Source organism: Pistacia vera, unplaced genomic scaffold (genome assembly GCF_008641045.1).
Source record: "Pistacia vera cultivar Batoury unplaced genomic scaffold, PisVer_v2 Contig88, whole genome shotgun sequence".
Lineage (NCBI taxonomy): Eukaryota > Viridiplantae > Streptophyta > Magnoliopsida > Sapindales > Anacardiaceae > Pistacia > Pistacia vera.
In genome coordinates, this window is record NW_022196756.1 from 294,102 (window position 1) to 357,055 (window position 62,954).

At 35.1% G+C, this 62,954-nt stretch overlaps 4 protein-coding genes, 1 long non-coding RNA gene and 1 other non-coding gene across 9 annotated transcripts; 4 read left to right on the forward strand and 2 right to left on the reverse strand.

Moving 5' to 3' along the window:
* The first annotated feature begins 8,458 nt into the window (after nucleotides 1-8,458).
* On the forward strand, nucleotides 8,459-9,370 carry LOC116119275 (pathogen-associated molecular patterns-induced protein A70-like). The gene has a single exon (XM_031405204.1). The coding sequence runs from the start codon at nucleotides 8,459-8,461 to the stop codon at nucleotides 9,368-9,370; it is 912 nt and encodes a 303-aa protein (XP_031261064.1).
* Nucleotides 9,371-19,220: 9,850 nt separating this feature from the next.
* LOC116119281 lies at nucleotides 19,221-21,076 on the reverse strand. Of its 4 annotated transcripts, XR_004126366.1 has the most exons (4): nucleotides 20,804-21,076; nucleotides 20,469-20,522; nucleotides 20,309-20,382; nucleotides 19,222-19,639 (listed from the first exon to the last, which is right to left on the reverse strand). It is a non-coding gene; the product is annotated as an uncharacterized LOC116119281 (long non-coding RNA). The 4 variants fall into 4 exon arrangements; XR_004126363.1 differs by having other exon boundaries at nucleotides 19,221-20,382; XR_004126365.1 differs by having other exon boundaries at nucleotides 19,221-19,639; nucleotides 20,309-20,522.
* Nucleotides 21,077-23,828: 2,752 nt separating this feature from the next.
* On the forward strand, nucleotides 23,829-23,902 carry TRNAV-CAC. Its single transcript has one exon. It is a non-coding gene; the product is annotated as a tRNA-Val (tRNA).
* Nucleotides 23,903-24,657: 755 nt separating this feature from the next.
* On the reverse strand, nucleotides 24,658-25,428 carry LOC116119276 (LOB domain-containing protein 9-like). The gene is made up of 2 exons (XM_031405205.1): nucleotides 24,943-25,428; nucleotides 24,658-24,813 (listed from the first exon to the last, which is right to left on the reverse strand). Exons 1-2 carry the CDS (start codon nucleotides 25,426-25,428, stop codon nucleotides 24,658-24,660), a joined length of 642 nt encoding a protein of 213 aa, XP_031261065.1.
* Nucleotides 25,429-31,585: 6,157 nt separating this feature from the next.
* Nucleotides 31,586-34,478, forward strand: LOC116119278 (translation machinery-associated protein 22-like). The gene is made up of 7 exons (XM_031405207.1): nucleotides 31,586-31,850; nucleotides 31,930-32,004; nucleotides 32,408-32,460; nucleotides 32,594-32,675; nucleotides 32,776-32,843; nucleotides 32,927-33,010; nucleotides 34,148-34,478. The coding sequence occupies exons 1-7, from the start codon at nucleotides 31,703-31,705 to the stop codon at nucleotides 34,202-34,204; spliced, it is 567 nt and encodes a 188-aa protein (XP_031261067.1). The 5' UTR covers nucleotides 31,586-31,702; the 3' UTR covers nucleotides 34,205-34,478.
* Nucleotides 34,479-42,951: 8,473 nt separating this feature from the next.
* LOC116119285 (cytokinin dehydrogenase 3) lies at nucleotides 42,952-45,459 on the forward strand. Its single transcript, XM_031405215.1, has 5 exons — nucleotides 42,952-43,620; nucleotides 44,041-44,168; nucleotides 44,337-44,612; nucleotides 44,717-44,985; nucleotides 45,078-45,459. Exons 1-5 carry the CDS (start codon nucleotides 42,993-42,995, stop codon nucleotides 45,370-45,372), a joined length of 1,596 nt encoding a protein of 531 aa, XP_031261075.1. The 5' UTR covers nucleotides 42,952-42,992; the 3' UTR covers nucleotides 45,373-45,459.
* The last annotated feature ends 17,495 nt before the right edge of the window (nucleotides 45,460-62,954 follow it).

Sequence of the window (62,954 nt, forward strand, 5' to 3'; positions counted from 1 at the left end):
TTTCAAGGAACCATCGATTCCGGTTTCTTCAAAAAATGCAGGGTACCTAAAACCAAACACCCCTAGTGGCGGGTAGTGGCTTGGGGTAATGAGGGTGATTTTGTTATAAATTAAAATATATATAAGCGCGAGTGTTTTAGCTATATCTAAAATGTTGAGGGTTAAAAAAAAATTCAAAAATTCAAAAATTAATAATAAAAATAATATTATATTAATATTAAAAAAAAGAGCAATTTAGTTATTTAAATAACATATCTACCAATTTATTTCTCCTAACCGAACATATTAATATAATATACCAACCAATTTATTCAAACTAACAAAATATATTTTCCTAAATATTCCTAATAATCTTCAAGGTAATTTAATTTTCCAGTAATCTAATATTCTTTCAACCAAATACACTTTAAATAATATACTGCTCTGGGTGACACTGACACATCAACCCCAAGTGTCTGACCTCAAGGCCATGTCCTTCATTACAGCATGGCAGCTAGTTTTGTTTTTCATTACTAGTGATGGTTGGTGGGTGGTGGTGACGGGGTGGGCGTCGGACTTGTTAAATGTTTTGTATTTTTAGATGTTAATCAAAACTTAAGGTCTTATGTGTGACATAATGGTTAAAAAATAATAAATTAATTACATTGACCTCAATTTTCATTGTAACTCTTTTATAGTGGGAAATTTTATAAGAAACAATATAAAATAGAGTTATCATCTTTGAACACTAAAACATCACCAAAATACCTTAATTAAGTATTATAAAGCTCTTTCTATCTCCGTTCATATTTTTTTGAACGTCAATAAGCCTACAAAAAAATTTTATTAATTAGGAAATGAAAGTCTAGTTCACATGGGAGAATTAATGGAAGCCCAAACCAATCCCATCTGCCACATCCCACATATGTACCAATATTAATGGTGACTTGGACACTAAATTAATGAATAATTTAATGTGAATTGATTACGTTCACATTATCACATATTCACTAAATATTAGGCCATACCTAGGCCTATCCAAGTCTATGGACAGTGTGTCAATATAAAGATGTGTTCATTGATAAGTCCCTATTTTGCCCATCCTTCCTCCCCTGGTCCTCATTCTCATTCAATATTAATAGTGACTGAAAGGCAAAACTAATGAACACGTGAGAAACGATTGTGAGTGTCCGAGATCCTGTCGACCACCTGTTGCTTGTCATATTTTTTTCTTGTTTTCACCAACTTTATTTCATTAATCCATTGAAAAGGGTGTTCATCAGGATATTTTAATTTGAAAAAGTATATAATTTATTTACATAATTATTTTCAATCTTTTAAACTTGGGTTGGTAACTTCTGACCAATTTCCAATTAGAGATCTTAGACCCATCATTTTACATCCATTTTGATTAGTCCATCTTGGGTTTACATTTAAATCAACTTTAATTTATTTCTTAGGATGTAATCATCTCTTGCTTGACTCCATGCTTACTTTCTTTTTTCTTACCACCTATTTAATATTGACCCGTAATTGAAGGTATTCAAAGCTCTCATATATTTATATACTGTGTTGATATTTCATTAAAAAAAATAAAAAAAAATTTGTAATATCTAAATCTTATTGATATAATGTTTTAAGTAAAAATAATTTATTGATTTTATTTAAATATTTCATATGAAAATATTTAGTTCATTGAATGCAATAATACACTCTTCCTCATTCAAATAATTATACAGTTAATTTTTTCAACCCACTCACATGGGATTAGTCTAATGTTGACTCAAATTCAAATTACCTTTGAATTGCTTAATCATCTTCCCTGTGTTATTCTTCTTAATTGAATCCTCTAATGTAATAATGGTAATGGTAGTTGAGTTGAACCGTCTACCTAATAATATTTTATAAAACATAATAAAAATTAAATATAAGTATTGTTTCATCTTTATCCACTCATCTCATTCTTGTTTAAAAAATTAATTAATCAATAGTTCAGTACAATTATCGTCTCCATGTAAGTTAAGTTGGTGATAATTCAACTAGGTGACGCAATCTAGGTGACGTAAGAAATAAAAGCCCACCGTTCAAATACAATTTAAGTGATTTAAATGGACGATTCATATTAGTCAATTACAAAGTTGGGACCATTTATATAGTCGTTGGATTATTTTGGGATAATTATAAGTTAGAGGTGTGTCATCAGAGACGAGGACGGACTGGGACCATGATCATTTAATACCCTTTCAATGTTCCATAAATCCACAAACCATAATACACGTAGCTTTTTTTTTTTTTTCAAATATTATTACTATTATTAAAAATTATAATAAACAAATACTAATCAATAGAAATCTTATGAGTCGGGTGAACTTTATTATTGCATAAAGTGATTGAAGGTGAATCATTTGAGAAGTTTTTTAATGAAAACAATTCATGTATAGCATGCGGAATTCCATAAAAAGCTAAAAAGTTTGTTTCTTTCGAACAATAATGCCATGTTGAGGTGGAAGATAGTCCTCTCCTATAATTTATTATCGGCCACATTTTTTTTTTTTTTCTATGGATGGAGGTGTTTTAACTGTTTGGAACAATTTTATACATCTTAGTTGATTTCTCGAGACCTTAAAACTATTAATTAGATAAAAGTTTCAGTGATTATTTCTGTTAGAGGTCATGGAGACTCGAATTTAAAAAATTATGTTAGATCTTCCTTTACTCTTTTGTCTCAGATCATCTTGTTAATCTTCTTTTATCCTATACTCAACAGTACCAATGACTGATTATTTGAGAAAAAAAAAAAAATTTGTGCTTTTCCAATGCTATTGATATGTCAAAAATATTATCTCTTCATCTTTTATATGAATCTATTCCATGTTGTTTTCTAAAATTTAAAACAACTGTTAAACAAATAAGAAATTTATTTTTCTTTTAAGATATGAATATATGCACAGTAAAAGATAGTGACTAATGAAAAGGTGGCAAATACGATTTGATGGCTTTTTAATCTAAAAGAAAGACACAACATATATTCAATTTATTTTGAAATTTTTATTAGGGCTGTGCAAAAAAAACCGATAACCGAACCCGAACATGGTAACCGAACCGAACCGAACCCGAATTTTCGGTACCCGAAAATTCGGGTTCGGTTCGGTTAGTACCCGAAATTCGGGTCGGTTTTGGGTAGTTTTTAGAAGATACCCAATTTTCGGTTCGGGTATCGGTTTTTAGTTTTTAAAAACCGGGTACCCGGTAACCGTTTTTTTATTTAAAAAAAAAAAAAAAAACAGATTAACAAAACTCGTGACTCGTCTGTGCAAAAAAAATCCCCAAATGCCAAATCTAAAATTTCAAATGCCCTAAACTAAAACTAAAACCCAAGCTGAAGCCGTCACTCTCCAGTCTCCAATCCCCCTCTTTACTGTGTAAACTTTCAGAGTTCCAGTCTCACACTCTCACTGTCTCAATCTTCCACTCTTCGTCAATCATCACTCGTCAGTTGACTCAATTCGTCTCTTCACTCTCTTCCATTCCAGCACTCATCGTCAATCGTCCTGCAGCTTTGCTTCCCACCAGACTACCATATGCCGTTTCTTTCACTAATCCGGTCACCGACTGTCGCTGCCAAGTGCCACCAGCAGAGTCTCCTACTTGAAGCTGCCGTCGACCTACAAGTTTCTATTTTCTAACCAGGTAAAATTCTGCATTTTTTCTCTTTATAATTCTACAAGTTTCTAACCAGTTTCTAACCAAGTTTGTAGCTACATTTCTTGTCAGGATCTATCACCGAGACACCGACTACCACCAGTAGCCACCACCAAGCCGACCTGCAACTAATAAGTTCTGCAACTATTTAGAACTTAAAGTTAGAGAGAGAGTAAATTATGTTTGTTATTGTTATCTGTGTTATTTATATTTACAGTAGTTTGTTTTTTTAACTTAATGTAATTTCTTTTAACTTGTGTTATGTTATTAACTTGGAAGTATCTGAAGTTATCCTGAAAACTTAGAAACAAATTGGATGGAAAGATTTCAGCATACAAAGCTGAACAAAATATCTATACTGTAGTGTTTTCTTTTCTTTTTCTCCTTTGTTCATACACAAAAGTGTCCAGAAATTTTAGCTTTAAATTAAAATTAAAATTTAATTTGATGTTCTGGCAACTATGATACTACATGAATAGATTTAAGTTTTACATTTCTATATCCTTTGAATTATATGATTAGATGTGGTATTTTCTCATAAATTAATTACATATTTGATACTAAGTTGTACATTTCTATATCCTTTGGAATATATTTAACTAATGATACAGTTGTGGGGCAAGTCACAGATTTTGACATCAATCATAATTCATAAACCCCATGTAAATATGTATTTTCTCATAAATTAATTATATATTGAAGCCGAAATTATCAAGTTGAGTTGTTGACAATGAGACAACTTATCTAAGAGTTTATTTATTAGTAAGAAAAGCTTATTAAAGTCATAAATAAAAAAACTTATCTAAGCTAATTTACGGCTTTTTGAGATTCTCTCATTCTCTCTTTGAGACTAATTAAATTGTTAAAATTCAATCATTTTTGTACATGTTAAAACCTTTTTCTTTTTGGTTAATTAATATTTGAAATCTTTTTAAAAATTTTGTAACCAAGCAATATAAAAAATTTGGGTACCAAAATCGGTTACCCGGTTTTTTACCCGAATTTTCGGGTACCCGCAAAACCGGATAGTTTAAAACCGGTTCGGTTAGCGGGTATATTTTTGGAGGTACCCGAATTTTCGGGTACCCGGTTTTTGGCCAAATTCGGAGCGGGTACCCGGTTTTGCACAGCCCTAATTTTTATGGCTTAATATTTCATATACGTCGTGACATAAATTTAATTTAACATGTATCCAAGCTTTTCGAAAATCATAAATGATATTTATAAATAATTAAAATAAATAGTTTTCATCAAACAGTGAATAAATATACTACAGATAAAATTTTACCGCTCCAACGGACTGCATTTTTGTGCGTCTGTATCGTCTCTATCAAAGTTTAACGGCCAAACACAAAGAAAGTTTTGACTTGTCTGCAAGTAGTATAAATATAATTTCTTCTTGGCCGAATGACTTATGCATACCTAAGGTTTGTCGAAACGATAGTTGGTACCTAAAAAGTTTTGAAACGATAAATAGGTACCTTCCGTCATGTTCTGTTAGTGATTTTCATTTGATAATAGTGAAAAGACTAAAAGGTTATGAAACGACACGTCGATCTGGAATTTTCCAACCAGATCCGTGGAGGATCTGGCCGTCGAGGCCGGAAAAGGCCAGACGTAGATCTGGCATTTTCCAGCCAGATCGGTGTGTTACGACACAGATCCGATGGGTCTGTGTTGTAACACAATTTTTCGGCCAGATTCCGGCGGTGGTGGCCGGAATCTGGTACTGTGGGTGGCGGGGGTGTATTTGTTATTTTATAAAATTTTTATATATTGGGGTATTTAGTCAAATTAGCAAACCTAGGGGGTTTTTTAAAAATTTTTAAATTTATAAAAAACTAAAAATTAAACTTTCAAGGGCATTTGAGTCTTTTCACTATTATCTAATGAAAATCACTAACAGAACATGACGGAAGGTACCTATTTGTCGTTTTAAAACTTTTTAGGTACCAACTATCGTTTCGACAAACGTTGGGTATGTATAAGTCGTTCTCCCTTTCTTCTTCAAACAAAAGAGCACGTGTGCGATTACTATACGCTAATCTATATATTAATTTTTATTCTTTGTTGAAACGACAAAAGTTGAAAATTGGTATTATTTTGACGGATGTAAACGATTTGTTCACACATACTATAAAATAAAATAAGATAAGACAGGTTATATCTCAAAACATTTATAAACAATTAAACGTAACATTGACCGATACATGTGAACCAGAATATTTATAATACTGTCAACTAAGTTATCTATCCATACGGCTGAACGTCAAGTGTCAAACTTCTTTCAAGTTTATCATCCAAATCAGAAGAAATCTTAACGTCAATTTACAACACATCTGTCACTTTTTATTTCCTATCTCTTCTCATAGCATCAACATCAATAATATATATTTTTAATGCATATTTAATAATTTAAACTTCCAAACCCTAATCTCCATGTGGTCTTCCATGTGAAAAATAAGTCTCCTTTCTATATGTTTCTTTAAAATGTACTCTACATTTGATTTGAAAATCTTTTTGAAGGTCTTTTACTTATTATTTAATCATTACTCGATTGCTAGGACAAGCGCATGAATCTTCCAGTTATTAATAACATAATAGAGAATAAATTTTAATAATATGGGCTGTTCGGATAGGATTAATATTAGATAACTAGGATAATACTTTTCAAAATCGAGCAAATAATGATATTTGATTGGTTTGTAAAAAATTATTTTCGTAATATTTTATGACAAACAGTGACATTTGGGGGTAAATAGTTAGGAATCTTCGTACTTCTTTTTTTTTTTTTTTTCCGGTGGGGGGGATAGTTGAAAATTTAGTCCAAATTAACTTTATATTTGTTAAGATTTACAAAACATCCAATTCACTCGGGTAGACTCTTTTGTACTCACTTTTTAATTTTTTCAAACAACATTGCCCTTGTTATTGTCATTATTTACAAAAATGTCATTGTACACAGAACTAGTCACCATATCCAGCAATCGTGGACCGCCATTGAAGGTTGCCAAAAGTCGCCATAATGGCGTACGACCGACCGTATATGGCCGGTGAAGCCTTTTTTGACCATAGATCATAAGATCTAGCTGTTTCACGACTAGATTTATGGTCGTTTCATAGTTTAAGACCTAACCATTTCATGACCAAATTTGTGGCCATGAAATGGCCATAGCCAGATCTATGGCATTGTTGGCGTCACGGCCAGATCTGTGGCACTGTTGGCGGCCGCCGACCATGGTGGCTGGCTGCCGGCAATGGCTTGGGGTGGATAGAAGTGTTTTTGTTAAGTTTAAAATGTTTTTCGTTTCTATAGTGTTTTTGCTAAATCTGAAAAGTAGAGGATTAAAAAAATTATTAAAAAATAATAATAAAAAATACTATTATATTAATATTTAAAATGGAAAACAATTTAGTAATATATATAACATACCTACCAATTTATCCCCTTAACTAAACATATTATTCATTAATTTATTCGAACCAATCAAACACATTTTCTAAACATTCCCAATAATCTTCCAAACCATTTTTTATTCTGTTAATATAATATCTCTGATAACAAAACATTATATGATCCAAACGTTCTTTTGACTTATAAACTTTACCTTCAATACAGTACAAAATATTACAGGGTGCGTTTGGTTTAGTATTTTGAATAGGATTTTGGGGATAGTATTGGGTTATTGGATAGGGGAGTATTACGAGGTAAATTTTAAAAATTTATAAAAAAGCCCTTAGGTTTACTAATTTAATTAAAGACCCTAACATATAAAATGACAAAAACACCCCCCACCTGCAGTGCCAGATTCCGGCCACCACCGTCGAATCTGGCCGGAAATTTCGTTTCGGCACAGACCGGTCGGATCTGTGCCGTAACACGTCGTTATGGCCTTTTCCGACCAGATCTACGGTATGTTATGGCCGTCGATGGCCGAAAAAGGCCAAACGACGGCCATCTTGGCCGTCAACGATGGCCAGATGTGGCCGTCTTTTTCGGTCAACGGCGGCCAAGATTTGGCCGTCGTTGACCGTCAACGACGGCCAGATCCGTGGTGGATCTGGTCGGAAAATGCCACATCGGTGAACTTCCGACCATTTCGGTCGAAGTTAGGCCGTTGTACAGATTCCGGCTATCACCGACGGTGGTTGAGGGAATCTGACAAGTTGGTTGATGGGGTGTTTTTGTTAATTTTTAAACATTTTTAAGGGGTATTTAGTGAAATTAATACCTTATGGGTTCTAAAAGTAATTAAAAAAATAGGGTAATATTTCTGGAATAATGTGCCAAACATTATTAGAGAATAGGATCCAGAATATGGATAAAAATACTAAGCCAAACATGCAGACATATATTTGTCACTGAAATTTATATTTATTTGCATGTCAAGGGAGGGTTAAAAAAAGAGATGAAATCTGGAAACAGATCCAGTCCAAACAAAATATCAAAGCAACAAAAACCAAAAAAAAACTTATTTATAAATATTATTTATTTGTATAACTATAGGTATAGCCTACTTGACTGTGACCCAAAACGAAAAAGTCGTTTTCTTAAATTAGGGAAAAAAAATTCAAAATTAATAATGATATACTACCACGCAAGAGGCAAATCACCATAAGCAGTGTATATATATATATATATATATATAGCTATATCTGCATCTCCCTCCACGCTCTACCATTCAACGCACTCTTCTCCTTCTTCTTCTTCAAAAAGCTACACATTCACTTACTCAAATTAGCTCTCTGCCTTTGTCTGCAACTCACAAACCAAACCATGACGGACCCATCACTTTTAACTTCCATAACCAGCTGGTTCACACCTCCCACTCTCTTTCTCTTCGTCAATCTCGTCATCGGAACCATTGCGGTCATCTCTCGTTTCAATTCTTTCAGGAAACCGCAAAGTAATCAGCAGCACCAACTCGGTCCCTACGACTCACCCCCACTCGCCCGAGCTCCCTCCCTAATTGAAAGAGTTAAGTCCATCAACTTCTCTCTCTATAAGTTCCCTAACCCGGAAGAAGAACAGCCATCCTTTGTTCAACCCACGTCTGAGCATCTATATAACTCATACCCAGTAGACCCGAACCCGCCCCAGCTCGCCCGAGCTCCCTCCCTGCTTGAACGGGTCAAGTCCAACCTTTTCTCCTACAAGTTACCTAACCCAGAAGAAGAACAACCACCCTTCGTTCAACCCACTGAGCCTCTAAATGACACGTACCTGGTCGACCCGAACCCGCCCGGGATCACCCGAGCTCCATCTCTCTTGGAACGAGTCAAGTCTATCAAGTTTCCCTCTGTTTACGGATCCCAACAATCATATCCAGAAACAGAAACCAAGGTTATTCACAACTCCGAAACCGAGGTGCCATCGGACCCGGATTATAAGCCGAAGAGGAGTAAATCGGAGACGAAAAAGTCCAAGCAGAGGAGTGTACAGGAGAAGAACTTGAAGAAGTCGGTGAGCGAGAAGTTAATGAAGGTAGAAACGGAGAATGATGAGACGGAGACGTTGGAGCAAAGGAGGCCACAAACGGCGAGGCTTGACAGAATGGAGACGATTGGCGACGATGACCAGGGCGTTGATGCAAAAGCCGATGACTTTATCAACAATTTCAGGCGCCAACTGAAGTTACAGAGACTTGATTCTCTCTTGCGTTACAAAGAAATGCTCAAGGGAAACTGAGAAGTTCTTTAAAAAAAAAAAAAAAGTAAAATTCACCTTTTGTTTTTGACTTTTCTTCAAAGTTCATGTAAAGATGTGTTTATTGGTTTGATGTGTTCACTGTTCACCGTTCAGGCTAATTATTGTACTCTCGTAGCTAGTCTTGACTTTTTAGCCTGTTTAGCACAAGCATGAAGACAAATGGAGGGGTGTTTCAGGAAATTCGTGGTGGCTTCTGGTGTAGCGGTTTAGCATTTATCAATGGCGAATGACGGTAACCAGTGTCACGAACATAGAGGAACAGTGCGGATGTGACAGCGGTGACGGCAAGCAGAGAGGTAGTACTGGACTACTCGTTAGAGTTGTGCATGAATTGTATGACCCAAATAGCCTTTGTTTTTTTTAATTTAGTGGATCGGGGATGGGCCTTTCTGTCATTTCGTTTCTCTTTTTTCATGTAATAGTAAACTAGTAGACTAGTAGTGCTACAAGGATGCAGTATTTAGTATTTTTCTCAATATTTTATTATTAATTTAATAAATAAAAAAGAGTCTCGTTGATATAGTGCTGAAGAAAAATGAATAATCCTTTAACCGTTATTAATTTAATTAAAAAAATTTTTTTTTTTTCATTTTTAATTTCTGGATGATAATTGAATTTTAATATACTTTAGGTAATATATATATATATATATATTTCTGAATCTAAAACATATTTCTGGATGAAAATTGAAGTTACTATTAACGGTGATTTGTATTAAAATTTATGAGTTATAGTTGGGATTGGTGGTAAATGAGTATTAAAGTTTACTTTTGTTTGCCATGTGGATGTGGGTGGTAGGCAGCTGGTGTTTACACAGAAATGTAAATTGAAACTGAAAGGTAAAAGTAACACTTAAACACTTGTTTCGATTCTCATTCAAATGAACAAGTAGTTATAGTATAACATTACTGCTACCAATTTCTAATTCAGTTGATAATGTTCGCATCATCCCACATGCTTCAGGACTCTTGGCTGATTTTGTATGGCTACTTCCACCATGTGGTGTGAATTTGGGATTACGCAACCACCAAAAGTCGGTATCTCAGAAACGTCGGCTACTAACGGGCTGTATTTGGATTTTTAAATTTGTTGTAATTATTTTGATGTGATGTTTGGTTAATTTGTCAACTAAACCAAAACTTATACAGACCACATTATATTAATCTAATTACGATCAATGTACGAGGTAATGCTGTCACCAAATTTAATCATTCTGTTAGGGCCGTAAGTATAAAGGAAATGCATGTGAAATGTCCCTACCATTAACAAGATGCTCTCTAGTCTCTATGAATTCACCTATACTTGCTATTGGCCTCAGCTGCGACAATTTCAATACAAAAATTATTCAATTTTACGTGCAATGCAAAGTGTAGGGCCATTATCTCTTAAAAATTGCGTGGCTGATAGACATTTGGTGGTCTTTGGTCTCTATCACCATCCAAGGATAAGGCCCTTGTTTACGGCAACGAAATTCTTGCTTCTTCACTCTTCGCCCTTAAATCTCTAAATTATAATGATGCTTTTTTGTGACTTTTAGGCCAATGTTTAAAGTAGATTAAATAGTAATTATCATGTCGTGTTTGTTAGATAAGATTGGATTATTATATCTGTTCACATTTATTCTAGACGTTCAAACATGATTGCTGATCAATTCATCTAGAATTTTGGTTAATTTTTAAATCAATTCTCTACTTTAATCAAATCAATGTTATTATGTTACACACACAACATATGATCAGTTATGAGACAACCTGTAATTACCTTACCTCAAATATACCATTATCATACTGAACAAATAAACTGGCTAAACTGTCTTATGCTAAAAGACATAAAGTTATTTCATTAAACACGTGCATTCTTTTGACCTTTTTTTTTTTTTTTTTTTACCAAAAGCACTTAAAAAGTGAATTTTTAGGGCTTTATTTGGAAAGGTAAAAGCATGTCATTGTTGAATGTTGAACCAGTAAGTACCTCTCAGCTCTCTCCTCAACTCAATCAGGAAGCAGCTAACTTTAGATACACAGTAACATAAAATTATATGACATGCTTTTACCGTTAGAGATAGTGAAATCTATACTATGCTACTCATTAGTTCACATATATAACATACTTGTATTCTTAATCAAAAAATCTGAAGTGGTTATTATTTTCCACCCCCCCTAGACATAGTGAAATCTCAAAATGGATTCACGATATTTGAAAAGTATTGTATACCCTCCTATAAGGTGGTTTTTGATACTTCTTCCATGGATAAATGTTATTAAATGATAATCTAATCCGGGGGAGTATAAATACTTTGAAAAATTATGTGCTCTTTTATATTTCATTAAGTTACTTAAAGAAGCCAATATCCGAGGGGAGGTAGTCCTCCGCACACACAGAAATTGGAATCAATAAGTGTGCTTGCTCTGATACCAAAAGGCAGAGGACTACCTTCTCTCGGATATTGGTTTCTTTAAGTAACTTATTGGTTCCAATTTCTGTGTGTGCAGAGGACTACCTCCCCTCGGATATTGACTCCTTTAAGTCTTGATTATGTGTTATGTTTTATGTTTTTAATTTATTATGGGTCTTGAGCTATTCTTACCATTTGAGGTTGTATCACACATCTAAGAGATTGAACTAACGCATATGAAATCCTCTTCAGCTTTATCTACGTTTACTGCTCCAATAAATACTAGTTTATCGAGATCTTCTTCTAAAGTAGATAGTTTGTATGAAATATCTCAAAAAATCCAAGATACTATCCCTCCCATTGTAAATCCTTATACAACCTTTTCCAAGTCTTCTTCTTCTTCTTTGTCTAAAACCTTTAAAACTCTTGTTAGACCTTCCAGAAAGCCAGTCAAAGAGTATGTCTAGACTAGTACTTTTGATAAGTGTCAAATTCCAGCCACAACTCAGGAACAATATGGTACTTTGGAAATCCCTCAAGAATCCATTGCCCAATGGATCCGTGAAGGATACTCTCATGTACACTCTGGTGCTATCAGGCTTGCTCTATCTTACCATGACAGAAAATGACTCCTAGTCCTTGTGTAAATCGCTTTGTTAGACACCAGATTTGTCTAATATCAACATGCTTGCATAGGAACGACACATACAACTTTGAATGCTGGAACAGTCATTATGACACTGTTTCCTAATTTCAATATGTCTCTCTCTGATGTTCATTGCTCCAAAACTCTAAAGTTCAATTACAGATAATTGGTGCATATTTAAATCCAAGAAGTATTGCAACTACTTTGCATTACTAGATGGTCTAACGAATCCAAGACTATGCTCTTGATCTCGCTATTCCTACAACTACTGATGCGCTACCCTTTACTGTTGATTCTCAGAATACTCCTCACTGCATCAATATTCCCAGGCAGATTTTTAGAGATGATTTGATTAAATTGTTAGCAAACTCTTGGGTGACGAGTTATGAGTCTCTTAATAAAAAAGAAACTCCAGTGGTTTCTACAAAATCTACCATGCATGATAATAGTGACGGAACAACAACTATCAGATTCAAGTCTCCAGCAACTCCCAGTGCTCCACCTTTGAGTTTTTGACAAACTTAATTCATGATCACTCCAGTCTCACCAGCTACAGTAGTACGAGAACCTGAAATTTATATTCATTCATTTCAACAATCTGGTGCTCCTATCTATCATCAGTTTGATCCAGTCACTGGTCATACTCCATTTGATCTTGACTCTCAATGCTCGGACTGCCTTGATGATCCTATTTGGGAAATAGACGAGCATTATCGTTCTAGATGAAACCATTCTAGACAAAAAAAAAAAAGACAGCTCAATGTAATCAAAAGGATTTTCACTCTAGATTTGAAGACGATGATCCTGAAGTTAGCCTTCTTGGTCAACCATCTAGTAAATTTGACTATTATGTCAAATATTCTCTACCAGGCTGGAAAGAATCACTATCCATTAAACCTTCATGGGACATTCCTCCAAAACCTAAACCCAAATCACCTTTAAAACTATACAAACCTACTAAATCACCTTACTTTAAAAAGCCTTTACCATGTTATCAGCAGGCTCTCCGGTGGATTGCAAAAGAAAAGAAAACAACCCATTCACCCCTTGTTCATACTCCTCCTGTCCAATCCATGATGATGATTCAATCTCCTGACCCCTAAAAGACAAGAAAAAATTTCATGACACAGACTTTCCTTCTCTTAAGGAAACTGCGACCCCGCAACCAAAAGTGGTCCCTTCTAAAGTCATACAGCCTGATGGCTCTATGCCAAAACTCTCTCAAGCTGAAGCAGTTCTTAATTGGCAGATTAAAAATGCTTTAGCCCAAAATAAAACCATTACCAGAATAGAACAAAAATTGGATCTGGTAACTCATAAGGTGGACTTTCAGTCTCAAAACCACACTATGTTGATTTCTTGTTTACAAAAACAGATTGATTAGCTCCATCAGGAATTAATGCACATCATCAGTACTTCTCATGGCTACTTAACTCAATTTCTCCAAATTGAAGCAGAAACGAAGTCGCTTAAAACTCAAATGACATCACTTCAACAGGAATATCTTAAACAAAAACTCAGACAACCACAGACTTTTCCTGAAATGTCTTTGGTGCCAAATCCTTTTGATTCTTCATTAGCATTGTCACAACCCTCATTTTCACCTTTCTCAAAGATTAGTCAACCTTTGGTCTCGCCTCACATGCCTTCTGATGCTGTTCAGGCTTTTGGCAACACTAAGCAATTATATGCCAGACTTCGCAAAGAACATGATGAAAAGGGAACAAAAGAAGCTAGAAAAGCATTTTGCTAAAACACATGACTCAGTCCGGAAACCATCTGATGACATACCTGACTCTTTCTCTTCCAGTCATTCAGATCCTCCATCTCCTAAATCTCTTCATCCTTTATCTAAAGATATGGCTCCAATGCAAATGATGATGATGAAAGATCGCCAAATTTCTGCTAATCCTGTCTCTTAAAAAAATTCAGTCTCTTCCAATTTTATGAGTTCTTTTTTGAGAGATATAACAGAAAGGCAACGTCTCGCAGCTTCGGGTATCTCTCAAGATTCTCTATCTTCCTTCCAAACAGAATCAAAGGCTGATATGCCTTCTACTAGTGAATCATTTGATAGTGGCTTTGATTCTGAAAATGATACTTTTGATCAACATCATAATGTTTATCTCCAATTGATGACCCATCAACCTGAATCTTCAAGATCGCCTGTTGTCTCTGAAGTTGATGATGAGATGCCTGAAGGTGATGATTCCATTCCAAACTCTCAGCCTATGTATTGCCAATCCCGTCATACTACGGCTGAGCGTGACTCTTATACAACTTCAGCCAAGCTTCACACTTTTACTATTGATGATCTTCCTCCACACAAATGGAGAAATAGGATGTATGAGTTTTAAGCTTGGTTACAAGCTGAGATGCTTAAATCTAATGCCTAGGTCTCTACGATACTTACACAGTTTATAGCTAAATTTGGTGGAATTCTCCATGATTAGTGGATCAGTCTTCAGGAGTACAGACAAAATTTGTTCATTCAAATGCCAGATATTAATTAAGCTCTGTATCTCCTCTATGATGTATTTTGTGGATTACCTCACCTTTATGAGGACCAGGTCAGAGAAGAATATTTTAAGATGCGATGCTATTCTCTAAAAAAGAAAGATTTTGATCGACATTATAAATAGATGGTAAAACAATATCATATACTTAGGGGTATGGAGGATCCTAACATGAAGCAAGCCTTTTTAGCTTCTTTTCCTGAATCCCTAAGTCATGAAACCACCAAGGTTATGCAGTCTCAAAGTAAACAATTTGGTTCTACTTCTCTTGGAGAAATTTATCAGTTTGTCATTCTTGCTCTGGAAAAGCTCTGTTCTCAAAAGCAATTTTTTTGATGATTATCTGAAGCGTTCTAAGCAACTGACAAAGGTTTGTCAGAGACCAGAATTACGGATCAAATGCAAATCAAATCGCTCATGTTCTTGTCCTACCAAGAAAAATTTTCATTCCAGACGCAAATTGTTTTCTCTACCTAATGCTCCCACCAGGTGCAACTTCTGACGTTTCAAGTATTGCAAGTTCCTTTGAAAAAAGAAACGCCGAGGAAAACGATCTAATCGGTGTTACTTGTCAACTGCCCTGGCCATTTTGCTAAAAATTATCCAAACAAGCCCAAACAGTTAGCTAAAATGATGCAGCAGCTTTCTCAGCTCACTGATATAGATTTTTCTGATGATAATGTCAAGAGCTGGTTTTCAATGGATGAAGAACCTACTTTAGACACTGTTTTTCAGTTTGCAGCCACTGATACTGAGTTCTCGGATTCAGATGATTGTCGCTATTTCTACCATATTCAACAAATACCACAATCCCTTCCATCATTAGCCTTCTCATGTCACGTACTCACAATAAAGGTTTAGATCTTCCCTACTAAATATTGCAATCCCATTTTAGTCATAACATTTTTTGATATTGGTGCTACTCGTACTATTATTAACCTTAAAATCCTCAAATCCTCTTAGTGGAAACCTCATCAAGAAGTATTCTACACTGCTAATAGTGACACTTTCACTACTCATCTGATCAGTAAACCCTGTAAAATCCAATTTTTTTCCAAATGTTTTACTTTTCACAAAGTTCTTGGTTCTGATTTATCTGGCAAAGATATGGTTCTAGGTTTAGATGTTTATTACAAACTTAATAAACTTAAAGTCCTCCCTGATGGTATTCGGTACAAGATGTTTTTTTAATCCTGGACCACTTATCCTAACTTATTCCAGATTGAAGGCAATCCGATTGAGCAGATCACAGCCCAGCTTATTTCCCACTCTTGTGCAGATTTTCTCACTAAATGCACTCATCCATTATGGAAGAATTCTGATTTCTTCATCCATCTTCCATTCATCAAGAGCGAAGATATCAATCCCACTAAAGCCAGTCATTCTGGCATGTCACCAAAACATCTCAACTTAGCTCAACAAGAATGTACTCAGCTTTTATCTCATGGATTGATTCAACCCATGGATTCCCAATGGGCATGCGAAGCCTTTTATGTCAATAAACGTGCTGAACAAGCCAGAGGAAAACTCAGACTTGTTATCAATTATCAGCCATTGAATTTCTTTCTCCGTGATGATAAGTTTCCTCTATCTTGCAGACAAGTTCTCTTTGCAAATCTCTATAATGCAAAGATGTTTTCCAAATTTGATCTTAAAGCTGGATTCTGGCAACTTGGAATTCATCTTAATGATCATCATAAGACTGCTTTCTACATTCCCAACCAACATTATCAATGGATGGTTATGCATTTTGGTCTTAAGGTCGCCCATTCCCTGTTTTAGAAAGCCATGATGAAGACTTTTGCTCCCCTTCTCCATACATGTCTCATTTATATCGATGATATTCTTCTCTTATCAAAAGATGAAGAATCTCATGTACGTCTTCTTCGTGAATTTGCTGATATCATACACTCTTATGGTATTATGTTCTCTGAGAAAAAAATTCAGATAGGGCAGACAAAGATTGATTTTCTTGGTATGGTTATTGATGATGGCAAGTATGACCTCTAGCCTCATATTGCTAATGAGTTGCAGAAATTCCCAGATGCTCTTACAACCAAGAAAGAAATACAACAATTTTTGGGAATTGCCAATTATATGTGCAGTTTCATTCCCAACATTTCTCAATTCACTTCTCCACTTTCCCAGATGCTTAAGAAGAATCCTCTTTCTTGGTCTGAAAAGCAAACCAATGTAGTCAAGAGTCTTAAACGCAAATCCTTCCATACACAGCCCTTGAAGATTTCCTCTTCTAGGAAACGAATTCTTTAGATGGATGCTAGTGACACTCATTGGGGTGTAGTGCTTTTTGAACAAGATGATGACAAAGTACAACATTTGTGTGGATACCAGAGTGGACAATTCAAACCACATCAACAACATTATCATTCTACTTTCAAGGAAGTATTAGCAGTAAAAAATGTCATTGAAAGGTTTGAATTCCATCTTGTTGGACATCACTTCTTTGTTGAAACAGATATGAAGTCTTTTGATCAAATGCTCCAATTCAACAAGAAAAATGTTCCGCATCAACAATTACTTCAATTGGCAGAATGGTTCAGCAAATATTCCTTCATCGTCTAGCACATCAAAGATCACACCAACGACATTGCAGATTATTTATACAGACCTAAAACTAAACAAGTCAGTTTCATGAACCCTAGGTCTAAACCACTTCCCTGTTTCATGTTCCAATCATTAACCCAGTCCAGTAGCTATTCATCCTCTTCTTTACCAAACTATATTCCAGACGCACCTCCTGAATTTGATGACCTTGTTCGGACTCGTACCATTGATGAAAATGTCGTTACCCTCATGTTTTCTTATCAGATTCAATGCATTGAAAAATGTGGACAATCCGTGTATGATATGTTACATGTCCATCTAGATTATCCCTTTTCAAAAATCTTTTGTTTACCTTCGGGTCTAGATATCATATTCCAAAATAATTATTATGGTTCTTTTGGTATATGTTACACCAGTATCGCATTGCAATTAAATTCCCGCTCTATCATAAGTTGAAAATAATTTCCCAATACCAATCATCCTCAACCTCTAAGTTACACTCTGTGATGACTTTTCTCAAATGGTTCAAATCCCTAGAACAATGGAAATCTATGTTTCCCTGTCAACTTGCCCGATACAGAGGTCCTATGTCCACCAAAATGGCATGGTCTATCATACTTTTCCACAGACATCATTCCATCAGATCCGATGACCTATATTTTTTACAACATCAAGTCACATTTCATTGATCTTATCCATATGATCTCGTCCATAATATGTTTGACCATCTTGTTGAGATTAGGTCAATTCAAAAAATCATTTTTGAGAAAAATCAGACAATTCCCAATGAGACACTATAAGAAAACTGGCATTCTGCGTCTAGCAAAATTAGACATGGAAAGTCACATTTAGACGCTAAGCCATTTTTCGCGTCTAATTTTGGTAGTCGCTCCTTAGTTGCAGTATCGTTGTCGCAGATTCATAACGCGTCTAAATTTTTGTTTAGACGCGGAAATTTTTTTTTTTGCGACTAGCAAAATAGTCGCTAAATGCTGGTCAAAATAGTCCCCTAACTTAGACGCTAAAAGTTCAAGGGTAATTTGGTAAAATTATATAACGACTAATCAATTAGTTGCAAAATGTACGTTTTAGTGTCTAATAATTTGTTGCGAATCCCATAAAAATTAGACACCAAAGGTGTAAGGGTAATTTCTTAAAAAGTTTTTGCAACTATTTTATTAGTCAACAAATGTATCTTTTGATGACCAAAATTTAGTGGCTAATTGTAATACTTTTAGACGCTGAATGTAGAATCCAAACGATTTTGACGACTATTTTATTAGTGGCCGAATGTATCTTTTGGTGACCAAAATTTAGTAGTTAATTATAGTTATTTTAGACGTTGAATGTGGAATCCAATAGGTTTTCACGACTATTTTATTAGTGGCCGAATGTATCTTTTGGTGACCAAAATTTGATGGTTAATTTTAATCACTTTAGACGCTAAATGTGGAAGCAATTATGCTAAATTACTTTTTGCTACTAAAACATTTGTTGCAGAATGTGTTTTTTTTAGAGCATTTCGAATTGACCTTCTGCAGAATGCAATTATGCTAAATTACTTTTTGCTACTAAAAAACTAGTTGCAAGAATGTGTTTTTTTTTTAGAGCATTTCGTATTGACCTAGTTTATACATTCAACATCAACAAAATAATTAACACAATATAAAAATCTGATCACAAACATCAAATGTCATATTTTCATACATATATATATTTATATATATAGTCCATACATGGATTTTTATGCATGATGAGCAATAAAAATCCAAAATGCACTATCACATGTGCATAACTAACAAAAAAATGTCCACCCCATGTGCACCATCTCACCATAGTATACGTATGCAAGAAAAGCTACTCCTTTTCACTACTCCTGATCACAACACATAACATATATCAAAAGAGATTTTATATCGATAATTGAAAGATGATCAACTTACATATAGCTCTCTTGCTTGAAGACGATCATTTTAATCCTTGAAGGTTCAAACTCCAATGTGGTGTGAGTGAGATTAAATAGAAGATATATTCATAATGGAAGAGTATGTAAGTCGTTCAACATACCAAATTAGTGCACCAAACTCTAAAATGATTGCTATAAGTGTCTATAGTTTGTTATGAACCTGCAATCAAAGAAAGATCGCATTAAATGCATCACCTAAGGTTATTGCTTCCAAAGAAAAATGCATATATTAAAATTTCAAACTACCAAATGTTTTTTAATCAACCCAAGCCACAATAAGGTAGCAGCAATATGATGCTCAGTTCCAACATTCACTAAGGAGATCATGGAGAAATTTAAACTGCAATGATGCAGAAATCAAGATATCCTTTTGTTTTCCTTTTTCCTTCATCTAATTATAAATATTTTTGAAGACGCAAAGTGGAGATGGTTGGGTGATATCTCAACCAAATAATATAACTATCACTAGATCCTAACATCCCTACCTCCAAAACCCCAGGCTTAAAAAATAAAACAAAGCAAAACACCTAGAGTACAGTGGGAATTGACCACTTCATCAATGACAAAATCAAAAGATTTTGAACAACCATCTACAATGTAAACTATGAAAAAAGTATAAAAATCTCACGCACTTCTGTATATACTCTACTCCTAATGACCATAAACTTACACATTCACACCTACACATACGAGACTTCAATATTCAGTTCGTTAAACCACCATGGAGAATATAAGCTAAAAATCCAACAAACAACAATAATGCTGAGCTATATTTCTAAATATTAAATAAATTACCACACCCCAACATATAAAAAAATAAAATACAAACCTCCCAAGTGAAAGTAAATTCCCAAATGTGAATGTAATCCCGAACTTGATTGGATTAAGGAAAATAAGCATTGACTGGGATATGAAGAAAGATACCAGTGAAAAGAGTAATAACAATAAAAGCCACAAAAAAATTGTGATAATTTAAACGAAGTACTCACCAGTAGTGTACAAAATAAACCTTATGATAAGCATATGACAAAACCATACAACCTCTGTTCAATGAGAGACAAATTAGTTAAAAACTAGTAACATGTAAAAATTCCTGATCTTAATATGTATAACAAAAAGTTAGGCATAGTATTTTTTTTCTCTTGAACTCATTATTAAAATGAAAATGTTCTGAAGGAAGTCGTTGGCTTTATCAATTTCAAGTTTCAACCAAGTAGCAAACTGATTTTAATTCTTAAAATCACCCACAAAGACAGAGTATTTAGGTTATTTTGAAAAATAATGAACACGTGAATGGGAAATTATGTACTCTACAAAAACTTACTAGTTACAGTCGCTGAAATCAAAGATGATCGACGATTGGAAGATGAACGAATGTTGACGATGATCTATTGGTCGAAGATGAAAGATTCAAAGAGGCTCGAAGTCAAACAACAAAGGTCCACGATGATCAATCGGTCGAAGATGAAAGAGGATTGAAGAAAAGACTAAAGAGATCGAAGAACGAAGATTCAAGTTCAAGAATGAAGAAGTCTGCGCCGTCAGTGAGAAGAGGACGAACAAAGAAGAGAATGAGATGAGTTAGCGAATAAGTTTTGGGTTTTTACCTTTCCAACATTTTTGACCCGGTTTTTCCTTAATGAAAATGACAAAGTAAACCCCAAATAATGTCAATTTGACCCCTAAACAATAAAAATGACACAAAATCAATCTTATTTCATGTTGGTGGGAAATAATATTTTGTTTCCGAGTAAATAGTTGGGTTTATGGTATCACTTATAAAATATTACTATATTTTTATTATATGGTAACATTATAAAAAAGTTACTATATTATCAGGTCTATTGTAACATTTTAAAAGTAATATTTTGTAAAAAAGAGTTATCATTGATATAAAATGTGTTACAAAAAGTTAAAGTCTTACATATAAAAATTGTTATCGTAACATTTTAACATCAAGTGTTATCATAGATAGTCTACAGTAACACTTTAAGGAAAAATGGTACTGTCTAGTGTTACCGTTAGCCATTTTTGTTATAGTGTAGGAAAATAAATTAACTGACAAAGAAGAAGAGAACATACAAGAACAAGCCTTGAAAGAGGCAGAGAATCTATCAGTAATCAAACACTATTTGTTTATTAGTAATAATAAACGAATTTAAAGCATCCATTACGAAGTTAAAGCCACCCATTTAAGAATGTCACTAACAACACATGCTTAAACAAATTAAAACAAATGTTGTGAAGAAATGAATTGAAAATCAAACAATAAAATTGAAATACCATCAGTAAAAGAATGAGCTTTGACATAAAAATAAAAAAAAAATAAAAAAAAGTTACCTTCAATGGGGTAATGTAGGGGGCAAAAGTGGAATCAAACAATAAAATTGATTTTGGTTACTGGTAGTATATATTATTTTTAATAAACAATATTTAGTGGCCAATATTTTGGTTGCAAAAAAAAATCCTATTAACAACTACAACTTTAGATGCTAAAATAATGTATCCAAAATTTCAATTTATTTCAAGCGGGAACATGGGGATCTCAAAATTCACCATACATTTGACAACTAAAATCTTAATTGCCAAAAGAAGATAATTTGCAACTAACTAATTAGTTACGCAACAATAATTTTAGTCACAAATTAAAATAATATTTTTTCATTTTACCGGGAAAGTTGGAGCCAAAAAAATTCATCAACTTTTAGCTACTAGATACATTTTTAGTTGCTATATATGAGTTTTTGCAACTATTTGTAATATGCACAAAATAATTAGTTGCCAATTATACCACAGGCCCTTTGTAATTATTGTCAGAAGCTTGGATATTTCAGTAATTGTACTATTTTGTAACTAATAAAAATAGTTACAAATTAATTAATAAATATTTGCATATAATATAGCAACTATTCAATAGTTGCAAATAATTGTTTTCTGTAACCATAATTTTAGTTGCAGAATCCCTTGTTGTAGTTGCCAATTGTGTTCGCGCAAGAATTGACAACCAGATAAATTAGTCGCTGATGTGATATTTGGACAACAAATCAAATTAGTCGCAAAATATTAATTTTATACGCCAAAGGCGAGAATAAATGGGCCCTAGAATTTTATTCCCTTTGGCCGACTAATTGGAATTTAGTTATTAAATGTGGGGTATCTGCAACTATTTTTGCCTAGTTGCAAAAAAATTGGTTGGAAAAAGTATTTTTTCTTGTAGTGAGATATGGTCATCTTTTCGCGATGATGCTCCGTGGGAACTCTTTCTTCTAGACTACACTGAGAAATTACTCCAAGCGAAACAAACATTCATACATTCCTTCATTGCTCAATTAAATGCCACTTCAGATTATCCAGAATGGTGGTACCTAGACTCTTAGCCAGATACTGTGCAGGAAGAAGAGCTTCAACAGTCTCGTAATTACTATCTTCATAAATCCAAGCGACAACAGTACATGCATGCACCAAGTACCTCTGCAAAGCAGACATCTCAATCTCTAGACATTTATTCGGATACTCATCCAAATATATCTTCTCGACAAATCTATGCTGATTGGATTCAATCAATGGGCTATCTCGATTTCCAGGATAAAGACTCATAGCATGTTACAAACCTGTCAGATGATTAAAGCTCTGCGTGTTTTAAAATAAATATTTGTGTCCTTTATGTTATATGTAAAATAGACGTGGACTAAATGATAATTTGTCAACTCAGTGTAATATCTTCGTATGAAATGTAAAAGTCAAAAAAAAAAAAAAAAAAAAAATTTCAATTATGTCAAACTATGTATTAAATGTCTCTTTAATGTGTCTTGAATGTAATGTATTAGACTTCTCTATAAACAAAGGCTCTTACCTTCCCGTTGGAGAAGAAAAAAAATCTCTTGTATATTTCTCTTGATCTTACATTGTTCTCTTACCAAAAAAATCTCTCACATTTCTCCCTTGCATATTTTATTTGCACATATTCCTTCCATGTTTCCTTCATACTTTTAAACCTTCCCTCAACATCAAGGGTGTTGTAATATTCTGATAATGGTAAGAGTAGCTAAAGATCACATATATGCCATTTATTTATGCTCTTGATATGTTTAATATATATGTTCTTGATGTGTTTAATTTTCACTAACCCTTTTAGATGATGTTAGAAGATGTATGGATGTAAGTGTGTGTGGGATAAGAGGAGGACCTTGACCATAATTTCGACTGATCGTTGTATTGATTGGTTTCACTTAGGTTGGCTATCATGGTTTCCTCATGCAGAAACTCCATAATCAACTTTTTTTGTGAGGTCTAGTAACCCATACTCTTTCATACATTCGTATATAAAAAATCCACGAAGTTAAGCGGACGTCTGGGTGGTGTAGTTGGTTATCACGCTAGTCTCACACACTAGAGGTCCCCGGTTCGAACCCGGGCTCAGACATGTTTTAAGGTTTAAATTTTGGGCCCCCGTCTGGGCTTAGTACATGAACTGTTTCTAGAGCCTCAATTTTTTTTTTTTTTTTTTTCGCATTTTCAAGAGATTTAGTGATGTTGCTAAAAGAAATACTAAAATTAATATAACTTCTGTTCTTGATTTTGGATACAGATCTCTTTAATTGGAAATATTTATAATTTAAAGGTGTAGAAAGGAAAGATCTTGAATCGAATCTCTTATATCCTTTCAAATTAATTTAAACTTACAAATTATATATTTAAAAACAATTTAATGAATGAGCATGATTGTAAATTTATTAACAAATTAAAACCAAACACATCAAACAAAAGTTTTTTCTCATATATCATTGAGATAACGAGGATTCCTTAACTCACTAATTGCACAGCTATAAACACAAATAAATTAAAGCTATTGCATGCATCATTCAAGAAAGAAAAAAAAAAAAAAAAAACATAATTATATTGCTATTAATAAAAACTATAATATCAAAGCTGGCGCATCCATCTAAATTATGTTGAAACGCACGAGACACTGATCATGAAGCTTCCTTATAGTTTTATAATTTGATTACAATTTGTTTGTGGAATCGGCTTCTTTAATTAATCGTCCTTATTCTTCATCTGCCTCCAGAGAGGTTGCTTTCCTTTATCTCTGCATGTGTAATCATGTACAGGCACACGAGTTATTGCATTTTTATAGCTTAAGGTAGAGGAAATCAATTACAGAAAAAAAATAATGAATTAGAAATACTTAGGGTTTCCAGGTTCATCAAAACCAGTAAGAGCTTGCTCATTTTGATATGGGTACTCCATGGTGAGATCAATGCCTTGCAGGTCGAAAGGTTTGACATCTTCACCTTCTTCCATAGTTGACTGGTAATTGTAGATACTAGCTGGCTAAATTGTACGAAACAACCAAAAAAAAATTAGAAACAGATAGGTTAATTTATTAAAAGAAATTATATATAAATATGATAAAAGCAAAATGAAAAGTAAGTAATCTGAGATTGAATGCAGTTTAATTACAAGATGAGCAGGCGGGGTTGGAGGCTGCAAATTGAAAGCATCAAAATCGTTCTGAATCTGCTGTGGTGTTAATAATGACGATGACGATGAACACTTTGTAAAGTGTTCAAACAGCTTTTGTTTCTCTCTTTCACGAAAGAAATTCAGTTGTTGATTAAGAGCATTAAGTTGACTCTGATATAAATCAATCTGAGACTGAAGTTTGCGGACGACACCTACACAGCCATGCACCGGATCATTATGCCTGATATTGCCCTCCATGAGAATTGACTCGGCAGCTGCATGTCTTTGATTTGGCTCAACCGAATTAATGATTTTCTGAATGTTGCTTATACCGAAAAGTTTCTGCGCATGTTGAAACTCTCCATACCGGCTTGCCGGAAAATAAGGAGCCAATTCACAGCTCCCATCGCACTTCTTCCTCTGATGTTTACAGGCCGCACAGGCATTAGGGTTCACTCCTCCAATGTTAATCTCCCTGTTCATAGTTAATTAACGTCTATTCTTCAGTTCAGCCAAAGAAAGGAAAATAGAATTAGAATGAGATAAAAGAGGTTTTATATATATAGTTAACTTAAACGAGTCACATAATTAATGTTTGATTCTTTAAACGAGATTTCTTGGTATCTCAATTTTAATGAGATTAGATTTTGTGCTAGATTTGAAGTGGAAATACGGCAATGCCAAATACATTTCTAGAAATGACATGAAATTTCAATACTGTCAAGGAAATTAATTAGTAGTTATGCTAAACATTAATGGTGAATATGTACTTCTAGATAATGGAATTGGGAGACAACCATCGGAGTCGACAGTGATATTAAGGTTTATAAAAACTTATTTTCCTAAATTGTAATTGAAAGCAAAGAGGCCGAGGTTTGCCCCATACATGGATTCACTTCAAAATAGAGAATGAATATTTTATTTTAGACAATAAATTAATTATAAGGAACATGAGATTTCAGATAGAGGTATAAAAATAATAATGAAAAAAAAAAGACATATAGTAACCCCGAAAAAGAAACAAGCAAACAAGAAATGATAAGTTGGGAGACTAGAGACTGCAAATCCTTTCTTATCAATCTGATCGGTTTCAAAGTCTTGAGAGATTAGTTGAAGTATCCGTAAACTAGTCCGAACATCTTCGATTAAAAAAAAAAAAAAAAAAAAAAAATCATTTTTACTCTGTTCAAATATGGGGTTGCCTGAAAAGACAAGACCGCAACTCTTTTATTTTGCTTTTGTTGGTAGAACTCACTGAAATTTTCCCGGCAACTCAAGGAGCAGGAAAAAGGCTAGCTATTTAAAAATTAACCTAATCCAGTGTAGGGTTAGGGTAGCTAGGTATATTTTGTGTGTGTCAATGATACTCGTTTTTAACTGATATGATGCTTTAATTTAATATATGATACGGAAGTAAATTAAAGATCAACTCATATTAATGTAAATCTCACACATCTATACTTTTATTTTGTCACTTATAAAACGGATAAAATCATTAAACATCATTTTAGAGATTGTCACGTACATGTGGACGCTAAATTTGGGGTATTTAATAGGCAGAAACCATTGTTTTAAAACCTTGCCTGGCTCAACCGATTGAACTGGTTCAACTAGGACCTTAGGCCTTCACCGAATCGGGTTAGCAATTTTTCTGTTTACCAAAAACTTTAAAAATTGAGACGGTGATCGGTGAACAATTGAAGGCTGGGATGTTGGGACTTTTGAAAAGGAAGGGTCAATGATTGCAATGGTGGCGATGGAGGTAATTTCTGGTGAGCGAATCGAGCAAAAATCGTAAAACTAAATAGACTGTTACAGCCAATTGGCAAGGCAATCGAGGGAGGGGTGGTATGAGTTTTGGTCAGGAGGATAAGGGGCGTGTTTTTGTGGTGATGGGGAGTGTTGTCATTGCCAGAAATAGACATTTGCCTTGGTTTGTCAACACCCGCGGTGGTGTTTGGGGTGTTTTCACAAGATTTCAAATCTGTAGGGACTTATCAATATTTAGGGGTGTTTTGTTATATTTCAAACTTCTATACACCAGTTTGACTCGCCGGTTAAACAGGTTAAATCGGTCAACCCGAGACTCGACCATTTTGCAGATAAACGACCGTTAAAAATGTTTGCTGTAAGGATAATTTGATGCCCAAAAAGCTTGAAAATGACAATTACCCACATTCTGTCAAAATCTTTTAGTAAAATCCGTTAAGTAAATGGTATCATTGGGTGCGTTTGGTTTATTATTTTGGATAGGATTTTAGGAATAATATTGGGTAGTTGGATAGGGGAGTATTACGAGGTAAAATTTAAAAATTTATGAAAAAGCCCCTAGGTTTGCTAATTTAATTAAATACCCTAATATATAAAATGACAAAAACACCCCTACCAACTGCAGTGTCAGATTCCGGTCACCACCGTCGGAATCTGGTCAAAAAATCGCGTTACGACATAGACCGATTGGATCTGTGTCGTAACGCGTCCTTATGGCCTTTTCCGGCCAGATCTACGACCTGTTGTGGCTGTGACGGCCGGAAAAGGCCAAAACGATGGCCATCTTTGGTCGTCAGCGACGGCCAAAAATATAGTCGTCGTTTTCGATCAACGATGGCCAAGATTTGGCCGTCGTTGACCTCAACGACAGTCATTTCTTTAGCCGTAGTTCATGGCTAGATCTGGCATTTTCCACGGATTTAGTCGAAAAATGCCAGATCGGTGAACTTCCGGCCATTTCTGGTCGGTAAATAGGCCGTTATACAGATTCCAACTACCACCGACGGTGGTTGCCAGAATCTGGCAAGTATGGGTCGTGGGGATGTTTTTGATAATTTTTAAGCTTTTATTTTCAGGGTGTATTTAATGAAATTAATAACCGTAGAGGGGCTAAAAAATTAAAAATAGGGTAATATTTATGGAATAATGTGCCAAACATTATTTGGAGAAAGAGATTGAGAATATTGGCAGAAATAATAAGCCATACATGCCCAATATTCTTTCATGGGCAATTTTGACTTTTAATATTTCAGGATTTCTGCATAATGTTTTTTTTTTTAAATTTGCATTAAAAAAACGTAAAAAAAAAAAAAAAAAAAAAGTCGGTCCAAATCTCTCTCTCTTATTCTCTTCCTTCTCTTTCTTTCCTTTCCTCTCCCTCTTTTCCCTCCGGCCACTAAGCAAGAACTCGGCACCGGAATATGGACTAGAAGCTAGCCAGATCGATAGCCTCTCCGCTCTCTGTCTTCCCGTCTTCATCTTCTTCGTCTCTCTCATAAAAAGGGGGGAAAAAAAGGGTCTTTTTAGGGTTATGATTTGATTTTTCTTTTCTTTCTGTGTTTTTGTTTGTGGGTGTGGTGAATTCGGGGCTAATTTTGGGAGATAACTTGTGGGTCGTTTGGGGCTTGTGGTGGTTTTGAAGAATTTGATGATGGGTTGATGAAGATTAGGGTTTTTTTGGGGATATCTCTGGTGGGTTGGCTTTGGATTGAGGTTTTTTTGGAGGATTGGTGGTGGGTTGATTGTTATATATTGGAGTTTTTAGGGTTTAATCTTTGGTGCGTATTGTAAATATTGGTCGGTTTTTGCAGGTTTTTGAAGTGGGCTGGTGATTATTCTGGGTTGTATATAGGCTAAAGGTAAAAGAATTAAAAAAAAAAAGATTGTATTTTGTTGAGGTTTATCTTTTAAAGGGCTTGAATTTGAACTATATTTTCTGTGTTTGGGCTTGAATTCTGTGTTGTGGTGGGGATTTTGGTTTCTGAGGTTAAGATAGATAAGAATGACTACTAAGAAGGATTGCTCGTGTTCTTCTTTCTGATGTTCTTGGTCAGAATTGCATCAAACCGAGTGTGATTTTGCTGGCCGGATGCGATTCCAGGCCGCCGTGGTTCTGGCAAGAGATGAAGAAGGAATTTTAATTAAAATTAATTATAAAAATAAAACAATTACAACTGAGAAGGAGGATTTTTATAAAATTAATATTAAAGAGAGAGAATGGACACGTGGCCAATGCAGAATGTTAGGACTGCGTTTGGTTGAAAATTTGGGGGTTTTGGGAAAAGTTTTTTGAAAAAAGTTAAAAAAAGTTGAATTGGGCGGGTATTACGAGGTAAAATTTATAAATTAATAAAATCTCCTTTATGTTTGTTTTTTTTACAAAATACCCCTTATAATAAAACATTAAAAGTTAACAAAAATACCCCTAACCTACCCTCAAACACCCCCAGCCGGCGACCACCACCGGAGGTGGCCGGAGTCACCGTATGGGCGCATGACCGGTTGGATCTTGCCGGTCATGCGTCGCTATGGCCTTTTCCGGCCAGATCCACGGTGGATCTGGCCGGAAAAGGCCAGATCTACGGTCAGATCTGGCCGTCAACGGCCAGATCTGGCCGTATTTACTCTCAACGACGGCCAACAAACGGTCGTCGTTGATGGTCAACGACGACCGTTTGTTGGCCGTCGTGACCGAGTGTTACGGCCAAAGATCTGGCCGTCAACGGCCAGATCTTTGGCCTTAGATCTGGCCTTTTCCGGCCAGATCCACCGTGGATCTGGCCGGAAAAGGCTAGATCGGCGCACTGCCGGCCAGATTCAGCCGGTAGTGCGCCATTCTACCAGATTCCGGCCATTTTCCGGTGGTGGTGGCCGGAATCTGGTAAATTTGGATTATTGGGGTGTTTTTGTAATTTTAAAAAAAATATTTAGGGGTATTTAATTAAATTATCAAATTTAAAGGGTTTAAAAAAAGTTGAATAATTTTGGGAGTAATATTCCCAAAAATCTGAAATTTTGGGTAATTTACTGTTTAACTTTTTTGGGAATACTAAAAGTAGTATTCCCAAAAGTTTACCAAACGCAGCCTAGATTTTTTATTTTTTGGTTGGATATAAAATTACCATATTTTCCTTTTTAAATGAATTTTACTAACGATTTGGATGGAATGTAGGTAATTATCATTTTCAAACTTTGTAGGTATCAAATTGTCTTCCGGCAAACCATGGGTGGATGCATCTTGTTTGGCTTATTTAATTAGTCTCTCGCCTCAAGTTTTAAGAAATTAATCAATTATAGTTACCAACATAAACAGATAGACGACTGTTAAAAATGTTTAAAAGTTTGTTTTATCCTTATTGTAATAATATTATTAAATATTTAACATTTACATATATATTAAAAATTATCGACACAAATTACATTTTCCTAATGTTCTAAAACGCAACCCGAGATGAAACTTAGCAACGTTGTCAGGTCTCAGGTTGACCGGTTTGACCATTGCTCAAACTGGTAGACAAAATTTTTTAAAATTTAGCAAATACACCCCTAAAAATTATGTTAAGTCTTTATAGGTTTTAAATTTAGCAAACATACTCCAAATACAAATCGACTGACGACGATACCCCAAATGGAACCCCAATCGTCCCTAGAGTCCATTCCCTTGAAAATCTATCTACGATCTAGTTGATATCGGTTCAATTTAGGACAAATCTCACCGACATCGACATCGATATTGACAACTCTTTCCAACACCTCGAAAATACTCCCCTCTTCTTTCCGACCAAAACCTGCCTCACCCAACCCCTATTAGCCTTGCCAATCGTCGGCAAAAACCTGTTATTGCCGTTGCTAGTGTTTTTCGATTTCCGACCGATTTACTCATTGGAAATCAATTTCGTTGTAACCGTTACACGCACCGATACTTTCCAACATACCTTCAATTGTTCGCCGATCATCTTCCCAAATTCCTGGGTTTTTGGTGAATAGAAATAGTGTAAACTCGACCCAATAAGGCTTCCGGGTCCCGATTAAACCGGGTAGGCCAGGGTTTTAAAACAGTGCATTTTCCTTCTTAAGTATAATGTTTATTATATAATATTAATTTAATAATCCTTAAAAATAAATTTTTATATATGTATTAAAACAGTTTATTTATTAATTATTATTAAAACTAAATATTTATTTTCTAAATGATTATTTGTTGATATGGTATTTTAATCATTCTACATTTTAAATAATGGATTATATTTAATTATTTTGCCAATTATTAAATTAAGATTAAAACAGACTTTCTTGACTTTTTTTAGAAGTCAATTAACGAAATATGTTAATAAAGGTGATTTTTTAATACCTTGAAACTTCATAAGGGAGACTAATTAAAAGCCTCAAACTTACCATCTACTTACCTAACGAAATTTTAAATTGTAAAGAGGGTTAATAATTATTCAATTGATTACTAAGTATACATATTTGGAAGGGCAATCATAGGGGATGAAAACTTTACTCGACGGCGGTTAATTTTTTTTCTTTTTGTGTAGTTCATGTTTTTACATTTATATATTCTCTGTAATTTATGCTTTTGTATTTTTTATTTATTTTTATTATCTAGTCTTATTTTATGATTAGGGCTCGTTGCGTCCTCTATCTAAATAGTAAATACCTTCTTGAAATTACAATAACTTTTGAGACTTGATTATCTGTCCAGGTGAATCATGAATGAAATAAACCACTAATTTTAAATGATATTATATTATTTATATCAACTAACAGCAACGCGATGTGTCATTTCTCATTAGGGGTAACATGGTAAAACCAATAAAAAGCATTTCTAAGCGCAGCGTTTTACCTAAAAATATCTTCAAGTAACAGTACCGGCTTCAACAACGCACCCGTCACTCGAAACGCTTCGGTTTTGTTCTTTTTCTGTTTTTGCATACAACCGCCCTTAGCACTTTGGACATCGAAAGTTGCAGCTTTTCTAAAGTTAATGGCGGAGAAACCCCAACCGGTTCGGGTCCTGTACTGTGCGGTGTGCAGTTTACCCGCAGAGTACTGCGAATTCGGACCCGATTTTGAGAAATGTAAACCCTGGTTGATTCAAAACGCACCGGATCTTTACCCCGATCTCACCAAAGGTCCCAATTAATCTCCATTGCTAATACCCACTTTTCCGTTTTAATAATTGTTTTAATTGGTCTTTTATCTTATTGGCAGACTCAAGTTCAAAGGAAGTTGATAAAGCTACCGAGCAGTTACAATCGACTGGCATCTCCTCGGCTGCATCATCAGGTCAGCTTATATTTCTTTCTTTTTGTAAAAAAAACAAAATTTTCTAGCTTCTGTTAAGATTTTTATTCTTTATCTTTGCAATAATATTTACTTTTACAATTGAAAAATATGGAAATGATTGTTTGCTTGTTGAAATTTCTGATAAATTTTTACCTCTTTGTTGTGTTGAATGAGTTGAAATCTTTCTCTCGTAGAGTTCAAATGTGTATTTTACGTCATAATGTTTGTTTCTATTAATGGTGATGTTTTGTTGCATAATGATGATTGATTTTAGATGATGTTATGTGCTTCATAGTGTAATTTAAATTATATCACGATTTAACTTCTGGGTTTTTATTCAAATTAATGATTGATACATCGTTTACTTCCTCTATCTCTGTGTCTGTGTTAATGGCTACTTTAGCAACTAAGCAAGAAGAAGTCAAACGCCTTCCTGGTGGAAAGATAAAGAAAAAAGTAAGAGTTAACTTCTTTCGTTTTAAACCAATTGCATAAATAACATCGTCTCATAAAACCATCCAAATGCTATTCAATATCATCACAACTTGAAGCAAGTATAATTGATTTGTGCTTTAAATTCTTTTTTCAGGATAAGAAAGAAGTTATTATTGAAAAAGTTGTTCGTAACAAGCGAAAAAGTATCACTACTGTGAAAGGCCTGGAACTTTTTGGTGAGATATACCCTGCTTTTTTTATTTTATTTTTTCTTCAAATTATGAATTATTATTTTTTATAATTGTCTTTGGCTAAGTTTATTGGATCACATTTCAGGTGTTAAACTTAGTGATGCTTCAAAGAAACTTGGGAAAAAGTTTGCTACAGGAGCATCTGTTGTTAAGGTGCTTGTTGTTTTTGTCTTTAAGTAATCTACTATCCTATAAATGCTAATTATGTTTTTTGTATCCTGAATTGATGGTTTTAGGGACCGACTGAGAAGGAGCAGATTGATGTTCAAGGAGATATATCATATGACGTTGTGGACTTTATCACAGAAACCTGGCCTGATGTAATATACTCTTATCATTCTCTCTCCTCTTCAATTTTATGTTTTGATTTAGATTTCACCAGTTATTTGCTTAGTTACAATTGTATGTGAAATTCTTTAATTAATTTGTAAAGAAGGGAGGTGTGCCTTTGTATATTTCGAACTTCTGCCAAATGTAGGTGCTGTACACACAAGAAACTAACAGATGTGGCTATTAATATCTTTTTCATGTATACATTGTCTAAATTCTTCTCTGCCTATCACAACTATAACTATTACAATCTTGGTAATTTATGGGACCTTGATCATATTTCAAACTGCCATAGAAAGAAAAACTCACAAAACTTGGCATTTTAGCTGAAGTACCTATTCATTTCAGTTCCTGTTATTGATTTATGTGCAGTCTTCATATAGCTTTGCTTATGAGGCTGTGAGTCAAATTTTTTTGGATGTTGTATTTCATTTCTAGAAGCAACACAGAGAAAAGATTGCTTTTCATCTTTTCCCCTCTTTTGGTTATTTGGGTACGGGTTTGGGGAGTTAAAGGCATGGCAATAGGCTTTGCATGTCTTATCAAAACCTCAATTTGATGGCTTTATATAGGTCTAATACTAAACTCAGATCTGTCAATGTTGAAACTTGTTTATGATGAGAGCCTTGAGGATTTAAACTTTCCGTGTATATATTGTATTCCATGTCCTCTTGCTAGAATACGATATAGTTTATGGAAAAGCTTACTAACCATTTTCAAACTTCCATGGCTGAAATTCGTCTTCGTATAGAACTAAGTTTAACCTTAATCTAGGTATATTGCTTTGGTGAAATTAGAAATGTGATCAGTGGTGGAAAAAAAATGTTGTTCAGCAAAACCTTATACATTTAGGGATCTTGAATTCGTTGACAAATGGGAACCTTGGTCGTAGTAATTTACCATTCACATTGGTTGTCTGGATTTGCACATGTGATCATCATAAGATTGTAATGGTCTTTGCATTGTCTGAATGTTTTAGGGATATCATTGCGCTTTTAGGTTTGATCCCCTTTTTTTGTTTGTTTCATGCTATAGATTTTCTATGTCAAGTATTTGAAGATGGAATCTTGTTAAATTAGCAGATGGCTTTTTAACTTTGTCTCCTTATTTTTTTCCCCTTTTCCTAGGTCCCTGAAACTGCAATCTTCTTTATCGAAGATGGAAAAAAGGTCCATGCTGCTTGACTTTGAAGTAAAAAGGCTTATAAACAATGAATTATGGTATCTTCTTTGCTTCTCAATCAATTCTCATGAGAGTTGCTGTATTTACTCGCAAAGTAAATGCTGCTTGACAGAATCTAATGGCTAGTGAGACTTTTTTCGCCACTTATAATTCTTCTGTTACTTTTGTTTCCAAATGGTTTGCTTTCCGTTTAAAGTGTGTATTGGAACTAATGGATATGATTATTATGAATATACACAGTTAATTCAGATGATGTTTGCATCTGGTTTGTATTCACATTAAAGGTTATAGGTATATTTTAGAAGTTCTCGTGTTGGCTTTATAAGCAACAGATTTTCCAAGTATGTTATTTAGTTTTACTTTGTAGTTCGTTATACACCTGTAATGTTATGCTCCTGTTGGTGGCTCCTGTGGACTATCAGTCTCATATACAGGTGGTTATGCACCTATAATTTCATCATAAGTTTTGGTGAAATCAAGGTTTCAACAAACTCTTGCAGGATCTAAGTTGACTGGTGGTTTTGACCATTACAAACGTAGAGGCATGCACATTATCTATGTTGGTAAATGCACTTGCAAAAGTTGATGCATGAATGCTACTAATTGCTGTTATGTGATTAGTTGAAATGGTGGAATTGAGTTCTTGAGTAAATTACATCAAACTCTCCTGCTAGCTTTTTTAACTGCTCATTCCAAGTTGACGATGTCACTTTAATAATAGACATGGAAAAAGTTTGAAGTCAATTTATAGTCTCTACCAATATTGACGAAAGGGATAAAATTAATATGTTGCTCCCTTTTAACAAAGATAAGAGGCTGATTCTAAATTAATTCTGTTTTATATGCTCAACATTTTGATATTAATTTATAAATGGGAGCCATGAATAGAGGATGCAATACAATTTTGAAATAATAGGAGATGACTTTGTAATTATCCTAAACCACAGGATTATAATAAAACCCTTAACTCAGTATTTTCTTGTGTCTGCTTTATCATCTCTAAGTTTAATGATGTTTAGGCAATATTTGGTATACTTTTTAAAGGCAAATTGTCAAATTCAGTAGAGATAATTCAGAGAGTAATAGTACAGAAAATTAAGAACTGCTTTCACCTTCAAGGCAGTGTGTCAGTAGAATTCTACTGTTACGTTCCCATATTTCTGTCATATTTTTTATTAAAATCATGCTTGCATTCTCTGTCATGTTGGTGTCTTTCAAATCAGTTTGAATAAGTAGTAATGCTGTGGAAAATAAGCTTGTAACACTTTACGAACGATCAGAATGGATTTGTTGTCCTATTCTTCATTCTAGATGTTCATGTGGAATCATTAAGTGGATTAATTCTGTGGAGGATCTTTTAACCTCTATATCCTACTTGGTATGAATGATGATTTGGATTACAATGGCATCTTTTGGCTTTGTGAGCCTATGGGGTGGAGAATCTTTTGCCTCTCTAGCTCCCTGACTCAAAATTTGAGACTTACAGCTGGAGAAGAATTCAGAAGGATGCTACTTTTACATACAAATTTTCTCCATTTCTCTAACAATTCATTTCGATTGTTGAAACAGAGGTACTTAGTTGGGAGAAAAAATAATAAAACTAGCATAGGAAGTAGGACAATTTTAGATTTGGGACAGGAATTGGCTTAAATCTTGTCATGTGATGTGAGAGTCCCATCTTAATGTCATGGAATCCGATTTGTTGTACCCTGGATGCATTAGCACTAAACATGCTTGCAAATGTTGAAATGAAGTCAAAACAGATGATTTTGGGTAGATTTTATTGCAAGCTTTGTCATTACTGTCATCCAGCGCATTGTCATCATGCTCTCTTAACAGCCTGGTCCAGACCACCCATCATATTTTTGTTTCAAGGTTTGTTGTGTTGAGTACATGATTTCTTTGTTTTCTTTCTTATTGAAATTTGAAATGGCCGTAGCATGTTTTGGACAAGCTTTGTGTAAATCACTGACTCATGTTCACATCTAAAAAGTGATTAATACAACCCTTAAGTTGTCTCACATTCATTAAGCTGTTCCATGTGTTCTTTTTTGTCTCTATTATGGCATTTGTAGTTTTTGTTGTATGTGTTGCCCGGATTTCATCCAATGATGTGGTTTCTGTCTTTATTTTGGTTCTGAAGCACCATAGATTGCCTAAGTCCTCAAACATGGAGGAAGATTATGAATAAATAGTTATATAAACAACATATGAATCTCTTTCCAGATAGATTAGATTTTAACCGACAAGGATCTATAATATCTGCATACCTTAATATGTCCCGGGGACTAAGGATAATTAACAATCGTTAAACTTGTTAAGAGTTTTCGATCAAGAAAACAGGGGCTTTAACTTTTCAGGCTCCTGTATATGAATTTGGAAAATAGTTTGCAGTAGGAGCATGAAGGTTGTCGGCTCTATCCGAACATGACCGCAAGGAGCACAGTAGATTTGTTTGTTTCTATGTATGACCGTAAAATGACACCATTGTCATACACATTTATCTCCTTCTCGTGTCACAATTCCAACATTGAAAAATGAAGCCTTAAAAGCTCTGCATTTTCTGATATTCAATGGAATTATACAAATTATCCACAGGATATTAACAAGAACTGGAGAAGTTAGAAAAATTAAGGGATTCTTGTAATTCTAATCATTACACGTTGTTATATTGTTTTTCCTTTATTCCTGAAATTACTCATCTTTAATCTAGATCTATTCCGAGTTTAAGTAAAAGGTAAGGAGTGATTTAGTTTAGAGAAGGGTAAGCATTTTCACTAAGAAAATATTAAGAAGAATCACTTTTTGAGTAATGAGTTGGCAAATGTCTCTGTCTAACAATGGGAAATAATTTAATATTCGGCAAACAATTCTCATGGAGTATTATTTATATACTACTTGTTTTGAGTAGGGACTAGGGAACATGTGTTTGTGGATAGGTGGCCCAATGGAAGGTTTAGTCCAGCTGGAATAACAATAGAAAAAACCATGGAGGATGACAATAGCTTTAGCCCTGGTTGGATTTACACCTGACACTAGAATGACGTTGAAGATCTCTCAGAATCTACTTGGAAGTGACTAGCTTGGAATCATCTTACATGACCAAGTACTATCTGAACCTCAATCGCCCGTCCCCCCTATATTCAATTCAAGGTGGCGGTCGCTGAATTGCTTTCTTTTCAGGAAAAATAAAATAAAATTATATGTGTTAGCTCCCCCCAAACTTCTCAAAAAGACCAGTCTCAGTCTTGCTAATTTCATCAGTCAACAAATTCAAACTTTAATATAATTTAGACATGTTTCATCCTCCCGTGTCTTTTCTGAAATTTTCTAGATCACCTAGCCATCACTTGGCTGCCATGCATCCTTCCAACAAAGTACTTTAATTTAGTCAAATTATTTTATGTGGAAAATTTACATAATGTTTCTAACTGAGAGAGAGAGAGAAAGAACTTGGAAATTTCCCTTATGCAACTGGAGATGCGCATGACTTTTACAGTCCCATCATCAGCAATAATGCCATCTAAGAATTTTCGGTTTTTCTTTTTGAAGAGGATCGGACGGTTATAGTTTAACCTTGGAAATAGGATGGATTGTGGAGGCGGGAGATAAATAGGGTTAATCTTTGAGGAAGATCCGCTAAGTGACAGGTAAAAATGAAAACGAACGACTGATTCAAAATCAAAATGCTCCACTAAAGAACAGAACCAATGTACTTGGTACACGTAGCTGCGATGCGATAAGAAAATATGAGAATGAGACAGATAGTTGACAGAGTATTTACACAAAGTACTTTAAACTTTGATATATAGGAATCAAATCTCTCCCGATTCTGGCTCTGGACCCAACAGTTTGAACTTACATCTATCTATCAAAGTTGATTGATTGAGCGAACCAACCATCATCATGTGAAACACACATAATCACCGTCAACAAAAACACGTTAACACATGTGATGTCAACTGAATTTATCTATCTGAATCTTAATCAATACCAAGCCAAAGGGATTAAGGGTAGTAGTAAACGTTTTCAATGGACTCAGTTGGAATGCAAGTGTATAAGAAGGTGTGAAACTAAAAGACATGAGATTTGATGAATGATGGCTGAAGGTTATAGAGTCAAAAATGGTTACCTCAGTGATGGAGACTAGACAATATACTAGCTTTTTTAGACCTTTAAGTAAAATCAACATGGCATTGAATAGGGTTGGCTAACTAGGGTTTCATTATTATCTCTTTTAGAAAGAAAACCTAGCTATACGCTATAGTACATGGAATCGATCATTAACCATCAATTCTATGTAAGCAAAAACAAATTTAAGGTGTTGTCATGGAAGATAATCAATGGTAATATTAATAATAAATTACATAATTAAACAGTTTATGGAGGAATTAGAATCGCCCGTCCTGTCTGCTCGTAATCTCTGTCTAAAAAGCACCCTCTAGTACAGACAGTGACAAAGCATGTTAAAACTGACACGAGTTGCTGAAACCAGTGGGTCTTGCTTGTCAAACTTTTTGAGTTGCCTTCTCCCCACGGGCATCCATCCATACAATACAATTATCCAAAACCCTAGCCCACCTCTTCCCACACTTTTCTTTTAGCCTTCATCCATCGAAAAAGGATATGTTTAATTCCTACTGTATTTGTGTTTCTTCTCTCTATGGTTTAGATATGGATATCACGTTCTTGTACGTCTAATTACAACACAATTGTACTTCTCTCATTACTTTATTAACTCTTTCAATTGATTAAGGAGTAAAGAATTATTATATAAATATACTAGTGCTTTTGTTTTGAATAACTCTTTTGTCTTCTCGTTGGATTACATTATCATTTATAACTATTTATTTTTTAATAATTGATGTTTATTGTTAGATGCATGACAGCATTTAGTTTATGTTTTATTATTATTATTATTCTAATTTTATGCTAAACAACAACCAACGTGAGATAAGCGAGTCTATAAAGTTTGTTTTCTTTTTGGCTATTTATCTTTACAAACTACTTCTAATACTACACTTTTATATTAAATAATTCTACTTCAACCAAAATCGCATAATGAGTTTAGAAAACACAATTGATATTCCCTTCCTCTTCATATTGAGCTCATTTATTTATTGTATTTCTCTTACAATTAATAAACATTTTCATGCATATGTAAATGCAATTGCACGTATGGAATGGGATGATGAAGAGGAATCAAAATGATTTGTGGCGGTGGCTTTGCTTAGGACCACGTGATGTGGTTGTGGGGTGGCTTAGATTGAAGATCCCCATAAAGATTTTCAATATCCTACAATCTTCCCCCACTATCTCTCCCATTGAGGTCCCTACTACGCTACCCATTTATTTTTCCTTAACGTCACTCTCATTTCTTATGAATTCACTAATTCCTATTCCTCAATTTCAATTTAATCTATTTCTTCTTCTTTCACATGACAATACATCCCATTTTATCTTTACTTCCATTTCTAGCTTCATATTTATATCCCTTAACTACACTTTTGACTATTGTTTATTTATTACCTTATTGCATTGCCATCAACATTAATTAATTATATCATCCATTACTTATTTTTTTTAAATGATTGGGGGTGTCTAAGTCAGCTTATATGTATCTCAACTAATCTTTTGAGATTTTAAAATTGTCGATAGAGTAAAAACTCCAGTTGTTACCCTGTTAACAACTGACAGAAACTCAAACTCAAAATCTCTTGAATAATATAGTCAAAAGTCTTTATCAAACACTCAACTCAAACTCAAGACCTCTTGAATAATACATTCAGAAGTCTTTATCGAAAACTCAACCACCGTATCATCCATTACTTGATTGTTCATAAATTGACAGATTTTGTCGACCATTGCAAAGATTTTTCATGATCTTTGCTTTGGAAAATCTTCGTGTAGTCCCTTTAATAGTTGTTTACCAGTCTATTCATCATTTAATGCATAAATTTTGTTATAAACAATAAGTATATAGTAATATATATAAAACATATTAAAGGGTTAAAAGCGATGGTTCATTTTAGAATACAACTTTTACATTGGTAATTAAATTGTTATATATATATTAACAATATCAATATTGATCCTATACATAAAAATGATTGCTTAATTTTTGTGAGTGCGTATCTTCAAATCGAGTGAATTATAGCTGTTGTCATTAAGAAAAAGGAAAACGATAATTAGAGTGAAAACATACTTTGTAGAACATTCATTTTCATCTATATGTTTTACAGAGAGGATTGAAGAAAGGAAAGGTGCTGTCATGCTATATGTGCAATAATTCATATATTTGAAATTCATAATTTCAAAAATAAACGCATGTAACCCTTGTAAATTCAGTATATTGATTAATTTTTATTGAGCGAAACATATATTTAAAAAAAAAAACGTAAAATTAATTTCTACAAACCTTTTATGGCTACGTACAAGTTACAACAAAAGTTTTTTGGTTTTTTACATTTTTCCATGTTATAAACATGTGTTACGCAAACATTTTTTTTTCCCAAAAAGACAATTAAAAGGAGTGTGGGCAATACTTTTAATTTGTTTAAGTTTTATCCATCCTTCTGTAGCCAGAATAGAAAGAATGAAAGTTGCAATTTTAATGTTTCCATTCAATTTCATTTAATGTAAGAGTAAATGATTTTTTCACACCCAAGGTTTGCCTTAATGACACTTTCCACCAAAAAAGTTTCAAAATACCATTTTCCACTCAAAGTTTATATTATGTTAATACTCAAAATACACTTCACTTTTTCAGTCGACGTTCAGCAAGTTACCAGGAGCTAGGATAAGGGGGTTTTTGTAAAGTGGAGACTGGTAGATCGAATGGTGGTGACTGATTGAATATTAGTTGTCGGAAATAAGCTAAGAACAGGAAACCCAAGATTTGTGATAACTGACAATCAAGGAAAAATAAAGTGCCAGAATGAGAGGGGTTTTGTAGAGAAGAGACTGAAGGTTCAAATGGTGGTTATAGAGAGAATTTTCGCTGTCGGAATCAGTTTTGGATATTAACAGAATATAAACTTTAGGTAGAAAAATGATATTTTGAAACTTTTTTAGTGAGAAAGTGTCATTAAGGAAAACATTGGGTAGGAAAAAGTCGTTTACTCTTGATGTAATGTTATAAAGTTAATATATACGACCAAACTTATTCTCTTTTCTCACTCATGTTAGGTAAAAAAACCTAATTGTGGCATGTGCCAAAGCATCTTACTTGTATTCTTCAACTTTCTTCTTGTTATATATCATGCAAATATTAACATACATCTATAAGATTTTGGTATGCACGCGTGGTGCACATGCATAGTCAAGCGACAAATTCTTAATTATAAATTATGGAATTTGTAGAATTAATAAATATAAAAGCATATTTATCATTGCATGGTGAAGCCGTGAAGGTGAAGGCGAAGGTGAAGGGTCTGCTATCTGATAGGTCTTTGTACCTGTAAGATCTTCAGGTCAAAGATTATCCTTTGAATGTTGGTTTTTATTAGTCAAATTTTGATTTCAAACCAAATCTTTTGCTTATTGGATCTTATAACATTTAAAATATCAATATTATACTTAATAATTTATGTTAGCCTTCATTATCTTTATATACAAATAAAACGTCTGTCGTCTCTGTTGTATGTATTATAAATATGAAAGGCTATCCGTACAACAAGAAGGGCCGAAATTCTTCGTTCTTGGGATCATTCTCCCCTGTGCTTGGCATGATCTTTGTTCTATGGCTATAAATTTCTAAATAAATGTATAGAACCTAATTCTTATCTTACAAACTTTTTTATAATATAACAATTCATAATTAGATAGAAATAATCCATTTTGAACTACTAATTACGAATAATCACGTGGAAATAGTAAGAGAGATTAAATTGTAATTATAATATTGTTTTGATTGGATAAATGTAAAACAAAAGTGGGTTAAGCTTTTTTGTTAACAAAATTAATAGTTGATTTGTACTATTAAATTAACAAGTGGGTTAATGAGACATGATGGGCTTGGTAATTATGGTCACAAATTGACTTATCAAATAAATGTAGGCTTAGATACGTACAAACAAAATCTTCTAAGGGAAGAAAATCTATCTAATGTCTCTCCCTCCCCCTTCAGTCTTCATTTTACATTTCCGAATTTGATTTTGGAAACCATCACAGTTCTTCTAAATCCAAAATGAAATCCCTAAAGATCCTTTTTTTTTATTACCTAATTTTGACCACCACCAATGCATCTTCTTATAGGAAACGAATCCGATATTATCATATTACACGTGGAAAAGAGAAATTGGGCAGGATTCCAATTGACCCAACTTGACTAATATTGACCTCCAGATCACCATCCAACGCTCCTTATTCATTGGGTTTGGTATGAAGAGCATATGTGGATGGATGGCCATGATTCTTCATGATGATGCAAATAAAAAACACACTAAACATGTAATATGTAATTTCTTTTGCACGTGTAAGTCATGAGATTAACCATGGTCTTTGCTTTCAAATCTTTGAAAAAGTACAAAAACCACGACGTCGTTTACTCTTTTTTTTTTCCCAAACATTAATAGTTACACACGCTAAGCAAAAATTAAATTTTCTTTTTATTCATGGGCTTGCGTGCTTTTTCTTTCCCTCTATATATACAGACATTATTTCCTTTCACCACCACCATAGCAACTTCCTCTTTCATCAACGCCATCTTCTTCTTCTTCTTCTTCTTCTTCTTCATCATCTTTGTCTTCTCTAATTCTTGTTCAGTTTTCCATATCTTTTACTCACAAAATGGCTGAGAATTTTCCAATCCCAACATATATTGTGGTGATATTCATTATAAGCCTTTTAATTTCAACCATAGGCAATTCAAAGCCATGGAGTGCTTCTCTATCACATAACAATAAGCTCCTTGCCCTTGATGTCGCTGGGAAGCTTCTTGTAGATCCAGATTCTTTAAAATCAGTCTCCAGTGATTTTGGTCACATAGTTAAAGAACACCCCAAAGCCGTTCTTTGTCCATCCACAACACAAGATATTGTGTCTTTAATAAAAGTTGCCTACAATGATTCCATTCCTTTTAGTATAGCGGCTAGAGGCCACGGGCATTCTACCCGTGGGCAGGCTATGGCTCATGACGGGGTGGTTGTGGATATGTCATCTTTGAAAAATCATCGGAATGGGAGTGGAGTTACAGTTTCTGGGAACAATTTTTCGGGTTTTTATGCAGATGTTGGTGGTGAACAACTTTGGATTGATGTGTTAAAAGCCACCCTGGAATATGGACTTGCACCGCTTTCCTTTACCGATTATCTCTACCTAACCGTTGGTGGGACACTCTCAAATGCTGGAATCAGTGGCCAAACCTTCCGCTATGGTCCGCAGATCGCCAATGTTTACGAAATGGATGTTGTTACAGGTATGATTATTTCACATTTTTCTATGTGGAATTGCCTTCCGCAACAAACATACAAGCTTGATCTTTGTTGTATATATAAATGTACTCACTATCAACTTATTAATTTATATCAGAAATATATTCACTGGGGTCCCACGTTTAGGAAGAGTTAGAGTAAAAGATCACCCGGTGATCCTAGCGAGATGTTTTTTGGAATTTTTATACCAAATGTGCCTTTGAAAGTAATCTGAGCTGTTTCCCAAAAATTCATAATTAATGTCGCTCTCAGTTAAGTTAATTAACTGCATTGGTTTGTTCAGTTTAGTTGTTTTTTCTATTACTTTAAATAGTTAAATTTAAACCTTAATATATAGTGATAAATAGTTTGCATGCATGCAGTTACTTAGGGTTTACTTATGAGGTGTTTGTTTTCTGATTCAGGAAAGGGAGAGTTAGTGACTTGCTCTGCGTACAAGAGCTCTGATCTATTTTATGCGGTTCTCGGAGGTTTTGGCCAGTTTGGCATTATAACCAGAGCAAGAATCGCCCTAGAACCAGCGCCGAAAAGGGTAAATATTAATGAAGCACATAATTTTAATCCTATATAATTAAAAATGATTAAACTACTCCAAGCGTTTCAAGTTAACATAAACATAAGAATGACTCCGATTCACACACATAACATAACATTTACATTTTCTATGCTGATCACTTTTGTTTTGAATTTTTGTTGGTAGGTTAAGTGGGTTAGAATGCTTTACAGTAATTTCTCAACTTTTACCAAAGACCAAGAATATTTGATCTCATTCAACGGAAGGAGACAAAACCGAGCACTGAATTACTTGGAAGGTTCACTTCTAATGGACCAAGGTTCACCAAATAACTGGAGATCCTCCTTTTTCCCATCCTCTGATCACTCAAGAATAATCTCCCAAGTAACAAAACATGGCATCATTTACTGTCTTGAAGTGGCCAAATATTATGATGACCACACAAAAAATACGGTGGACAAGGTACACCATCATCAACTTCATAATTATTATGTGCTTAAAGTTGGTTCCATTTAAAAATTAAGCTAAACATACAGTAATCTAATAGTTTGGGTATTTGTTTACAGGAATTGCAACAACTGATCAAAGGTTTAAGTTTTCTTCCTGGACTTATGTTTGAAAAAAATGTCTCCTACGTGGAATTTTTGAACAGAGTTCGAAGTGGGGAGCTAAAACTTCAGTCACAAGGATTGTGGGATGTTCCTCATCCATGGCTCAATCTCTTTGTGCCAAAATCTCGTATCGTTGATTTCAACAATGGTGTTTTCAAGGAAATTGTGCTTAAACGAAATATTACCACAGGGCCTGTCCTTGTTTACCCTATGAACCGAAACAAGTGTGTGTTGATCCCCTAAATAAAACATAAATTTTAAAACGAAGTTCGATTATTCTATTAATATTTAACGATTATCATTTAATAAATTGCAGATGGGATGATAGGATGTCAGCAGTTATACCAGAGGAAGATGTTTTCTACGCCGTAGGATTTTTGCATTCAAGTGGGTTTGGTAACTGGGGAGATTTTGAAGAACAAAACAAAGAGATATTAAAGTGTTGTGATAATGCGGGCATTAAAATTAAACAGTATCTTCCTCATCACGCAACTAAGGAAGGCTGGATAAACCATTTTGGGTCAAAGTGGAAAACTTTTGCAGAGAGGAAAGCTCAGTTTGATCCGAAAATGATCCTAGCACCAGGACAGAGAATTTTCAATAATATTTAAAGGCATAGATTAGATTAGCTAGGCCCTTATTAGGATTATAGAGAATAATTAGTACTGTACATATATATATATTTTTTTATAATTAAAGTTGGGATTTAGAGAATTTTCAATAATATTTAAAATCTTAATTTAATGTTCTTGATTAACTTAAAAAGAGTTACAGTAAAATTGGTATTTAAATTCCTCGCAGTCAAATAAGAAGAGTGAAAATAAATTTTGATATTCAAAGTTTACAGGGGCAGATGAGAATACGATACTTACCGCAATCTTTAACTCATTCCATCAACAATGAAAATGTGGGCGTGGCGCATCCATTCTTAAACAGCTTAATTTTGTCATCTTTCCACTTTAAGAGAAGAGAGAAGATTAAAAAAGTAATGAAAAAAATGCAGCTATTATAGGTTATGATTACTTTATTCTCTTTTTAGAGACAAAAAAAGGTAAGGGCGGTAGAAGTATAGAATTATCATCACGACATTTCATCGAACATGTGGTGCACGGTTAAAGTTTCCGAATTTTTGATTGGCGCATTATGCCCCCGCACGGGCGTTGCTACACTTTTAATTTAATCATGTTGCCGCCATCATTTTACACTCTCCTTTATCCAAACAACCCATAATTAGACTCCCATTGCAACATAATAGTTACTTGTTTAACTTCAAAATTTTAGAGAAACGTATCTGAATACGGAGTTGAAGATTCTTTGTTTGTTGAGAAAAGCTGTAAAAGGGTTTTGGAGATGGGCCAAAATTAAAGAGGCATAAGTATCAATTATCGATCATTCCTTGGAGAATTTTATAAATTTAAATAAAAGTTGTGTAATGATGCGGGATGTTTTGCTGCTCGTATTGCGGCTTACATGCAGGCAGCCAGGAAACATCGGCCCCCTTATTTTTTGACTTTGTTGTCAACCTTTTTATTATTACATGTTTTGTGTATTTTGTAGTATATTATTTTTATTTTCATCTCACCCTCAACCCTTGCACGCACGGCCCTTGTAAACAACATCACCTCACCACATATTTCAACTTTCTAAATATGCTTAAGAGAATCATAACCACTCTTTAAATCTCCTCCTTTCAAAGAATAATCTCTTTTTATATAAGCACGTTTCTTTCCTATGTCCATCGAATTTTAACAAATTAATCATGATTAATATGTCATTAACTTTGTGAACAGTGATGAAGGACGATCTAATAAATGATATTTCCATTCTAAGTATCAATCAAGAGTTTTTGTTTAGTGGGATAGTATAGTACTGACTTTAAATGAACAAAAAATGTGAGTAAAAGAAATAAAGATGAAGAAATTCCCTTTACACTTAATTCTGAAAGATCGCTCCATATGCATTATGAATTTTGCTTTCAAACCAATTAACAACTTACCATGCACTAGACTTTAACATTTAGTAATCTTTTTACTCATTAAAATAAAATTAAATTCATTGATAGAGTCAGTTTAGTAACTTTGTTCTTATTTCTTCTGAAAGTTTTAATTCCTTTACCAAGTGAATTAAACCTAAGCGGAATGGATTGTTATGTTGATTTTAAGAGTTCTTTGAACATAAACATAAAACAATAGAAATAAACCAAAGTAAAACAACACCAGGGGTTTTTACATGGTTCGACAATATGCTTACATTCATGGAACCTCGTCCAGATGAAGCCAATCCACTATAGTAAACATTTATAGTTCAATTACAAAGCTAAAGTTAAGAATCAATTGCAAGACCACTCCCTGTTTTACAACGCTTCAAACTCCACTTTTGGTCAAACTTCGAACTACCACAACAAGCTCCACATTCACAAGACCACCTGGTCAACCTTGCATTCCTCTCGAGGTACAACAATGAAGACACATTTTAGCTCTAAAAGCTTGAAATCCCATCAAGCAACACCAATGGAAACCCATATTCTAGCCATGAACAAATAAACAAAGTTTATCAATGGTATTTGTAAGCCTACTTAAGGCATATGAAACCTGATTCAAACAAAAGAAACCTTAAGGAATTTTCAGAGTAATATCAGAGGAATAATCAGGCTTCAAAAGAATTGCATTGGAGGAAACGAATATATAGAAAACTTGAGCTTTAATGCAAGGGGACAAGTGGCAAGGAATAACTTGATTGAATTCACCTTTATAAAAGTTTATTCCAATATCAAGATGCCACCTATCAAAGAGAATAAAACTTTCCAGCACATTAAATATAAGAATGACAAGTGTTATGGACCACACAAATATCTCAAAAGAGAATAAAACAACTAATGCATTCTAGAAGCATGACACGTGTTACCCAAATAAATCTGTCAGATACGTTGTGATCACTCTGACTTGGAGGTGCTCTTCTGATATAGCAGATAAATAATATAATAGAAGGTGGTCACTTTTAACACAAGGTCGTCACTTTGGAAATTTAAACAAAAATGATTGTGCAAAAATCAAGGTGAAGTATTCATACCATGACTTGTGTTACACCACAAGAATTATAAGTTGACAAAATAACTTACAATCTCCCCCTTTTTGTCAAAGTTATGAATAAAGCACAATCTTTTCATCCACATACCTATCTCAATACATATCAACAATCAATCGACAAGAGACATAAACAAAAAAAACACAAAAACACATCTCATTAGAGACATAATCATCAAGACATAGAGATAAGTATGAAACAAAGACAACAAGCAAAACATAATCGGTATGGTTTAATTAAAAACAGTTTTGCAAGATCAAAAATTGAACTAAAAAATTCCCCCTCAATTAGTATACTCCCCCTGAGTAACTAAATCAAGTCACATTCAAATGATTTATCAATAAATGGCAAAAAGAAGGATTGGTTTAGTTCAAACACAAAGACTTTGTTCTCTGCACGTGAAAGAACAACATTAGCAATGACAATTTAATCAATATCAAACATGAAGTTTAAAAAAATATAACAACTAAAAAAGATCACTGCACAAACTGTAAACCATAAGAACAAAAAGTGTATTAGTACCAACAAAAGCAGATTATAAAAGTTTAACAAAAAAATATCCAGCAAGTGACCACTTTGCTCAGAGTGATCACATCAGAAGTAACAACCAATAAGAAAAAGATTTAGCTTTCACTCCCCCTTTTTGTTCATAATTTCTCAACCCTTGCGAGCACACAAAATTGAAAAAAATTTCAAGCAACTCATCCATCAGGTGGTGACACAAATGTTAGTATGAGCATACAAGGATCATTTTCACTCAAACCAAAAACTCAGTGATTGATGACCGTCAAAACTCATGTGAGCACCGTGAAACAAGCAGGTTATCACATGAATACTCAAGGTGGTGACATAGACACAAAGGCAGCAGACTATAAACACTTAAAATTTGAAAATAGAGACAAGATGGTCATGAGATCTATCAAAATTTTCATAAGATTTAAAGAGACAAGTCATATTGATTTGATTAGAAGACACAAAAAATCATTTCTCACCTTTGAAAGAAATGCATAAGGAGTATCTCATCGAATGAAATTTCAACAACTTAAAGTAATCACTCCTTTAAGTCATAAATGAGCAACAAAAGCAAGTATTCTTAATCATATGTGTGTAAAGTGTCCTCAAGAGGTGAGTTTGACACATTGGTCAATTTTGAATTGAAAGCAACTCCCCCTTCCCTCATGCCCTTTTTTCTTTTGAACTTAATCTCAACATTTTGGCTTCTTTTTCATAGAATAGAGATTAATGGGCATAATTCTCAAGAGGTAACCAAGTGTAGCTTTCACACTTACAAGTAAGTAGCCCTCTACATGGTAGATTTTCCAAGGACATAGGGGTCTGTACATCCTAGAAACTTACTCAAGTATGACTTTCACACTACAAACAAGTAGCTCTTTCACATGGTGACAAGAAATGTGCACTAAGCACTCAAAAATGAAAGAAAGTCATTATATTTCTTGAGGTGAAAATCAAGGTGGACACATCACTTACCACATACATTTCAAAGAGAGAAGCAATTCTTTATGACTCAGCATAGATCATATACACTTGTAACTTTAAAAACTAAGAAAATTTTCCTCATGACATTATTAAAAGAAAAAAGCTCTACTCAAGTTGAGTTAGTCCAACGGACTTCCTCAAATTCACAAAAGTTTGAAAATCTAAAGCCTTTGTAAATAAGTCAGCAAGTTGAGACTCTGTGTTTACATGTGCAAGTGAAATGACCTTATCCTCAACTAAGTCATGAGGATGACCATCTCTATAGGAAACATGACCATTTTCCAAGCATTTAAGCTCAACCAAAAAAGATTTGTTACCTGTCATGTGTCTAGAACAACTACTATCAATTTGAGAGGCAGGCAAAGATGTATGAGCAATAAGGAGTTAGCACTAAGCTTAGGTTTCCACATTTTACGATTTTTGAAAAAATTGTTCTGATGTGGTGACCCGAGAGACTGAGGTGATCACAAGCAAAAAATCCAACACGGGGTGGTCACTTAGCTCCAAGGTGGTCACCTTAGGTCTGTAGCAAGAAAACTGCAAAAAAACATGAAAAAATAACTAGAACATAAATAGAGATTAAAGTGGGATAAAAACACAATCAACAAGCAAGGATCAACTGAAATAACATTTCAGAACAAGCTCTAATACCAATTGGAAGTTTTAATTCCTTTACTAAGTGAATTAAACCTAGGCAGAATGGGTTGGTGTGTTGATTTTAAGAGTTCTTTGAACATAAACATAAAGCAATAAAAATAAACCAAATTAAAACAACACCAGGAGTTTTTACATAGTTCAGCAACATGCCTACATCCATGGGACCTAATCCAAATGAAGACAATCCACTATGGTAAACATTTACAGTTCAATTACAAAGCCAAAGTTAAGCATCAATTGCAAGAACACTCCCTGTTTTACAACGCTTCAAACTCCAACATTTGGTCAAACTTTGAACTATCACAACAAGCTCCACGTTCACAAGACCACCTGGTCAGCCTTGAGCTCCTCTTAAGGTACAAAAATGAAGAAGCACTTCAGCTCCAAAAGCTTGAAATCCCATCAAGCAATACCAACGGAAACCCATGTTCCAGCCATGAACAAATAAACAAAGTTTATCAAAGGTATTTGTAAGCCTACCTAAGGCATATGAAACCTGATTCAAACAAAAGAAACCTCAAGGAAATTTCAGAGTAATATCAAAGGAATAATCAAGCTTCAAAAGAATTGTATTGGAGGAGACGAATATATAGAAAACTTGAGCTTTAATGCAAGAGGACAGGTGGCAAGGAATAACTTTATTTCATTCACCTTTATAAAAGTTTATTCCAATATCAAGATGCCACCTATCAAAGAGAATAAAACTTTCTAGCACATTGAATATAAAAAAATGACAAGTGTTATGGACCACACAATATCTCAAAAGAGAATAAAACAGCTCATGCATTCTAGAAGATAACACGTGTTACCCAAATAAAGCTGCCAGATACGTTGTGATCACTCTGACTTGGAGGTGCTCACTTGATATAGCAGATAAACAACATAATAGAAGGTGGTCACTTTTAACACAAGGTCGTCGCACTGGAAATTTAAACAAAAATGATTGTGCAAAAATCAAAATGAAGTGTTCATACCTTGACTTGTGTTACACCAAAGAATCATAAGTTGACAAAATAACTTACATCTTCTTTCATACAAATAGAAGTATATACATAGAAAAAGATAAGAACAAAATTTGATTAAGATTACAGTATACATTTCTAATAAATTAATAAAAATTGGATATAGAGAATTTAAAAGTTCACAATATGTATTCTCTATTTTGATTTAAAAAATAATGTTATTCTTATTTTATCGAGAAACTAATTTAAATTAAAATAGTATGTTGTAGAGATTTAAGAGAGTGGATGTTGAAGTCTTCAATGTAGAATAACAAAGAATTGAAATGTCATTATATATATATATGGCAAAAAATCATCTTGGGCCCGACGAGGCCCAATAACGAAATAAACATGTCGCGACCCAAGGCTTTAACCCAATTCCGATTGAGTCTACGCTTAAATTTATCTTGTGAACTGCCCACTCTATAAGTTGGGCCATCCTACAAGTCAAGCTAAAACTGGGTTCCGACCCATTAGCTTACAATAGTCCATTAATAGGAAATTAGAATCTCACTCTATTTCCTCTTCTGTTAAGATTCCGAATCTTACTCAAACTAGTAAATATAACCTGATAAGGACAAGAAAATATCTTTCTTTCTTGATAGGGATTATCTCTCAAAGTAGGACTCAGTGTCTTACTAGGATTCCAACCCCTTGGGTTCACTATATAAATAGAGGCCCACCCTCTCATAATTCATTCAATATCCAATATTCAATACTCAAAATCACCTCCTTACTCCTAAATTCTTACTCCCGAGAATTCTACACCTTCGGGCCTCCGGTAATATTTCTTTCCCTAATTCTCATTAAATTATCTTTTTCAGCTTTACTGACTTGAGTGTCGAAGTGCCTGTGGCAAACACCACCTTGGTGTTTTTCGTAAGCTTCACACTTGTCTTTTTATGTGTGTAGGTCCAGCGGATTGTCAGTGGCCTCAACCTCATGGGATCAAATCTTATTTCCATAACAGTAGATTTTTTGCATCTATAGTTTGGCGCCTACCGTGGGGCCTTGATAATCATCTGCCAACGATAACTTGCAACATGAGAGGAGGCATGGAACTCCCTTCGACTGACATCGTTAATAAAGAAATTTCATCACGATAAGAAAGTTTTCTATACTTTTCTTCATTTTAAATTCATTAGAAGTATCTAGGAATCATTCATGTTTGGAAGTTATTTCATGCACCACCTTAATTTAGCTATCTAGGAATCATTCATGCACCGCCTTAAACATTGCTTATATGTGGGACTCTATGTGCACCAGTGCATGGCTAATTGCCTCTTTGGAAGTTATTTCATGTTTTAAATATCTAAGTGTGTCTCGGGCATGTTTTAGAATGCTTTATACCTCTTTCCAGAACTAACTTTTGAGCCAAAATCCCAAAATCCTTTCCCTTCCACTCTACTTGGGTGCCTTGGCAGTGTGACGTCGAATCGCAACGCCGAGTAGAACCACCTCCGTTATCAAGGCAATGGCCACTGTCGTCTTCTTTCATTCATCACAAATGTGCTATCTATCTCTAACTACTTCTCAATGTTTGGCCTTCAGCACTAATTTTTTTTAACTGTCATAAGTGTTATAGTATTTCATTTTACATGATTGCATCTTATTATCTTTATGGAGTGACATCTTACATATATGCTAAATCACAATATACTTGCATTTAACAATTTTATTCTTTATGGATTTTTTGTATTAATGTTATTCTTAATATTCCTAATTTGATAGTTAATAGTAGTTGTAGCTAATGGGAATCAGTATGCTTCTTTAATCCTTTGCCACGGCCATTTTATGAGTACCACCACCATTATCATGTTGATAATTCATGCTGCCTTTACTCATGACATGTGTGCTACTTATCCCCAACAACTTGACAATGTTGATTGTGACGGCCTTTGGCACCAATTTCTTTAAACTGTAGTGAGTGTTATGGCCTGACACCCTCATTCATCCTCCATTCAGCTTATACACCTCTAGTCGGCTCTCCTAGGAGACCATACTCCTTTTCCACTATTATTCCTGCACACACTTCACAAAGCTATTCGAAACTCCCCCACGTTCCATACCATTAAAATCAATTTTTTATTCTCTACTATCATTGACGCTCTCCCAAATAAAAAGCACCACACTGATGTTCAATGCAAGTCTCGCAAGGATTATATTAAGAAAATACACGAGGTCAAGTAGGGACCTACCACATCCACCTCTTCCAACAGAAGAACCCAAAAATCTTCTTGGCCGTATCCCGAGTATATAGACACCTAGATGGAAAATAGAGGTTCAGCTCATCTGCTGAAGCTTATGCTTGCCAAGCGGCAAGTGGTGAACCATGCCCATATCCAACATCCAACTTTTATAGGAAGGAGCAAGCTATAACAGTTAATGAGGTGAGGATGCCAGGGACTAGTAAATAACACACCATATCTCCACCCACATGCAGTTCGACTTTGCCAGATAGCTCAACACCGCCACACCACCTGAACCATGAGTTGGTTCATCACCTTCAGGCAGCACAATGTGGGTAGCTGCAGCCTCTTCACCTTCAGCCATGTTCATTCGGCTCGTCATGGGTGACATTTCTAAATGTGTAGCCAAAGGGGAGTAGGTGAAACCCCAAGGACCTTCTCACATGATACGGCTGGGATAACTCAAAGATGGTGTCGGGCAGTTGAAAAGAAACCACTATTCGCCACCACTTGCTTATATATATATATATACTCTGGTTTGACTTGAAATGTTACACTTAGTCTTGGCCTCTACCAAAACAAGCTCACATAATAAAATAAGCCCAATTGTTTGCTAATAAAATCTAGATTCGGCACCACACGGTCAAGCAAACTTGAACTCGAAAAAGGATCACCCTACACAGTTCGGAAGATACAAATTTGAAACTGGAAGAGTAATAATTGCTGGACTCCTTCATCGTCATGGTTTAGACAACTCGGTTTTGACCAAGGGTAATTCAGGTTAACAAACTTACCGTTCGGCGTAACTCCGCACCACCATCCTTAACATTCCACTTGGCTCTCCAAAAGGTTTTTTCCACCGAGTAACCAACCAACAATCCCCTCAGACAAGTCTCATACGACTCTGCTCGGCTAACGCCATTAAAAAAACTCACTCATCTCCTCTATGAGCTTTGGAGGATCACCCAAAATTTCACTCAGCCCAACAAATGTAATAGTACCATTATTGTTTTACCACTAAGAGTCAAGACAACACTTACTCATCCTCGTCTCCTAAATCAGAAACATTGTCCCCTCTCAGTTTAGCCTAAAATTCAGCAATCTTCATAGCTCCAACCCATTTCTAAACATGCGAATACTCAATTTGCACTCTGCTTCAATAAGCACCAGTGTCTCAAAGAAATACACGTGTCGTTAAGAGATCTCATCCTCTATTTCTCCTAAAACAAACGAGGGACCTTGCTCCACTCGTCTTGTCAATGAAGTGCTCAACGCTCAAACATCTAACACTAAACTCGGTTTCACAGTTCGAGTTAAGTCGAGTGAGGCCAGATGAAGAAACTCATCATTAAGGAATCCCTTCATCAAGAGAACCCATTCTCCCTCAAATACTTTCTTCGAGACGCATAAGTCAAACCCAGGATTCCTGTTAGAAGCAAATTAGAAAAACTTCTCAACAACTATAAACTCCTTCGGAAACTTCTCAAAAAACCTTTGCAATGTCAATGTCAACCACAAACAGCAGAAACTCTCAAGCCTGGCGAAGGCGAAAACTCTCAAGCGGCCACTGCAAATGTTTGAGAAACAAGCATTTCACTTTGTCATCACAGACCATTGCCACTGCCACTGCTACTGCAACTGCTGCTGCTATCACTTTGTGTTGTAGATAATCATCCAAGATCTTACAGATATTGCATGATTAAGTGTATAAATCTATAATAGGATATTAGAATTGTAATCAATATATATTAAGAACAAATTTGTAAAATAGGAAGTTAGATTATTCATTTCTTAGACTAGATTATTTGTTTTTTAGATTAGTTCTTTATTTTCCTATATATTGATGTATAATTTATCAATAAATATAATGAAAATCACAACCAGTTCTTTGTTTTTCACATGGTATCAGAGCAATTCTAGGTTGTTTCTCAATTTCGTTTTCTTTTTCTCTGCCTAAGTGAGCATTATTTGTGAGTCACCCTGGAGAGTGGCTTTTTTTTTTTTTTTTTTTTTTCTCACTGCCTACCTAGGAAGAAGCCTTTCTTGCCGATCGACCATTCCTTGAAGTCTGGTCATTGGAGGAGCAGCGCGTGAGTCTCACGCGCCACCTTTTTCATCTGCTACAGTCTTCACGCGCAGGCGCGTGTGGTAGAGGACAGTGCTCCGATCACCCTTCCCGGTTTCGTCTTGAGATTTTTGGCAAGTCTGTGTGATCAGTTTCTCAGTATCTCAAGCCGATCAAACCAGTTTTGTTGATTTTTGTTGGTATCAGATTTCTTTCTTTGAAGAGTTTTGTTGGCTATTTGTGTTGAGGTCAGTTTGGTAATTTTCGTCTATAAGTTGTGTTGGCTATTTGTGTTGAGGTCAATTTTTCATCTTCTTACCATGGCTGATAAGCCTATAACTGATATGGTTCTTGTAATGTCAAAAATTACGAAACATAAGCTTAATGGGTCTGATAACTATTTTGATTGGAGTAAGACAATTCGTCTCTACCTAAGAAGCATTGGTAAAGATGATTATCTCACAAAAGATCCGTCTGAAGATGATTCAAAGCAAACATGGTTAAGAGAGGATGCCCGGTTGTTCTTGCAGATACGAATCTCCATCAATAGTGAGGTACTTGGTTTAATTAATCATTGTGAATATGTGAAAGAGTTGATGGACTATCTAGATTTTTTGTATTATGGGAAAGGGAATATTTCTCGTATTTTTGATGTATGCAAAGCCTTTTATTGAGCTGAGAAACAAGATAGGTCTCTTACGGCCTATTTTATGGACTTTAAAAGGATATATGAAGAATTTAACGTCCTTTTACCGATGAGTGCTAATGTGAAAGTTCAACAAGCTCAACGAGAAAAAATGGCGGTTATGAGTTTCCTAGCTGGACTCATTTCTGAGTTTGAATCTACTAAATCTCAGGTTCTCGTCAGTTTTGAGACCACCTCCCTCTAAGACGTATCTACTAGGGTTCTTCATACAGAAAGCACTCCATTTGTTCAGTCGAGTAGTGCTCTTGTAAGTCAGAATAATAACATCGGGCGTGCATATAACAAGAGCAATAATAAAAGAGGGGGTTTGAATAATCGTGACAATCGGAGTCAGAAGGGATTGTGTGCTATTACTGTCATGAACCCGATCATACAAAGCGCACATGTAGAAAGTTGAAAAATAAGGCCCAGAAAACTCAGTCAGCTCATGTTGCTGCTACTGATACTTCCGAGAAGACGGTTATGATTTTAGCTGATGAGTTTGCCAAGTTTTCTCAGTATCAAGAATCATTGAAGTTCTCATCTACTTCCATCACCGCTCTCGCCAAGTCAGGTAAACCAAATACATGTTTTATTTCCTCATCCTCTAAATTGGTCATTGATTTTGGTGCCACAAATCATATGACAGGTAATCCTAGTCTCTTTTCAACATATCAGTCACATAATTCCTTGTCTAATGTTACTTTAGCTGATGGGTCAACTTCTTATGTTCTTGGGTTTGGGTCTGTTAACCCTACTCCGTTAATTTCCCTATCCTCTGTATTGACTCTACCACAGTTCGCTTGTAATTTAATTTTTGTGAGAAAACTCACTTGTGCTCTTAAATGTTACATCTCATTTTTCCCTGATCATTGCTTGTTTTAAGATCTTACGACTAGGCAGATTATTGGTAAAGGACATGAATCTGGAGGGCTTTACATCCTTGACACACAGGTGCCTAGAACCATTGCATGTTCTAGTATTTCAACCCCTTTTGAGGCGCATTGTCGGTTAGGACATCTTTCTTTACCATTGTTAAAGAAACTATGTCATCAGTTTAATAATTTATCTTCGTTAGATTGTGAGTCATGTCAATTTGCCAAACACCACCGTTTTCCTTCAAGTCCAAGAGTCAATAAACGGGCTAGTGTCCCTTTTGAATTAGTTCATTCAGATGTTTGGGGTTCGTGTTCTATTATGTCTAAACTTGGATTTAAATATTTTGTTACCTTTGTTGATGACAACTCTCGTGTAACTTGGCTTTATTTAATGAAAAATCGTTTTGAGTTGTTTTCTCATTTTTGTGCCTTTTGTGCTGAAATTAAAACTCAATTTAATACTTTTGTCCAAACATTAAGAAGCAATAATGCCAAAGAATATTTTTCGAGTTCTTTGCAGTCTTATATGAGTCAGCATGACATTCTTCGTCAATCCTCTTGTGTTGACACATCGTCCCAAAATGGAGTAGCCGAGAGGAAAAATAGCCACCTTCTTGAAACCGCCCAAGCCCTATTATTTCAAATGCGAGTTCATAAATAGTTTTGGGCCGAAGTAGTTTCTATGACCTGTTTTCTAATTAACCGCATGCCTTCATCTATTCTGAATGGTTCTACTTCTTACAGTGTCCTTTTCCCGTCTAAGCCTTTGTTTCCTATTGCACCAAAGATATTTGGTAGTACTTGTTTTGTTTGTGATGTTCGACCCCAGGTAACCAAGTTAGATCCCAAATCTCTTAAATGTGTTTTTCTAGGTTACTCTCGCCTTCAGAAGGGATATCGATGCTATTGTCCTAGTCTTAATAGATATTTGGTGTCACTTGATGTTACTTTCTTAGAAAACACCCATTTTTTCCTACTTCGTCTACCTATACAAGTCAGGGGGAGGACGATACTAATATACACTGTCACATCCCTACTAGGCTACTCCTACATCTAAGGCTTCCCCACCTATTGTTCCTCCTTCGACACCACCTCATGTCCTTCCACTACCACCAATTCTCATTGTCTATTCTCATCGACAAGAACCTCTTGTACTAGTCCTTTCGCCATCAGATCCAGTCTCCAGTGATCCCGATACCTGTGTTCCTCGTCAGGAAAACCTTCAGAATTCATGTCCTGCCCAAGACTCTTCGTCGTTGGATCCAACCTTGAGTGATCTTGATCTTTCTATTGCTATTCGGAAAGGTAAATGTCAGTGTACTTATCCTATCTCTTCATTTGTTTCTTATGACCACCTAGTATCTTCTTCTTGTTCTTTTGTGGCATCACTAGACTTTGTCTCCCTTCCTACAACTATTCATGAAGCTTTATCTCATCCTGACTTGCGTGATGCTATGATAAAAGAGATGAATGCTTTAGCTGTTACTAGTACTTGGACCTTGGTTGACTTACCTACTGGAAAGAGACCTATTGGATTCAAATGGGTGTTTGCTGTTAAAGTAAATCCTAATGGGTCAATGGCTAAGCTTAAAGCTCATCTTGTAGCTAAAGGCTATGCTCAAACTTATGGAGTGGATTATTCTAACACTTTTTCCCCTATGGCTAAATTAACTTCTGTTCGCTTATTTATCTCTATGGCAGCTACTCATTCTTGGCCATTATATTAGTTGGACATCAAAAATGTCTTTTTACATGGTGACCTTCAAGATGAAGTCTATATGGAGCAACCACCTGGGTTTGTTGCGTAGGGGGAGTATGGGAAAGTTTGTCATCTTCGCAAATTGTTGTATGCTTTGAAATAGAGTCCACGTGCTTGGTTTGGAAAATCCAGTCCGTTAGTTGAAAAGTTCGGAATGACAAAGAGCAAGTCTGATCACTCAGTCTTTTACAAACAATCGGCAGTTTGCATTATTCTTCTTGTCATATATGTTGACGACATTATCATCACTGGGAGTGACACTGTAGGGATTTTATTACTTAAGTCCTTTCTTCACACCCAGATTCATACAAAAGATTTAGGAGTGTTGAAGTATTTCTTAGGGGTTGAGGTAACAAGGAGCAAGAAAAGCATCTTCCTCTCTCAAAGGAAATATGTACTTGACTTATTAGCTGAGACAAGAAAATTAGGAGCTAAGCCATGCAGTACGCCAATGTTTCCTAATTCGCAACTTACCAAAGATGGTGAACTGTTTGAAGATCCTGATGGGTATAGAAGATTGGTTGGAAAGTTGAACTATCTAACAGTCACTCGTCCTGATATTGCATACTCTGTTAGTGTAGTAAGTCAATTCATGTCTTCTCCTATAGTTGACCATTGGGCAGTGTTAGAGCAGATTCTATGTATCTGAAAGGAGCTCTAGGACGTGGTATTTTGTACGAAAATCATGGACATAATAATATTGAGTGCTTCTCTGATGTAGATTTGGCGGGTTCCAAGATAGATAGGAGATCCACTATGGGCTATTGTGTTTTTGTTGGTGGAAATTTGGTCTCATGGAAAAGTACGAGGCAAATTGTTGTTTCCCAATCTAGTGCAGAATCAAAATATAGGGCTATGGCCCAGTCTGTGTGTGAAGTAATATGGATATATCAATTTTTGATTGAAGTTGGTCTTATGGCCTCTTTGCCAGCGAAATTGTGGTGTGATAACCAAGCCGCTCTTCATATTGCTTCTAATAACGTATTTCATGAACGAACTAAGCACATTGAAATTGACTATCATTTCATTCATGATAAAATACAGCAAGGTTTAATGTCTACAAGATATGTGAAGACTGGAGAGCAACTAGGAGATGTTTTCATTAAAGCTTTGAATGGGGTTCGGATTGATTATATTTGTAACAAGCTGGGCATGATTAACATCTATGCTTCATCTTGAGGGGGAGTGTTATAGCTAATCATGCAAAATCTTACAGATATTGCATGATTAAGTGTATAAATCCATAATAGGATATTATGATTGTAATCAATATATATTAAGAACAAATATGTAAAATAGGAAGTTAGATTATTCATTTCCTAGACTAGATTATTTGTTTCCTAGATTAGTTCTTTATTTTCCTATATATTAATGTATAATTTATCAATACATATAATGAAAATCACAATCAGTTCTCTGCTTTTCACACTTTGTAACCCGACGCCTTCAATCTCCCTGCCGTTGACTCTCCCTCGTCATCATTGTCTCACAAGTCACCATCTACATCTCCCTCTACGTCTCTGTCTCACTCTCCGTCTAGGTCTCATTAATTCTCCCTTTGAATCAGCCAATTCCATGTGCAGTACTTGGATCATGTGACCCCTAAAGGGTACTTGAGTGGACTTCCACACTCCTGCTCTGTGCTTCCGCTATTGGTAGGGAAGTGGTGAGCCCAAATATTGACTTTGGGCCATTCCTCGCACACGCGCTTGAAGTGTAATCTCCATGCTATATCCTATGGAGGTAAGAGCTGCTTTACAGTAGTTGTTCCTACAACTCAAAGAAACATACAAGTGGCTTCAATGCCTTCACTCGGCTCAGCCACTCATCTCCTAGTACTCTACAAAATTTAGGTTAGAAACCTTCAGAAGAGCCTTCATTATTCTGACTGTTTGTAAACTCTCTGCCCCTCCTGCCACCAGTTGTAATATGTTTCCCTTATGGTACACCTGATAGCACTCATGCAAAAAATCGCAAGGCTGTTTCACTTGTGTATTCTCCATTCGACTTAGTCGGCTTAACCGAGTCAAACCGAGAGTGAAATGCCCAGCTATGCTAACTCCTGGCATGGTCACAACTGGTGTCAACACTGAATAACCATTACCAACATCTTTTCTCCGATGATGAATCTAAGAATCTTCCCTAGGAACCAAACCAACTTGAGAAGATTTTTTGGTCAGCTTCCCAGCTGCAATAACTCTAACAGAATTCGCTTCGTCGTTGGCCAAAGCCATCACTTGTAAACTCCACATCGTCTTTACCCTAAAATTTTAACACTTGAATTCGCTTAGTCTCAATAGCATTCTACATCCTAAGAAGAGCCGAGTGAGCTATCAGTTTTTTGCTCAAACGACTCCACTAAAGACACCTTCAAAGGTCGTATCCTCTAGGGGGAACCGCGTGGATCTCCAGGACCTCTCATTTGACCATCCATACATGCTTAGATGAAATCAGTTTCAGTCGGCACATACTCGATCACACTTCAGCATGAACTATCTACACTCGGCTCGACCAACAAAGTTAGCTACGCTGGGTAATGGTCTCCATTCGGCTTAGAGACTAATAGCAAAGCTCCATTTAGTTTTGTGCAAACTCAAAACAATATTTGAGTCAGTCGGTTATACACGCGCTTGCATTCACGATATCTCTGAAGCTGGTTGAATCACTTTCAAGGAAAACACCACCACCCGATCCAACAAGCATGGGTAGCTGTATATAAAGCGGTAAAGGTATGTCCCAGTCGACCCTTTACTTCACCTTTTACCTTACACTCCATTTGCTTTATTCTTTCTCTATTTGGCTTATTACTTAGACACATGCACATCATGCATATCACTTCTCCATTTGACTTGTTGCTTATCACATGCATACCATGCATGACATCACTAGAAAGTCTTAAAATCATATTAAGCTATCCACTCGACTCCACTTAGCGAATCGATTGGGAGTATATGGTAGTGGGATACAAGTGGCAACACCCACATGTTCATTCGACATGGTTAGGTCCACTCATTGCATTAGCATTTGGAAAAAAACTCCACTCGGTCCAGGTTCACATTGAATCATTGTCACCCGACTCAACATTCCATGTGAATCTTCCACTCGAATTGTGATGCACCACGTGAAATGGATTTCAAGGCCAAATTAAATCCCCTTCGGCTCCAGATAAGTGTATGTTGTCACCAATTTCATTTGGCTCTACCCAAATGCCTTAAAATTATATTTGTTTTAATTTGTTCTCCATTCAGCTTGGGGGCCTTCATTCGGTCCCAAATGACTTAGTGAACATTTGTTTCCTTCATTCAGCTTCAACCAACAAATGGGCATGCATAAGCATCATTTGGCTTGGCCTTATCGCCATGAACTTCAATGACATGCTCCATTCGTTTCATTCTTCTCCAGTCATGAATCCTCCACTCCGCTCAGTCATCTCCACATGACCCTCAACAACCTCATAATCACAATGTCCAACTTTAAAGAAAAAGCTCTATACAAGCTCCACTCGGCATATACCGTCTAGTCATCAGCATAAGCCAAGCCGAGTGAGAGGTACACACCCCCATCTTGAAGTGACTCTACTAAACTTCGTCCAAGTCCACACCTAGACGAATCAATTCGAACTGACTCGACTCTTGAAGGGCTACAATTCACATATTCTTACACCTATGGAAGGAACAACATACTCTCCAAGTCACTCAATACTCCCAACTCAGGTTGGTCGACCAAACTTCTCCCAACTTAGGTTGGTCGAGTGAACCTCCATATTTTTCCCAACTCAAGTTAGTTGAGCGAACTTTCACATTTCAAACAATGGTCCATCCGACCTAACGAGCTGCTAGCGTTTATCCGCTCAGTCTGCACTCAATTGATTAAATATACTCTCCAAGCTAAATACCCTTTAACTTAGAGAGAGAGAGAGAGAGAGAGAGAGAGAGAGAAGGGGGGCTAACTGTATGGGCAAAAAACCATCTTGGGCCTCACGAGGCCCAATAACGAAATAAACATGTCATGACCCAAGGCTTTAGCCCAATTCCGATAGGGTGTACGCTTATATTTACCTTGTGAACTGCCCACTCTATAAGTTGGGCCATCCTACAAGTCAAGCTAAAACTAGGTTTCGATCCATTAGCCTACAATAGTCCATAAATAGGAAATCAGAATCTCATTCTATTTTCTTTTCTGTTAAGATCTTGAATCTTACTCAAACTAGTAAATATAACCTGATAAGGACAAGAAAATATCTTTCTTTCCTGATAGGGATTATCTCCCAAAGTAGGACTCAATGTCTTACTAGGATTCCAACCCCTTGGGTTCACTATATAAACAGAGGCTTGCCCTCTCATAATTCATTCAATATCCAATATTCAATACTCAAAAT

Coding starts and splice junctions, on each gene's coding strand:
- LOC116119278 (XM_031405207.1), top strand. CDS start 31,703: ATGGCGGAGAAACCCCAACCGGTTCGGGTCCTGTACTGTGCGGTGTGC. Junction 31,851..31,929: donor TTACCCCGATCTCACCAAAG/GTCCCAATTAAT, acceptor TCTTATTGGCAG/ACTCAAGTTCAAAGGAAGTT. Junction 32,005..32,407: donor CTCCTCGGCTGCATCATCAG/GTCAGCTTATAT, acceptor TGGCTACTTTAG/CAACTAAGCAAGAAGAAGTC.
- LOC116119276 (XM_031405205.1), bottom strand. CDS start 25,428: ATGAACAGGGAGATTAACATTGGAGGAGTGAACCCTAATGCCTGTGCG. Junction 24,814..24,942: donor CAACCCCGCCTGCTCATCTT/GTAATTAAACTG, acceptor CGTACAATTTAG/CCAGCTAGTATCTACAATTA.
- LOC116119285 (XM_031405215.1), top strand. CDS start 42,993: ATGGCTGAGAATTTTCCAATCCCAACATATATTGTGGTGATATTCATT. Junction 44,169..44,336: donor TAGAACCAGCGCCGAAAAGG/GTAAATATTAAT, acceptor TTTTGTTGGTAG/GTTAAGTGGGTTAGAATGCT. Junction 44,986..45,077: donor TACCCTATGAACCGAAACAA/GTGTGTGTTGAT, acceptor AATAAATTGCAG/ATGGGATGATAGGATGTCAG.
- LOC116119275 (XM_031405204.1), top strand. CDS start 8,459: ATGACGGACCCATCACTTTTAACTTCCATAACCAGCTGGTTCACACCT.